Below are 72,089 nucleotides of genomic sequence, written 5' to 3'. Positions count from 1 at the left end.
GACACCGGAATGTTGTTTCAAGGTCGGAAAGGAGGTCGGAGGCTTTCCTCGTCTTGACTACGATGTCATCGACATAAGCCTCGACCGTTCGGCCAATGTGTTCGCCGAACACGTGGTTCATGCACCTTTGGTACGTCGCACCAGCATTCCTCAAACCAAATGGCATAGTAACATAGCAGTACATGCCAAACGGTGTGATGAAAGAAGTCGCGAGCTGGTCAGACTCTTTCATCCTGATTTGGTGATACCCTGAGTAGGCATCGAGGAAAGACAGGGTTTCGCATCCTGCAGTGGAATCCACGATTTGATCGATGCGAGGCAGAGGATAGGGAACTTTTGGGCATGCTTTGTTTAGACCAGTGTAGTCTACACACATCCGCCATTTCCCTCCTTTATTTCTCACAAGCACGGGGTTGGCAAGCCATTCGGTATGGAATACCTCTTTGATGAACCCTGCGGCCATCAGCTTGTGGATCTCCTCGCCTATGGCTCTGCGCTTTTCTTCGTCGAATCGGCGCAGAGGTTGCTTCACGGGTCGGGCTCCAGCTCGGATATCCAGCGAGTGCTCGGCGACATCCCTCGGTATGCCAGGCATGTCCGAGGGACTCCACGCGAAAACTTTGGCGTTTGCGCGGAGAAAGTCGACGAGCACTGCTTCCTGTTTGGGGTCGAGCTCGGAGCCGATCCGGATCTGCTTGGAGGCGTCGTTGCTAGGGTCGAGAGGGACGGACTTAACTGTCTCCGCTGGCTCAAAGTTGGCGGCATGGCGCTTCACGTCTGGCGCCTCCTTGGGGAGGCTCTCCAGGTCGGCGATGAGGGCCTCGGATTCGGCGAGGGCCTCGGCGTACTCCACGCACTCTACGTCGCATTCGTACGCGTGTCGGTACGTGGGGCCGACAGTGATGACCCCGTTGGGGCCCGACATCTTGAGCTTGAGGTAGGTGTAGTTGGGGACGACCATGAACTTGGCGTAGCATGGCCTCCCCAGTACCGCGTGGTAGGTTCCTCGGAACCCGACCACTTCGAACGTGAGGGTTTCCCTTCTGAAGTTGGAGGGAGTCCCGAAGCAGACGGGCAGATCGAGTCGTCCGAGGGGTTGGACGCGTTTCCCGGGGATGATCCCGTGAAAAGGCGCCGCACCGGCCCGGACCGAGGACAGATCGATCTGCAGAAGCTCGAGGGTCTCGGCGTAGATGATGTTGAGGCTGCTGCCTCCGTCCATAAGGACCTTGGTGAGCCTGACGTTGCCGATGACGGGGTCGACAACGAGCGGATATTTCCCTGGGCTCGGCATGCGGTCGGGGTGATCGCCCTGGTCGAAGGTGATGGGCTTGTCGGACCAATCTAGGTAGACTGGCGCCACCACCTTTACCGAGCAGACCTCCCGACGCTCTTGCTTGTGGTGCCGAGCCGAGGCGTTCGTCACTGGCCCACCGTAGATCATGAAGCAATCGCGGACCTCGGGGAACTCCTCTGCCTGGTGACCCTCCTTCTTGTCGTCGTGGGGGGCCCTGCCACCCTCCGCAGGTGGCCCGGCCCTGTGAAAGTGACGCCGAAGCATGGCACATTCCTCAACGGTGTGCTTGACGGGTCCCTGATGATAGGGGCACGGCTCCTTGAGCATCTTGTCGAATAGAATGGCACCTTCGGGAGGTTTCCGAGGGTTCTTGTACTCAGCGGCAGCGACAAGGTCCGCGTCGGTGGCGTCACGTTTCGCTTGCGACTTCTTCTTGCCTTTCTTCTTGGTGCCGCGCTGAGCGGACGCCTCGGGAACATCTTCCGGCTGGCAGCCCTGGGGCTGCTTGTCCTTCCGATAGATGGCCTCAACCGCCTCCTGGCCAGAAGCGAACTTGGTGGCGATGTCCATCAGCTCGCTCGCCCTGGTGGGGGTCTTGAGACCCAGCTTGCTCACCAGGTCGCGACAGGTGGTGCCTGCGAGGAACGCGCCGATGACATCCGAGTCGGTGACGTTGGGCAGCTCGGTGCGCTGCTTTGAGAATCGCCGGATGTAGTCCCGGAGAGACTCTCCCGGCTACTGGCGGCAGCTTCGGAGATCCCAGGAGTTCCCAGGGCGCACATACGTGCCCTAGAAATTGTGACACCCCAGTGTCACCTAGGGGTTTTTCTTAAAAATGCCAAATCAAGAACCATCATTTTATGTGAACCAAAGTGAGCATGAGCATCAAATTAACTTAAGAATAAAGAATTCACCAAGCATATACTTAAAAGTATCATGATCAAAGCAAATGGGTCTTTCCAAAAGGTAATAATGTTGCAACCCTAATAAACCCTAAGTAAGCCAAGTTAAGCATAAAAGGGAATTGGGAGAAGTCATGAGGGAAAATGCAAAAATTTAGATATGATCAATTTACAAACTTTAGTTCACCAAATAACTAACAAAACATAGTAAGAGAGTTTGGCCTTTTGGTCTTTTTAAAATTCCCAAATCAGCCCTTGAACCATGAACCCTTGGAGAAATTCAGATTTCTGAATTTCTGAAATTCAGACCTCTTTCCAAAGATCAACTGCGTTCTCTGTTTTTCGAAACTCAAAACTAGAAGATCCAAATATCAAAATTGTGCCAAATTCCCTTGAACACGTCCTGGAAAAGTTTGAACTCAAACCAAATTCATTTGACACGGTTTTGGCGCAGTTTGACCTCGGGACCAGACATTCTGACACTGGCACCTTGGTGACGCTACAACTCTCTGTCCCTAGCCTAAAACCGCGCGACGTCCATACACAAAAGACAAAGCAAGGTTAGGTGAACAAATCCTTCACAGCGATCTTGCCCAAATTCACGAAGATTTGCACCCAACCAGCGCTTGAACATGGGCAGAGGCAACGGGCACAAGTGTTCGTCCGTGGCTGGCACCTCCGGTTCACGCCCGTTCGCGCACCGCGCCTCCCAGTGCACGCCCGCGCGCGCTCGCCGGTCCACGGCCGCCCATGCACCGCGCCGTGCCTATAAAGCCTCCCCAGGCGCGCCCCACTTCACTTCGCGCTCACCTTCACCGGCCAGCCCCCTCTCCTTAGCTCCGGCGAGCTCAATTCCGCCCGCCATTGCCGCCAGAGCTTCGGCCACCGTGGCCAGCCCACTCCAGCCACCCCCAAGTCGAGCCAGTGCTTCGGCTAGCTCCGCCAGTGGCCCGTGAAGCTTTCCAAGCCCTCGGACCAGGCCGGACTTCACCGGAGGCCCGAGATCGACCTCACCGGACTTCGGTCTTTCGCCGCCGCACGTGGACAGAGCTAACCGGTGAGTCTCCGCCCAATTCCTTGCACCCATATCTTCTCTGGCATCCCGTGAACCTCTCTGACTCGTCCAATTGAACTATCTCGCCGTGAGCAGGCCGGACTCCTCGCCGCCGACAAGCATCCCCGCCTGCGCGCGTGGACCGACCGACTCCGGCCACCCCCGACGGTGACCCGCACACCGTTGTGATCCCCGAGACCTCCCCTACGTCCTCGACCACTTCACCGGAGCCATCTCGCCGCCGGTAAGCCCCTCCGCCCTTTCTTCCGCCGCAGTTACTGTTTAAGTTAGGAGAAGGACCTCGGGTTAGGATTTGAAGAACCCGAGGGGTTTCTGTAACGTCAGTGACCCATTTGAATAGTAGCCCAGGGACTGATCCGCGAAGAAAACTTAAAATACCCGCCAGGGACCCCCGTGCAAAGTGGTTTTCCATTAAATCAATTCTGTTAATCTTTTAAAATGACCAGAGAACTTAGAAAACCCATAACATGATGAATTCTTCATAAAAAGTTGTCAAACTAATTTTGCTAAATCCTAAACATTATGATCTATCATTTAAAAATGATAAACCCTATGCTTTCTGTTCTAAATTTTAGAGTTTAAAATTAAAAACAGAAACTAACCAAACCTTGTTTAATTAAGGAAAATTAGTTTTACTTCTGTACCGAACTTAAGAAAATTTGTGGGTATTCCAACCTCATTTAGACACTGTTTAAAAATAATAGGAACCCCAGCATTGGAAAATATGATGTAGATATTCAATTAAAGCTATTTTTCCCAAAACTTAGGAAAAATCAGAAAGGCATTAGGAATTCATGAATAGTGATTAAAATTATTTTTCCTAGTTTGCTTAAGTAACAGAGAACCTAGGAAAAATAAAGAGACCATTAGTCCAGATCAGTTTTAAATTAGAGTGCTTTATTTAGTCTTATTTGAACTGAAAATCAATTATTAGAATTACAAAACTATATCCAAAATAGATAATAAAAATCCAGTGGACTTACAACCACCAGAGCCCAACTACAAAAATAAAGAACACCTCAGCCCAACCTTTTAAGTGAGGAAAATAAATATAAAATGATAATGAGGCATTTTCTAAATAAGTCTTGAACAACCCCTAATAATATGATAATGGGCAACCAAAAAATTGACTAAGTCCATAATGAAATAAATCACCAGAGAAAAATACAAACCCACGAAAAAGGAACAAATTCTCACCAGAGAAAAATTGACTAAGGCCACTAAATTCAAATAATGCATACCACCCCTTCTCTTAAGCAAAAAGATGCCAAACTTCAGAATGATTGCTCTTGCACAAAACAAAAACTAAAAAAAAATAAGAACTCTGTTGTTTGATATTTTTCAAATATAGTGGTAGTAGAAAGCACCAATATGGCTAGAAACTTGAGAAAACCATAGTAAAATAATTAAAAGGTATTAATGACTAGAACTTTGTATCAAGTCATGTTATAACACCTAAAAGCCAGCAAAAATAAGTTTTAGAGAATTACCCACTGTTAAACAATAGTTGTAGTTCAAAGCACCCCTTCTGCCCTAGAATTTAATAGTTTTGTTCAGAGAAAACCAATCACTTTCTGATCCCCAAATTTTAAGATAGAGAAATATACACTAGTATCAAGCCACTTTAATTTTTGCAGAATTTTTGGAATTTTATTAAAGCAACTTGTAGTTCAAACCCACTCCAAAACATTAAAGAGAATAAAAGAAAAGGAAAGAAGAAATAAACCTCACCCAAATAAGTCTAACTTGAGTACTTATCAACTCTCACTAAGACTTAAAAGGAATTCAGTGGAACCCCAAAAATAAACCTACCACTTACCTTAGATGAAGTTTGACCCAATTTACCAAGTATACCACCCAAGGGTCTTACATCAGTAAAGTTAATCTTGCTTAACTCAAAGTAAATTGTACACCTCCAAAGTTGTAATTTCTAAAAGCACATATCATATCATGCATATATCTTACGCATTGCATTCATTAGATTGTAATCTTGCCGATGGAGAGTACGTGCTCATCCCCGAGCAAGGACCTGTCCAAGAGGAGGACCAGGAGCAGGCTTCAGAGGCTGCTATTGAGGATCTCCCCGCAGCCCCAGCAATTGAAGGCAAGCCCCGGTTTATATGCATAGCCATATTATTATATGCTATTTTACTACACTTAATGCTTGTAGGATTGTAATGTGCACTTAAGTGTAGGAGTTGCTTGAAACCTCTAGTTTCATGAACTTAGGATTCCTTTTTGAGATGAATAATAGTATGCTACGTCGAGTAGCTGCTTGCTAATCAGAATCTCGGTAGAAGTTGAGTGATTTTTCCAGCACTCACGCGAGGTCAGGAATTGATTGTATTCATCTTGATAACGGGATATATGTTAGTCTATGGACTTGGGTCCAGGGAGGATGCCTTGTCCATGAGACGGGAAAAGGAATTAAGGATTAATGTGTGGATACCTGAGTCAAGCTTTTGAACGTACTAAGCACATGCCGTGAAAAATGGTAACCGGTAAACCTAGTACCTGAGTGAAGCTGGGCGCGGACTTTATCCCTCATGCGACCTGAGACTGGGTCTCCCATGCTAGCTATGGTGGGTACAAGTGCGGTCACTGCACGGCGGCAGCCGGGGTCAGTGGAGCCTTGTATGCCAAGGCGGTGAGGCCTGGACGCGAACGGGGAATCAATGGGGACAGTTGACATGTGTGAGGACGGAGTGCCCTAACATGTCGTGTGTTTAGGTTTACCTTGCAAGGTTTTAAAACTCGATTCGAATCGTCTGCTTCTCGCAGCTAATGAGACTGCTTGACCCCTTGTACTGCATCGAGTAAGAAGTGAAATGAGGTTACATGAGATAACTTGTTGATTGAACTAAAAATGCTTGTTACCATGTATGCTTAGAAGGAGCAAACCTAGCTAAGCTGATGATAATAGAATTTGAAAAGCTAAAAATTGATTTTAGAAACAGCTAGGGCTTTTGGCAAACTAAACCCCTCAGCCAAACAGCTGCATAGTCTAGAGGTAGAGGAGTAGACTCCTCACACCGGTTAAGTCTAGCTGAGTATTAGTATACTCAGCCTTGCTTGTGGCATAATTTTTGCAGGTACCATTCAGGAAATGGCTGATGGTGTGACTTGGCCTACCACCCTGCCACCGGGTTGGACGGTCGAGTGGGATGTTGCCCCAGTAGGAGAGGAGCACGAGGAATAGTGGGCTAGGCCTTGCCCAATTCCTCGAGACCGACGACATCGATTATCCGCTGCACTTTATTTTGTGAACTCTTATTTGCTACTCAAAAACTCCGATCTATGTAATAATTCCGCACTTAATTTGAGGTTTCCTGTTTTATTGTGTTTCTTCTGTGACTCACCTTCGAGTGAGATTGTGGAATTTGATCCTGGTTAAGTGGCTCTATCAGACTAGATCTGAGGGACTGACGGGTTATTCCGATTTAAGTGTGTTACGGCCCCTGAGGCGTGACTTAGGCATTTAAGCTAGAATAATTCGGGTGGTTCTGCCACAGCTGGTATCGGAGCAAATTCCACCACAGAGAAGGACAATAAACCATGAATACCAATTTTCAAAATCTAAAACTTGCCTAGAAAACTGCTATGGATCGTCAGGACTAGACCGCTAGACCTAGGACAAAGGCCTTAGGCATAGAGGGAGAAATAGGTGGCTAACTAATTAGGCCCCGTGGGCCAGTACTTATATTTCTAAGGAGGTCCAAAAAAACACCCTATTTTTGGAGAGGCAACATTACTTCCAGCATGCATGCATTATAAAACACAAAGAGGAATTAAAAATTGAGCTAACCCACTTTCTTTAAAACCATCTGGGCTCTCTATTTCTTTTTCCTTCCACCATAATCTTTACCTTTGGTTCCCTTACGCAGATGAATTCACCCACCCCCGCCAGTGGAGGAGACTCTCGTTTTAGTTCTGACTTCCTTTCTCGCGATGGTTTTCCTTCCATCTTGTGGGAAGTGCTTAACTCCGCCGGTTACCCTACGCCCCCTTTGTACACGGTGCAGTTGTATGAGGAGCATCGGGTACCTCGTTGTCGGGTCTGGCTAACTTTAGAGGCTCATCCCCTTCAGCCGGGTTGGCGTTCTCTTGATTCTGAGACGATTGGACTCAGGACGGACGACACCGTTGAAGCAGCAGCCATGAAGACTCTGACGACTTTCTGTGGCTACCATCCCCTGGAAATGGTAATGCACCCCTTGGGACTCTTCCCCGCTGAGAAGAAGGATGATCCCATGTGGTGTAACCGTGTGAGCCATGTGAAGGATGTGTGGGCGATGTATCCTGACTTGGTTGGGAGGATCACCGTTCAGTGCATGAGTGCGCTGTACCGCCTTCAGGCCCTTCAGAGCGATGCTATGGCACTCCTTGCTAACACCGCTCAAACTGCCAAGCTCACTCTCGGCAGTCGAGAAGATTTTGTGGCCGATCTATCCACCGAGTTGGTAGAGAAGGATCTGCAGGTGGAGAGGCTGAGCCAGCGCATTACCACCTTGGAGCAGCAGGTGGAGATCCGGGACAACACTATTGATGTCTTGGAGAACCAGCTTCACGATGTGCAGAGGGAACTCGAAGAAGCGAACGACCACTTGGACATGCACCACCTGGAGATGGAGGCCAATGAAGCAGGAAGCGAGGGAGAAGAGGCTCCCGAGGAACTAGGACCAGCCCCTGGTGCTAATGGGACTACCTCCGCGATGCCTCCTTCACCCGTATCCAGTGTCGCTTCCACCGCTCAGGGTTAAGCAGTCACTTCGACACTTTTAGGCAGATAGAAACCTATGCGAGCTTAGTTAATGTCAGATTTTGGACTAGGTTTATGGGTACTTTCCCCTGATTGATGTAACCCTGTGAACTTTTGAAATCTGTGGGATATTTGTCACCATGTTATCTTCATTTCGAACCTAATATTATGATTATGGCATTTTTTCCTTCCATATGAGATGATATCTTGTCGTTCGAAACTGTGAGTTGGGATAACAATGGTGGCAATCTCTGTTTTCAGATGACAGCTAGGCAGCATCGCGGGCATAATGAGCAGGTTCCCCCGCCACCTCCTCCAGCTCCCACAGTGCAGGAGCTGATGGCCCAGCAGAATGAGATTCTGCGACAGCTCTTGCAGCGCCAGCCCCACCCTCAGCAGCATGGTGGAGGCCAGCATCAGCGACCTCCGGCTATGGCAACTTACCAGGAGTTTCTGAGCACGCAGCCACCCTTGTTCACCAAGGCAGAGGATCTGTTGGACGCCGACGTATGGCTCCACGTCGTCGAGTCTAAGTTTCCCCTCCTCACAGGAGACTACCCTGATGAGGCCAAGACCCGCTTCGCCGCGCAGCAGCTTCGCGGATCTGCTCGGACTTGGTGGGACCACTTCCGTGCTATGCTCCCCGCGGATCGTGAAGTGTCTTGGGAGGAATTCAAGTCTGCCTTCAGAGGACACCACATCCCAGCTGGCATTCTCGATCGGAAGTTGAATGAATTTCTGGCCCTTAATCAAGGAACCCGCACGGTACTGCAGTATGCGCAAGCCTTCAACGACTTATGCCAGTATGCAGGGTATCATGCTGATTCTGATGAAAAGAAGAGAGATCGCTTCCGCAGGGGTCTCAATACCAAGCTGCGGGAACGACTCAACACTGTCCGGGCTGATAGCTTCAATGAGTTGGTCAACATGGCCATCTCCTAGGAGGATTGCATTGTTGCTCACCAGGCAGAGAAGAAGAGAAAGGCACCAATGGCAGCACCATCCGCTCAGGCTCAGAGGTTCCAGATTGTTTCTCACAATCAGAGCAGAGGTTTCCAGCAGCAGGCAGGCAGATGGGTGGTTAGGCCACCGCAGCAGCAGCCGGCACCCAACCGCTTCGCAGCTCCCGCCCCAAGGAACAATCAGCCTCCGCAGCAGCAGTAGTTCCGCCAGGGCAATGGGAACAAGTGTTTCACTTGTGGCAATGTGGGCCACTATGCCAAGAATTGTCCCAGGAACCAGCAGAGGGAGATGCCAGCACCAAATCAAGACAAGGGAAGAAAGCAGAAGGTGCAAGTCAGGCAAGGGAAGCTCAACTTCACTACTCTGGAGGAAGTACCTGAAGGAGCTCCTATCATGACCGGTATCTTTTCAGTTTATAATCAACCTGCTTTAATTCTATTTGATTCTGGTGCATCTCATAGTTTCATTAGCCAGAAGTTCAGTGCTAAATGTAAACTGCCATTCTCTCACTCTAGAGGGTCATTCATGATAGTCACACCTTGGGGTAAAATTGCAACTAATCAATTAAACCAAAGTGTGCCTATTCAACTGGGAAGCCACATCATCAAAACCACTCTTCTTGTGTTGGGATTGGAAAATGTGGACGTTATTCTAGGAGCAAATTGGATGACCTTGCACCAAGTTGTGCTTGATGTAGCCAGCCGTACCGTGGAAGTTAATTCTCCGTTCTGCGGGAACTTCGCCTTAATTCTGCCTAGTCAGGGTTCTACTCAGTCATGTGCTTTCTCTATGACAGAGTTACCTCTGAAGGAGATCCCAGTGGTCTGCGAGTATGCAGATGTTTTCCCTGATGAATTGCCAGGAATGCCACCAGACCGGGATATTGAATTCGCCATCGAGTTGCAACCGGGAACGGCCCCAATTTCCAAGAGGCCCTACCGAATGCCACCCGCCGAGTTGGCAGAATTGAAGAAGCAATTGCAGGAGTTGCTGGATAAGGGATTTATTCGCCCAAGTACTTCGCCTTGGGGATGTCCAACACTGTTTGTGAAGAAGAAGGATGAAAGCTTGAGGCTGCGTATAGATTACCGCCCTCTTAATGCGGTAACTATCAAGAACAAGTATCCTTTGCCTCGTATTGATGTTCTTTTTGACCAGTTGGTCAGGGCCAATGTATTTTCCAAGATAGACCTTCGCTCTGGCTACCATCAGATCAAGATACGAGCAAGTGATATTCCGAAGACGGCATTCTCAACCAGATATGGGCTATATGAATTTTTGGTGATGTCATTCGGGCTGACAAATGCACCAGCATATTTCATGTATCTGATGAATTCTGTTTTCATGCCAGAATTGGACAAGTTCGTAGTGGTTTTCATCGATGACATTTTGGTGTACTCAAAGAACGAAGAAGAACATGCCGGGCATTTGCATGTAGTACTTCAACGTCTCCGAGAGCACCGCCTTTATGCCAAGTTATCCAAGTGTGATTTTTGGCTAAAGGAAATCAAATTCTTGGGTCACACTATCTCTCAGGCTGGAATAGCTGTTGATCCTGATAAAGTGCAAGAAGTGATGAACTGGAAGCCACCAACGACTGTCCGTCAGATTCGGAGTTTTCTGGGATTAACTGGTTATTACCGAAGATTTATTCCAGACTTCTCTCGAATTGTGAAGCCTATAACTGAGTTGCTGAAGAAAGAAGCCAAATTTGTTTGGAGTCAGAAGTGCGAAGATGCCTTCCATGCATTAAGGCAGCATCTGACCACAGCACCAGTATTGGCACAACCCGACAATAGCAAGCCTTTTGATGTATATTGCGATGCCTCTGGCACTGGGCTAGGTTGTGTCTTGATGCAAGACAACCGAGTCATTGCTTATGCCTCAAGAGCACTCAGGCCTCATGAGCAGAATTATCCCACTCATGACCTCGAGTTGGAAGCAGTGGTTCATGCATTGAAAATGTGGAGGCACTATCTAATGGGAACCCACTGCAACATCTTCACTGATCATAAGAGCCTTAAGTACATCTTTACTCAGGCTGATCTCAACATGAGGCAGAGAAGATGGCTAGAGCTGATCAAGGATTATGACCTGGAGGTACATTATCACCCAGGAAAAGCTAATGTGGTAGCAGATGCCTTGAGTCAGAAGATGCAATGCAATTGTATTCTGATGGATTCTCGCATTAACACCTTGTGTGATGAGTTGAGCAAGATGCAAATTGAAGTGATTCCTTCTGGTTCTTTGTCTCACATTTCTGTTGAGCCGGCTTTGCAAGACCAGATTATCATGGCCCAACTCAGTGACAAGGGAGTGCAGATTATCAAGAAGAATCTCCATCAGAAGGTTGAGAAGTATAATTGTTCCCGCCAGGATGAAAAGGGTGTGTTATGGTTCAAGAGCAGATTGGTGATTCCTAAAAACCAGGACCTCAAGAGGAAAATCTTGGATGAGGCTCATCTCTCCAAATTCTCTATGCATCCGGGAAGCACCAAGATGTACCATGATCTGAAGCCCTTGTACTGGTGGACCAGAATGAAGAGGGAAATAGCCCAGTACGTATCAGAATGTGACACCTGTCAGAGGATAAAGGCAAGCCACCTGAAATCAGCTGGAGCTTTGCAACCCCTGTCCATACCTTCGTGGAAGTGGGATGACATCAGCATGGATTTCATTGTGGGTCTGCCCAACACCTCTCGTCATCATGATTCAATTTGGGTTATTGTGGACCGATTGACGAAAGTGGCACATTTTCTTCCTGTGCACACCACTGATAAGGCTCAGAAGTATGCAGAATTGTATATTGACCGGATCGTGTGTTTGCACGGATTACCTCGGACCATTGTTTCTGACCAAGGAGCCCAATTTGTTGCCAGATTTTGGGAACAATTGCAAGAGTCTTTGGGAACCAAGCTAATTAGGAGTTCAGCTTACCACCCACAGACTGATGGTCAGACGGAAAGGGTAAACCAAATTCTGGAGGGTATGCTGAGAGCTTGTGCGATCGATTGTGGTAGGAACTCGGATAAGCACCTCTCCTTGGCAGAGTTTGCTTATAACAATAGTTACCAATCCAGCCTAAGGATGGCACCTTTTGAAGCTCTCTATGGAAGAAGGTGTAGGACACCACTCAATTGGTCTCAACCTAGAGAGAGAGGAGTTTTTGGACCTGACTTAGTGACTGAAGCCGAAAGGAAGGTCAAACTAATCAGGAAGAATCTAGAAGCTGCTCAGGCCAGGCAGAAGAGTTACCATGATAGAAGAAGGAAACCTCTCCAGTTCGAGGTGGGAGATTTTGTGTACCTCAAGGTATCACCCACCAAGGGAGTGTAGAGGTTTGGGATCAAAGGCAAGCTAGCCCCTCGTTACATTGGACCTTATGAGATCATAGAAGCATGTGGACCAGTGGCATATAAGCTGAAGTTACCTTCGAAGATGTCTGCCATTCACAGTGTATTCCATGTATCTCAGCTGAAGAAGTGTGTTCGATTGCCGACCGAGATCATAGCAGAGCCAGAATTGGAGATAGAGCCAGATCTATCGTACCAAGAGTACCCCTCCAAGATTCTGGATTGCAAAGAAAGATCAACTCGGGCTAAATCGATCAAGATGTACAAGGTCCAGTGGAGTAATCACTCAGAGGAAGAAGCTACTTGGGAAACCGAGGAATTCTTGAGATACAACTTCCCCGATTACCTACCTAAGGAAGCTGGTACGTAATCACACCCAACCCCTCCTCCTGCCCTTCGAATCTAAATTCTAAAGATATAATCTTAATTCAGGATAAAGTAATCACGAAACAAAATTTAAGAAGGACTTCCTTCTGAAGTTGCAAAGAGAATGACATTCGAAGAGCAGTTTTACCCTAATAATAACAATAATCACCCATTTCCTATAAGTCTCACCCTTCGCTTCACCTTGGGAGGACTTAGGCCCGAATCTCGGGACAAGATTCCTTTAAGGGGGGAAGGCTGTGACACCCCAGTGTCACCTAGGGGTTTTTCTTAAAAATGCCAAATCAAGAACCATCATTTTATGTGAACCAAAGTGAGCATGAGCATCAAATTAACTTAAGAATAAAGAATTCACCAAGCATATACTTAAAAGTATCATGATCAAAGCAAATGGGTCTTTCCAAAAGGTAATAATGTTGCAACCCTAATAAACCCTAAGTAAGCCAAGTTAAGCATAAAAGGGAATTGGGAGAAGTCATGAGGGAAAATGCAAAAATTTAGATATGATCAAATTACAAAACTTTAGTTCACCAAATAACTAACAAAACATAGTAAGAGAGTTTGGCCTTTTGGTCTTTTTAAAATTCCCAAATCAGCCCTTGAACCATGAACCCTTGGAGAAATTCAGATTTCTGAATTTCTGAAATTCAGACCTCTTTCCAAAGATCAACTACGTTCTCTGTTTTTCGAAACTCAAAACTAGAAGATCCAAATATCAAAATTGTGCCAAATTCCCTTGAACACGTCCTGGAAAAGTTTGAACTCAAACCAAATTCATTTGACACGGTTTTGGCGCAGTTTGACCTCGGGACCAGACATTCTGACACTGGCACCTTGGTGACGCTACAACTCCCTGTCCCTAGCCTAAAACCGCGCGACGTCCATACACAAAAGACAAAGCAAGGTCAGGTGAACAAATCCTTCACAGCGATCTTGCCCAAATTCGCGAAGATTTGCACCCAACCAGCGCTTGAACATGGGTAGAGGCAACGGGCACACGTGTTCGACCGTGGCTGACACCTCCGGTTCATGCCCGTTCGCGCACCGCGCCTCCCAGTGCACGCCCGCGCGCGCTCGCCGGTCCATGGACGCCCGTGCACCGCGCCGTGCCTATAAAGCCTCCCCAGGCGCGCCCCACTTCACCCCGCGCTCACTTTCACCGGCCAGCCCCCTCTCCTTAGCTCCGGCGAGCTCAATTCCGCCCGCCATTGCCGCCAGAGCTTCGGCCACCGTGGCCAGCCCACTCCAGCCACCCCCAAGTCGAGCTAGTGCTTCGGCTAGCTCCGCCAGTGGCCCGTGAAGCTTTCCAAGCCCTCGGACCAGGCCAGACTTCACTGGAGGCCCGAGATCGACCTCACCGGACTTCGGTCTTTCGCCGCCGCGCGCGGACAGAGCTAACCGGTGAGTCTCCGCCCAATTCCTTGCACCCATATCTTCTCTGGCATCCCGTGAACCTCTCTGACTCGTCCAATTGAACTATCTCGCCGTGAGCAGGCCGGACTCCTCGCCGCCGACGAGCATCCCCGCCTGCGCGCGTGGACCGACCGACTCCGGCCATCCCCGACGACGACCCGCACACCGTTGTGATCCCCGAGACCTCCCCTACGTCCTCGACCACTTCACCGGAGCCATCTCGCCGCCGGTAAGCCCCTTCGCCCTTTCTTCCGCCGCGGTTACTGTTTAAGTTAGGAGAAGGACCTCGGGTTAGGATTTGAAGAACCCGAGGGGTTTTCTGTAACGTCAGTGACCCATTTGAATAGTAGCCCAGGGACTGATCCGCGAAGAAAACTTAAAATACCCGCCAGGGACCCCGTGCAAAGTGGTTTTCCATTAAATCAATTCTGTTAATCTTTTAAAATGACCAGAGAACTTAGAAAACCCATAACATGATGAATTCTTAATAAAAAGTTGTCAAACTAATTTTGCTAAATCCTAAATATTATGATCTATCATTTAAAAATGATAAACCCTATGCTTTATGTTCTAAATTTTAGAGTTTAAAATTAAAGATAGAAACTGACCAAACCTTGTTTAATTAAGGAAAATTAGTTTTACTTCTGTACTGAACTTAAGAAAATTTGTGGGTATTCCAACTGTTGGGGGCCTTCGACTCCTGAAGGTCCTCAAAAGCATAGTTTGACAATATTTTCCAAGTGTAATATGTGAACAGGCACCTTCGGAACAGGCACCTTTGGAGTCAGGTCGCGAATATACAAGAGCATGGTTAAGACGAAGCTTGACTAGAATGAAAAACGATCATGACGAAGGATAAGACGATCACGAAGCTATGTGCAGAAAGGCTTCGGCATAATAACAGGAAAGAGGAACCGACTTAAAGATGAAAAGCCAAATTGGACCTCGAAGAATTACTGTAGTTATTGATAAATGTAAAGGGCATCAATGTAATTTTACACGGGCTGCGTCCCGTGCCTATAAATAGGTGAACAGTACTCCCGTACTGTTCACGCTGACTTGGCATACGCTTTTTCGCATCACATTTGTACCTTTACTTTACATCTATCTGAAGGTACATTTGTAATTCGTTTTTATGAATTTAATAATGGGAATATATCGATGATAATGCTGGTATTATTACTCGCACATTATATATATACATAGTTGCTCTGTTTAACCATTTATTAACCTAACGAAGGTCTTTTCTTTCATAACCTTCGTCTGAGATTCATTATATCCGAAGGGATATACTGTTTCTAAGGACGAAGGAGTTCGACATTTAACACTTTTATGTTGTCTTGTTCTTAATTCATAGCATTTGAGAACAAGCCCCCAACATTGGCGCCCACCTCCGGTGAACTCACTTCCACTTTTTGGGTTTTGAAAACCTTCGGCAAGCGTCACCTTCGTCATGCCGCCGAAAAAAGCTTCAACGACAGGGGCTGCCACTCTGCAGCCGCTGGACCCCAATCAGGATGTCGTTTCTCTTAGGGAGGCCCGAAGCCAGAAGAGGAAGGCCATCAGTCCAACGCCTCCGGAAGACGACTTGGACCAAGAAATACAAAAAATGGAGATGCTCCATCAACAGGTTCAACGGAAGAAGGAGAAGATGGCTTGTCTAGCTGATCTTCAAAAGCAGATAGATGAAGCCTCTGAAGAGCTTCGACATCTCGCTCAAGATGACCAGAATCAAAGGCCCCCACGCAGAGAGCTTCATCAAGAGGGTTTCTACAACGAGGATGACTGGTATGAAGATTTCCATCATGGAAATTTTGCTTTTGATGACACTTCTCCCCTGTCAACAGAACTGCAGGCTACACCTTGGCCACAGTCTTATAAGCCACCTCAGCTCCCTATGTATGACGGTCATTCAGACCCGAAGCAATTCTTGATGAGTTATGAGACAACTATATCTTCATATGGTGGCAACACAGCGGTCATGGCAAAGTCCTTCGTCATGGCTGTCAGGAGCGTTGCACAAACCTGGTACTCCTCCCTTAGGCCAGGAACAATCACCTCATGGCAAAAGCTGAAGGATATGTTGATAACCAGCTTCCAAGGTTTTTAGACGAAGCCAGTCACTGCTCAAGCTTTATTCCAGTGCACCCAGGATCACGAAGAGTACCTTCAGGCATATGTCCGAAGGTTTCTACGTCTGAGGGCACAAGCACCAACAGTGCCCAATGAAATTGTCATTGAGGCCATGATTAAGGGGCTTTGGCCAGGACCTTCAGCTCAGTACTTTGCCAGGAAACCTCCTCAAACTTTGGAGAAGCTGCTCCAGAAGATGGACGAGTATATTCGAGCTGACAATGATTTTCGCCAAAGAAGGGAGGAAGCTCTCAGGTTTTCTGAAATGACCAGGAGCTTCGGAGGAAGCTTTTATCCGAGGCATGTCAGGTCAATTCACAATTCTACTCAAAATGATGACAAAGGGAGTCAGCAGCAAAGGTCACAGTATTCCTCGCAAGCTTCGGGGCAACAGCAAGCTTCGGGGCAACAGCAAAGCTCTTTTCGGCCACAAGCGCCAAGAGGCAGAGGCGCCAGGGGCTTCGGGGGAAGATTTGGAGATCAACCAAGAAAAACTTACTGCTTATTCTGCGGTGAAGGCAAGGGCCATACTACCAGAATGTGTCATGTTACCATTCAAAAGCAAAAGGAGCTAGCAGAGGCTGCAGCACAACAGAGCCAGCCGAAGCAGGTTATGCATACTGCTTCGTATCATTCGCCTTACATTCCAGAATATGTAGGCAATCACCCTGCAGCCTCTGTTGCTTCGGCAAGCCAACCCCAAGCTTCCTGGCAACAGCTTCCACCGCCACCACCAATACAACGAGCTCCACAGCCAGAAGGGAGCCAGCACTCTCACCCCCAGAGGGACTTAGAGAAGAATCCGAAGCTCGCACAGTCAATAGCACTGTGCCAGAGTCGAAGCACATTTACTGACAAAATATCCTACTCCCACAACAGTTTTTTATGCTTTCACGTTCAGTTTTATTTTCTTCGCAGTAAAGAACAATTATGGGGAGTTTAAGTGTTTTTTATTATTTCTCAAATCCTTGTAACAGTTTACCGTATTATCATAATGAAAATATATCTCCTCCAAAGGCTTGAGTTACCGAAGCACAAGAATTTATGGAGGCACGGAGAACCTTCGGATTATCGAAAACTTGTTCTAAGGAATGAGCCATAACTTTTTTGAAATAATAAAAAGTCGTTCCTAAGGGAGCGCAGTGTAAGTTTTCTGCTCGAAAGTCGTTCCAAAGGGAATGCAGAGCTTACAGCGAAAAATAAACGCTGATTCCGCTGAAAGTAAAAGGCGAAGAAGCTCCTAAGGGAGGCTTACAGCGAAAAATAAACGCTGATTCCGCTGAAAGTAAAAGGCGAAGAAGCTCCTAAGGGAGGCTTACAGTGAAAAATAAACGCTGATTCTGCTGAAAGTAAAAAGCGAAGAAGCTCCCAAGGGAGGCTTACAGCGAAAAGTCAACGCTGAGATAAAAAGATTGTGTGCTCTATGGCAGGGATATATGTATTTTCAGCATAAATGTCATTTTGCATAACATAACATCATTACATCATTTTGCATAACATAAGCATCATCCATCATTTTGCATGGAGAACAGGAAGGGGACACAACATTGATCTTCGAAGAATGTTTGAAAAAGAGAAAATCGTGCCAAGGCACAAGATAAATTGAGAAGAAGTGTAGCTTCATTTGAGAGGCAACATAAGACTTTTTTATGGATTCAAAGAATGTTTTCATGAAGTTCGGAGATTCTTCATCAAAGAAATATGACAACTCTTGTGACACATAAAAGATTTTCTTTACGAAGCATGAAAAGAAGGGAAGGTGTTTTTTCGCCGAAGGCTCAAAAAGCGGTATGTAAAAAAAATTTCATGCATCGTAAAGAATTGAACCGTAAATAGATTATATATTACATTCAAAGTTACAAAGTTTTAAACTTGTCATGTTCCAAGCATTTTTACAATAGCATTTAATCTTCCCTAAGAACTACTTCTGCAGCTTCGTTTAGCAGCTGATTGACAACTTCGTCCATGATGGCTTCGGCCATTTGTCTAATTTCGTCATCTCCCTTCGGGGGAGGGTCTGCAGATGCCTCAGCGGGTTCTGAGGGAGGAGAGGACACAACTATATTACTATTACAAACTACGAATAAAGTTCAAAATCAAGAATTACAACAAAATAAAAATCACTAATTAATACCTATTTGCCCTTCGAGCCCTGTGTTTTTTTCAGCAGCTCTCGCTACCTCCCTAGCATCATGGATGCCTTTTTCACTTCTCTGAATGATCTCTTGAGCCATTTTTCGGCCGCCATTGCCCCAAATGTCAGTGAAAAATTTTCCACCAACCTGACTTGCTTCGGCTGAAGGGTCTCTGATATCTTCAGAGGATAAAGTAGCTTCAGACTGCGCCAAAGATTTCACATGCTCGCACCCTCTCTTCTCTAAAATGGTAACAATTCCCCTGGCGCCCGAAAAAGCACAAATATCCCCGCGACTATTCAAGATTTCGTCGAAGACATCAGCTTCGCGACTAATCCATTCAATCGGGCCTTCTGGATTTCCTCTTGTGAAATTTTCTTCACTAGAGAACGCGCCAACGCTGGCGAAGCTGGATTTTATTTTCTTAACACATTCTATGGATTTATCGTAGCACCTCTTCTTCGAAGCACGAAGCTCTTTAACATTTATTTCTAAATGATCTGCCCATTGATCGCTTAATTCTCGTTTTGTTTCTTCAAGAATGCGTTCTTCTTTGGCTCGGGCTAGTTGTTTACGAAGATCTTCGATTTCACGCTTCTGAGCTTCGGCTTGAGTTTTAGAGTTAGCTTCGTCTTCCTTCATTTTTTCCACTAATGTAAGCAGAACTCTGTCCTTCTCCAAGGCTTCGTTTCTTAGCCTGATAACCTCTGTTCGAAGGTTGTTGAGAGCAATGGTGCAGCTCTCATCTTCGGCATTCTTCTGAGCCCTTAAGGCATTGCTGAGTATTAAGCCCTATTCAAAAGAATGAATGAGTTAACATAAGAGCAAAAAACTAATTCAAAATTCATAAACTTCAAAATTCACAATTTTTGTACCTTCAGACTATTGTATGCCAGGCTATCCGCAAGATCGTCCTTCGTCATGGCACAAAGGCCAGCTTCGAGTTTCGGGAACCCCATGCTTCTAGCCATCTCCCGGCACACGGATAATTCTTTATTGTCTGGGAGACAGTATAGGAAATCATCTTCGTTTGTCCCATTGAACACTACGGCCCCCCTCGGATACTTCAGTTCTCGGGCATAGTGATTGGCTTCAAAAATCTCTTCTTCAGATAGTTTCTTCCCCGAAGCATGTCGCACAACATAATCATGTATTTTGGAAGATGCTTCGGGGGTGGCAGTGCCAATTTCCTCAGTCAGAATCGGCTCTGTTATTTTTGCTTTTTCAGTTTCTAAACTTGCCTTTGACATTTTTTCGGCCTCCAAAGGTTGTATCTTGGTGGATTCCGAAGGCCCAGCTTCAGTTTCAAATTGTTGCTTCGAAGTTTCAGCAGCAAAGGCTTCAGTAGACACTTCAACAGTTTTCTTTGGAGTTGTGCTTGAAGATTTAATTGTCTCGAAAACATCCAACACATTAACCATCCTTTTTCTTTTCGGGGTCGCTGCTGGCCCCTTCTGCCTTTTGGCTGCCTCAACTTTTGATGAAGGACTTAAAACATCTAGTGTTTTTCTTTCTCCAGTTCTCTCTTCTCCTGTTTTTTCTATTGCTGGTGCTTCGGCCATTTCTTCGGATTTTGGTGCTGTAGTTGGTTCTCTGGCTTCGGTTGCCGAAGAGGCCTCGCCAATAAACTCGGGCACTATGGCCGGCTCAATACAGCGTGGAGGGTGTGTGAACACTTTTACCTTCTTCCTCTTCGGCGCTGGCTCCCCGGGAGCAGCCGAAGCTGTGTCCTTTGCAGGAGAAGTATTTTTTCTCTTTTGACCTCGCATTGGATAATAGTAGTCGGGATAGATAAACCCAATTGCATCAAATACTCGGTTGAGTCTCTTCTTCTTCCGGCCTCCGAAAGCCGCTGATAATGCAGTGTTTTCGGCCTTTGAGTATGCCCCAAGCAATTCATCACTTACATTCTCAATGCTTTTTAGCCAATCATCATCCGGTTCAACAAACTTATCTCCGTATTTGAATGTATATTTCAGCCTGATTAGTCCACCCTCGTCAGTTTCTTTAACGGTCTCCTTCGGCATTTCCCAGTTATCTGCAAGTGGCCACACTCTGAAGGCAATGTGCTCTTGCATTAAATCCCTGGTCCCAATAAAAGAACAGACTACGCCGAAGGCCCTCTGACATTCTTCAGCTGCTTCGTCCATTTCTACCTTTGGTTTCCGGAGTCCGAAGCGCTGCCAGATAGGGCGCATGATGATATCTTTGATATCTTCCCGAACCTTCAAATCGTTCTTCACATAGAACCATTCCTTCATCCATTCCCCGGACCATCTCTTCCGAAAGGTTGGCACGGGACAGCTAGACCCAGAGCGGGCACCGAAGCTATAACAACCAAAATTATTATGATATTGCTCCTTACCCCAGGGTTTCGTCTCATATACTAGCTCGTGTATATTGCAAAAGCTTTTTGCACTTGGCTCCAGGCCCTGGCTCTTCACGGCCCAGACGAAGATTCCCAATCTTATCACTGCCTCAGGGGTAAGTTGATGAAGGTAAATTTGATATATTTTCAGAACTTCTACCACAAACCTGCTTAGAGGGAATCGTAGCCCAGCCTTTAAAAAGCTTCGGAAGATCATGACTTCATTATCTTCGGGGGTCGGCGTAGTTTTTTCTCCGTCATCTGCCCTCACGATGGATATATCTCGGAAATATCTCCCCCTCATATTTTCAAGGTGACTCTGCTTCATAGTTGATTTTCCGAAGTTTGAGTGACTAGGCCGCCACGGGCGATCTTCGGAGTCCTCTCTACCACTATCCACATCATAACTATCACTGTCGCCAGTATCTTCAGATAAACCCTCCAAAGTTTCCTTGACAATCTTTTCCGTATTGGTCTTCGACATTGACTCAAGAAAACCCAGGTGCATTTCCTCCGAAAGGCTTAGCTTCGAAGCACCAGCAACTATCTTATCCTCAGACATTTTCGCGAATGCTGGCAAACCAGACTTGGAACTGAAGCTTAAAAATTTAAGACCGAGCAAATGCTGTCGCGCGCAGGCTAAAAGCTGGGTGAGTAAAAAGCAGGTGGCAAAAGGGCGTGCCAAATAAACTCGTGGTGAGCTTGTATTTATACACCCATTATGTCGAAAACTAGAGGGCCCCGCTTGTCAATGACTGTTGCTATTCTAGCAAAAGGAAGGTGTTTTTTCGGACCTTCGGCTTAAAGCCTTCGTCCATGTCACAATATGAATTTATCTTTACAATAAATTGATATTGCGAGGGGCTACTGTTGGGGGCCTTCGGCTCCCGAAGGTCCTCAAAAGCATAGTTTGACAATATTTTCCATGTGTAATATGTGAACAGGCACCTTCGGAACAGGCACCTTTGGAGTCAGGTCGCGAATATACAAGAGCATGGTTAAGACGAAGCTTGACTAGAATGAAAAACGATCATGACGAAGGATAAGACGATCACGAAGCTATGTGCAGAAAGGCTTCGGCACAATAACAGAAAAGAGGAACCGACTTAAAGATGAAAAGCCAAATTGGACCTCGAAGAATTACTGTAGTTATTGATAAATGTAAAGGGCATCAATGTAATTTTACACGGGCTGCGTCCCGTGCCTATAAATAGGTGAACAGTACTCCCGTACTGTTCACGCTGACTTGGCATACGCTTTTTCGCATCACATTTGTACCTTTACTTTACATCTATCTGAAGGTACATTTGTAATTCGTTTTTATGAATTTAATAATGGGAATATATCGATGATAATGCTGGTATTATTACTCACACATTATATATATACATAGTTGCTCTGTTTAACCATTTATTAACCTAACGAAGGTCTTTTCTTTCGTAACCTTCGTCTGAGATTCATTATATCCGAAGGGATATACTGTTTCTAAGGACGAAGGAGTTCGACATTTAACACTTTTATGTTGTCTTATTCTTAATTCATAGCATTTGAGAACAAGCCCCCAACACCAACCTTATTTAGGCACTATTTGAAAATAATAGGAACCCCAGCATTGGAAAATATGATATAGATATTCAATTAAAGCTATTTTTCCCAAAACTTAGGAAAAATCAGAAAGGCATTAGGAATTCATGAATAGTGATTAAAATTATTTTTCCTAGTTTGCTTAAGTAACAGAGAACCTAGGAAAAATAAAGAGACCATTAGTCCAGATCAGTTTTAAATTAGAATGCTTTATTTAGCCTTATTTGAACTGAAAATCAATTATTAGAATTACAAAACTATACCCAAAATAGATAATAAAAATCCAGTGGACTTACAACCACTAGAGCCCCATTACAAAAATAAAGAACACCTCAGCCCAACCTTTTAAGTGAGGAAAATTAATATAAAATGATAATGAGGCATTTTTCAAATAAGTCTTGAACAACCCCTAATAATATGATAATGGGCAACCAAAAAATTGACTAAGTCCATAATGAAATAAACCACCAGAGAAAAATACAAACCCACGAAAAAGGAGCAAATTCTTACCTATTGCTAATGTTTTATGAGAAAGGCCACTAAATTCAAATAATGCATACCACCCCTTCCTTTAAGCAAAAAGATGCCAAACTTCAGAATGATTGCTCTTGCACAAAATAAAAACTAAGAAAAATAAGAACTTTGTTGTTTGATATTTTTCAAATATAGTGGTAGTAGAAAGCACCAATGTGGCTAGAAACTTGAGAAAACCATAGTAAAATAATTAAAAGGTATTAATGGCTAGAACTTTGTATCAGGTCATGTTATAATACCTAAAAGCCAGCAAAAATAAGTTTTAGAGAATTACCCACTGTTAAACAATAGTTGTAGTTCAAAGCACCCCTTCTGCCCTAGAATTTAATAATTTTGTCCAGAGAAAACCAATCACTTTCTGATCCCCAAATTTTAAGACAGAGAAATATACACCAGTACCAAGCCACTGTAATTTTTGCAGAATTTTTGGAATTTTATTTAAGCAACTTGTAGTTCAAACCCACTCCAAAACATTAAAGAGAATAAAAGAAAAGGAAAGAAGAAATAAACCTCACCCCAATAAGTCTAACTTGAGTACTTATCAACTCTCACTAAGACTTAAAAGGAATTCAGTGGAACCCCAAAAATAAACCTACCACTTACCTTAGATGAAGTTTGACCCAATTTACCAAGTATACCACCCAAGGGTCTTACATCAGTAAAGTTAACCTTGTTTAACTCAAAGTAAATCGTACACCTCCAAAGTTGTAATTTCTAAAAGCACATATTATATCATGCATATATCTTACGTATTGCATTCATTAGATTGTAATCTTGCCGACGGAGAGTACGTGCTCATCCCCGAGCAAGGACCTGTCCAAGAGGAGGACCAGGAGCAGGCTTCAGAGGCTGCTATTGAGGATCTCCCCGCAGCCCCAGCAATTGAAGGCAACCCCCGGTTTATATGCATAGCCATATTATTATATGCTATTTTACTACACTTAATGCTTGTAGGATTGTAATGTGCACTTAAGTGTAGGAGTTGCTTGAAACCTCTAGTTGCATGAACTTAGGATTCCTTTTTGAGATGAATACTAGTATGCTAGGTCGAGTAGCTGCTTGCTAATCAGAATCTCGGTAGAAGTCGAGTGATTTTTCCAGCACTCACGCGAGGTCAGGAATTGATTGTATTCATCTTGATAACGGGATATATGTTAGTCTATGGACTTGGGTCCAGGGAGGATGCCTTGTCCATGAGACGGAAAAAGGAATTAAGGATTAATGTGTGGATACCTGAGTCAAGCTTTTGAACGTACTAAGCACATGCTGGGAAAAATGGTAACCGGTAAACCTAGTACCTGAGTGAAGCCGGGCGCGGACTTTATCCCTCATGCGACCTGAGACTGGGTCTCCCATGCTAGCTATGGTGGGTACAAGTGCGGTCACTGCACGGCGGCAGCCGGGGTCAGTGGAGCCTTGTATGCCAAGGCGGTGAGGCCTGGACGCGAACGGGGAATCGATGGAGACGGTTGACATGTGTGGGGACGGAGTGCCCTAACATGTCGTGTGTTTAGGTTTACCTTGCAAGGTTTTAAAACTCGATTCGAATCGTCTGCTTCTCGCAGCTAATGAGACTGCTTGACCCCTTGTACTGCATCGAGTAAGAAGTGAAATGAGGTTACATGAGATAACTTGTTGATTGAACTAAAAATGCTTGTTACCATGTATGCTTAGAAGGAGCAAACCTAGCTAAGCTGATGATAATAGAATTTGAAAAGCTAAAAATTGATTTTAGAAACAGCTAAGGCTTTTGGCAAACTAAACCCCTCAGCCAAACAGCTGCATAGTCTAGAGGTAGAGGAGTAGACTCCTCACACCGGTTAAGTCTAGCTGAGTATTAGTATACTCAGCCTTGCTTGTGGCATAATTTTTGCAGGTACCATTCAGGAAATGGTTGATGGTGTGACTTGGCCTACCACCCTGCCACCGGGTTGGACGGTCGAGTGGGATGTTGCCCCAGCAGGAGAGGAGCACGAGGAATAGTGGGCTAGGCCTTGCCCAATTCCTCGAGACCGACGACATCGATTATCCACTGCACTTTATTTTGTGAACTCTTATTTGATACTCAAAAACTCCGATCTATGTAATAATTCCGCACTTAATTTGAGGTTTCCTGTTTTATTGTGTTTCTTCTGTGACTCACCATCGAGTGAGATTGTGGAATTTGATCCTGGTTAAGTGGCTCTATCAGACTAGATCTGAGTGACTGACGGGTTATTCCGATTTAAGTGTGTTACGGCCCCTGAGGTGTGACTTAGGCACTTAAGCTGGAATAATTCGGGTGGTTCTGCCACAGAAATTACCGGCGAAGGCTTGGACCAGGTCGTCCCAGTTGGAGATCTGCCCCGGAGGCAGATGCTCCAGCCAGGCCCGAGCGGAGTCGGAGAGGAACAAGGGGAGGTTGCGGATGACGAGGTTGTCATCGTCTGTTCCACCCAGTTGGCAGGCCAGCCGGTAGTCCACGAACCATAGTTCCGACCTTGTCTCCCCCGAGTACTTTGTGATGGTAGTCGGGGTTCGGAACCGGGTCGGGAACGGCGCCCGTCGTATGGCTCGGCTGAAAGCCTGCGGGCCGGGTGGTTCGGGCAAGGGGCTCCGATCCTCCCCGCTGTCGTAGCGTCCCCCACGCCTGGGGTGGTAGCCTCGGCGCACCCTCTCGTCGAGGCGGGCTCGATAGTTGCGGTGGTGGTGCTCGTTGCCGAGGCGTCCCGAGGCTGCAGGCGCTGTGTTGCGCGTGCGCCCGGTGTGGACCGAGGCATCCCGCACAAATCGAGAAGTCGCGGCGTGGTGCTCCGAGGGGTATCCCTGCCTTCGGGAGGCAGAGCTCTCGGCCCGTCGGACCGCGACATCCTCCAGGAGATTCTTGAGCTCTCCCCGGATCCGCCGCCCTTCGGTGGTTGATGGTTCCGGCATTGCGCGGAGAAGTATCGCTGCTGCAGCCAGGTTCTGGCCGACCCCACTGGAAGCCGGTGGTGGCCTTGCCTTGACGTCGTCGGCGATGCGGAGCTGGATGCCCTGGGGTAGATGACGCGCCTCTCCGGCCGGAGCTTGGTCTACCCATTCCTGCCGGATGTTCCGGCGGGGCGGCTCAAGTGTTCCTGCCCCCTCATCGAGCCTGGCCTGCATCTCGCGGATTTGCTCGAGCTGTGCGTCCTGACCCCCCGCAGGGACTGGGACCACAGCTAGCTCCCGAAGGATGTCAACGCGAGGCGCAGGCCTAGGGGGATCACCGTTTTCCGGTATACCAAGATGGTTGCCTTCGTCGGGACCCCCTAGATCGACGTGGAAACATTCACGATTTGGGCCACTGTCTCCGTCGCCGAAGCTGTGGCTACCGTCGGAACAATCGGAAAGGCAGTAGTCGCATGCGATCATGAAGTCCCACATGGCACTTTGGTTACCGAGCCCGGAGAAATCCCAACCAAAGTCAGGCTCGTCATCTTCCTTGGAACCCGAGGGTCCGTAGGTCGAGACGGCCGTCAGCCGGTCCCAGGGTGACCGCATGTGATACCCCGGAGGGTTGGTGCATGCCTCTATGAAGGCTTCCACCAAAGCGGGGTCGCTTGGTGGGTCAAGGCCGAATCCAAAAGGCATGAGACGGGAGTTGGTCGGTACCTCTTGGTTGACAGGTGGTGATGTTGTCACGTCAGGGGTGGACTGCACCATCGTCTCAGGTACGAGGGTGACGCCCAGCAAGTCCTTCGCGAGCGTGCTGGCGTCGTCCGTCCGCTTGGAGTTGGCGTGTTGCGGGGAAACGACACTCGTCTTTGTCTCAGACGTGAGGTCGACGCCCGACGTGTCCCCCGTCGGGGTGCCAGCGCCGTCGACTCGCTCGACAGCCGATGAGGTGCCGCCTCCTGCTTGGCCACGGTTGCCCCGCCTCCTCCTCCTCCTCCGGCGGGGGAGGCGACGGGACAAACTCGGACGTCGTTCTTCCGCCTCATGGGGAAGACGTCATCGATTCCGCCGTCGGCGGGCGGGTTGTCGGCCGCCATTGTCGCCGTCGCGCGGCGGAGAAAGGAGTATCATGTCGTAGCTGCCGTCGAGGGACATGAACTCAAGACTCCCGAAACAGAGCACCGTCCCAGGTTGGAAAGGTTGCTGGAGACTACCCATCTAGAGCTTGACGGGGAGCTGTTCGTCAACACGCAGCAGGCCCCTACCTGGCGCGCCAACTGTCGGCGTTTCGACCCTGGGGGGTCCCTGGACCGAAGAGTAAATTGTCGCCGCATGTCCCAGCCCAGATGGGTCGGCGCGAGACGGAGCACGAAGGGGGTAGAAGAGAGGGAGAAAAGGGGAAAACCCGCGACCTCCGTGTTGTCCTGCGCCCAGGTCGGGTGCGCTTACAGTAGGGGGTTACAAGCGTCCGCGTGGGGGGAGAGCGAGGGACTCTACGTGTCGTCCCATCCTCCCGCGCGGCCAACCTTCTCGTAAGAGAGCCCTGGACCTTCCTTTTATAGGCGTAAGGAGAGGGTCCAGATGTACAATGGGGGGGGTGTAGCAGTGCGCTATCGTGTCTAGCAGAGAGGAGCTAGTGCCCTAAGTACATGCCGTCGTGGCAGCCAGAGAGGTTTTGGCACCCTGTTCATGTGATGTCGTGGCCGTCGAAGGAGCGTTGGAGCCTTGTGGAAGGACAACTGTCGGGGCTGTCGAGTCCTTGCTGACGTCTCTTTGCTTTCGTAAGGGGCTGAGAGCCGCCGTCGTCATGGAGCACGCGGGGCGCCATCATTATCTGTTTTCTGGGGTGAGCCAGATGGGACGCCGATCCTGTTACCCGTAGCCTGAGCTAGCTAGGGATAGGGTAATGATGGCCCCCCTGTGACGTGGTTGGTCCGAGCCCTGGGTCGGGCGAGGCGGAGGCTCTTCCGAGGTTGGGGTCGAGTCGGTCTTCCGAGGTCGAGGTCGTGTCCGAGCCCCTGGTCGGGCGAGGCAGAGTTCGTCGTCTTCCGGGGCCGAGCCCGAGTCCGAGCCCTAGGGTCGGGCGAGGCGGAGTTCGTCATCTTTCGGGGTCGAGCCCGAGTCCGAGCCCTGGGGTCGGACGAGGCGGAGTTCGTCGTCTTCCGGGGCCTAGCCCGAGTCCGAGCCCTGGGGTCGGGCGAGGCGGAGTTCGTCGTCTTCCGGGGCCGAGCCCGAGTCCGAGCCCTGGGGTCGGGCGAAGCGGAGTTCGTCGTCTTCCGGGGTCGAGCCCGAGTCCGAGCCCTGGGGTCGGGCGAAGCGGAGTTTCCTATGGCGCCCGAGGCCGGACTTGGCTGCTGTCAGCCTCACTCTGTCGAGTGGCACAACAGTCGGAGCGACGCAGGCGACGCTATCTTCTTGTCAGGCCGGTCAGTGGAGTGGCGAAGTGACTGCGGTCACTTTCGGCTCTGTCGGCTGAAGGGCGCGTGACAGGAAAAGATGTCAGGCCATCCTTGCATTAAATGCTCCTGCGATTCGGTCTGTTGGTGTGGCGATCTGGCCAAGGTTGCTTCTTGGCGAAGACTGGGCCTCGGGCGAGCCGAAGGTGTGTACGTCGCTTGAGGGGGTCCTCGGGCGAGACGTGAATCTTCCGGGGTCGGCTGCCCTTGCCCGAGGCTGGGCTCGGGTGAGGCGAGGTCGTGTTCCTTGAGTGGACCGAGCCTTGGCTTAATCGCACCCATCAGGCCTTTGCAGCTTAGTGCTGATGGGGGTTACCAGCTGAGATTAGGAGTCTTGGGGGTACCCCTAATTATGGTCCCCGACACATATGATGTGAAATTTGATGAGACTAATGGCTCCCAAGGAGCACTTGAAAATCTTGATGATGTAGGTGATGATCCACTTAGGGAAGCCATGAAGAACATGCCAATTGGAGCTATCAAACCAAAAGAAGATGAAGAAGAGGTGCAAAACATTGACAGACCTTCTTCATCAAGTGTACCACAAGATGATGAAAAAGATGAGAGGCATGCAAATGAAGATACATTTGTCTCTCATGAACAAGCAAGGGTACAAGCCGAAGATGTTGATGCTCCAGGATCTTCTTCCCAAGTGGTTAACAAGAGGAACTCATCACTACTTCAAGCACACCCACAAGACCAAATCATTGGGAGTCCTTCACAAGGGGTTATTACTGGATCACATAAACATGCTTCTTTTATTGAACATCACTCCTTTTTTCTTGTGTTGAGCCTACATGTATAGATGAGGCACTACAGGATCTAGACTGGGTGAATACCATGCATGAAGAACTAAACAACTTCACCCGTAACCAAGTTTGGACCCTGGAGAAACCCCACAAGATGCAAGGATCATTGGAACAAAGTGGGTGTTTAGAAATAAACAAGATGATCAAGGTGTGATTATGAGGAACAAGGCAAGACTTGTTGCAAAGGGATTCTCTCAAGTTGAAGGCTTAGATTTTGGAGATACCTTTACACCGGTTGCTCGACTAGAAGCCATCCGTATCCTACTCGCATATGCATCATGCTATGATATTAAGCTTTATCAAATGGATGTAAAAAGTGCATTTTTAAATGGCTTCATAAATGAACTTGTATATGTTGAGCAACCACCTAGATTTGAAGACCCTAGATATCCTAACCATGCTTACAGGTTGTCCAAGGCGCTATATGGGTTAAAGCAAGCTCCAAGGGCTTGGTATGAGTGTCTTTGTGACTTCCTCATCGAAAAGGGCTTCAAGATCGGGACCGTCGACACAACTCTATTCACAAAGAAACATAACGGTGATATTTTCATTTGTCAAGTATATGTTGATGACATAATCTTTGGCTCGACAAATGACTATCATTGCAAGTAATTTGCTGAGTTGATGTCAAAGGAGTTCGAGATGTCAATGATTGGTGAGCTGACGTACTTCCTCGGCTTTCAAGTCAAGCAAATGAAAGATGGTAAATTCCTCTCTCAAGAGAAGTATACCAAAGACTTGTTGAAAAGGTTCAACATGGAGAAGTGCAAACCAATCAAGACACCCATGCCAACAAATGGACATCTCGACCTAGATGAGGGAGGTAACCTGGTTAATCAAACTCTATCGTTCTATGATTGGTAGTTTATTGTATCTTACCGCATCTAGGCCCGATATCATGTTTAGTGTCTGCATGTGTGCTAGATTTCAATCTAATCCTAAGAAAGCTCATCTTCGCTCTGTTAAAAGAATTCTTAGGTATCTCAGGCACACCCCAAGTGTTGGCCTTTGGTATCCCAAAGGAGCTACTTTTGACTTAATTGGCTATTCCAATTCGGATTATGCCGGTTGCAAAATTGATAGAAAATGTACTTTTGGGGGATGCCATTTGCTTGGGAGATCACTAGTATCATGGACATCCAAAAAGCAAAATAGTGTTGCCTTGTTAACCGCCGAAGCGGAATACATTGCCGCGGGTGCTTGTTGCACACAAATTTTATACATAAAACAAACTCTTCTAGACTATGGCGTAATTCTAGAAAAGGTACCTTTGTTGTGTGACAATGAGAGTGCTGTTAAAATTGCTAATAATCCTATACAACACTCTCGCACTAAGCACATTGATATCCGTCATCACTTCCTTAGAGATCATGTTGCTAAAGGAGACATCATTTTAGAAGGAGTGAGGACGGAAGATCAATTAGCGGATATTTTCACTAAACCTCTTGATAAAACCCGCTTTTGCATGTTGAGTAATGAATTAAATATACTTGATCTCAAAAATTTTATTTAAGATCTCAAATGGTGTTGTCAAGCTTGCATTGCATATTTACATTTCTTGTATTGCATCTAGGGCTTGTCTAACCTAGTTGAGATAACCGCCAACAAAGCGAGTGAAAAAGCTTAACTCGGGATCAAACTTGACAAGTCTTAGTTTTAAGCTTTTAGTACTTAAATTCTTACTTACTATGTAATTGTTGGTTCTTGAGATATGCATGAGGCACTACACTTAGGGGGAGTATTCAAAACTCAAATCTTTCATGAAAACCCCTAGTGCAACGCCAAAATGCAAATATCACCATTTGCCTATTTTCTCTAAAAATTATCTAGCCTATGGCAAAATATTTTTAAAATTATGAGAAAATATATGAGGGTGCCAATAACTGTCCCAACAAGTGTTATTTTGTGTGATTATAAGTTGGGATTTGGTTTGGTTATAAACTGAAAGGGAAATAGGCTTACACCTTTTCCTAATTGATTTTGGTGGTTGAATTGCCCAACACAAATAATTGGACTAACTAGTTTGCTCTAGGTTATAAGTTTTACAGGTGCCAAAGGTTCACAATAGACCAATAAAAAGACCAAGAAAGGGTTCAAACAAAGAGAGCAAAAGACAACCGAAGTGTGCCCTGGTCTGGCGCACCGGACAGTGTCCGGTGTACCAGGGAACTCAGCTCCAAACTCGTCACCTTCGGGAAAATCAGAGGGCGCTCCGCTATAATTCACCGGACTGTCCGGTGAGGCACCGGACAGTGTCCGGTGGCGCACCGGACTGTCCGGTGTGCCAGCAGAGCAACGGCTACTTCAGCGCCAACGATCAACTGCAACCGCATTCAATGCGCTACAGTGCGCGCCAGAGTCAGAGCAGCGTCAGAAGGCGCACCGGACAGTCTACAGTACTTGTCCGGTGCACCACCGGACAGCCAGAAGACCCCACCTGTCAGAGCTCCAACGGTCGAACCCTAACGGCCAGGTGACGTGGCTGGCGCACCGGACTGTCCGGTGCGCCCGTCGACAGCAGCCTCCACCAAACGCCTAGTTTGGTGGTTGGGGCTATAAATACCCCAACCACCCCACCATTCATGGTATCCAAGTTTTCCACCTTCCAACACATTACAAGAGCTACAACATTCAATTCTAGACACAACCAAAGAGATCAAATCCTCTCCCAAGTCCGGAATCACTCCAAATCAATAGTGACTAGAGAGAGCGACATTTGTGTTCATTTGAAGCTCTTGCACTTGGATTGCTTCTTTTCTTTCTCATTCTTCTTGTAATTCACTCAATTGTAATCGAGGCAAGAGACACCAATTGTGTGGTGGTCCTTGCGGGGACTTAGTGTCTCGTGTGATTGAGAAGAGAAGCTCACTCGGTCTAAGTGACCGTTTGAGAGAGGGAAAGGGTTGAAAGAGACCCGGTCTTTGTGACCACCTCAACGGGGAATAGGTTTGCAAGAACCGAACCTCGGTAAAACAAATCCTTGTGTCTCACTCTTTACTTGCTTGCGATTTGTTTTTCACCCTCTCTCTCGGACTCGCTTATATTTCTAATGCTAACCCGGCTTGTAGTTGTGATTAACTTTGCAAATTTCAGTTTCGCCCTATTCACCCCCCCTCTAGGCGACTTTCAATTGGTATCAGAGCCCGGTGCTTCATTAGAGCTTAACCGCTCGAAGTGATGTCGGGAGATCACGCCAAGAAGGAGATGGTGACCGGCGACAAGCCCGCTACAAGCCACGGGAAGGCTCCATCGAGAGAGTCCCGCAACAAAGGGAAGGAGAAGGAATCCTCTTCCCTCAAGTCGCATCAGAGTGGCGACAAGAAAAAGAAGATGAGGAAAGTGGTCTACTACAAGACCGATTCTTCATCGCCATCCACCTCCGGCTCCGACGCGCCATCCATAACTTCTAAGCATCATGAGCGCAAGAAGTATAGTAAGATTCCCCTACGCTACCCTCGTATTTCAAAGCGTACTCCTTTACTTTCCGTTCCACTAGGCAAACCACCGGTTTTTGACGGTGAAGATTATAATATGTGGAGTGACAAAATGAGGCACCATCTAACCTCACTCCACATAAGCATTTGGAACGTTGTTGAGTTTGGTGTATAGGTACCATCCGTAAGGGATGAAGACTATGATTCGGACGAAGTGGCCCAAATCCACCACTTCAACTCCCAAGCCACTACTATACTCCTCGCCTCTCTAAGTCGAGAGGAGTATAATAAGGTGCAAGGGTTGAAGAGTGCAAAGGAAATTTGGGACGTGCTCAAGACCGCGCACGAAGGAGACGAGGTGACCAAGATCACCAAGCGTGAGACGATCGAGGGGGAGCTCGATCGCTTCATGCTTCACCAAGGAGAGGATCCGCAAGCCATGTACAACCGCTTGAAGACCTTGGTGAACCAAGTGCGCAACCTCGGGAGCACCAAATGGGATGACCATGAGATGGTCAAGGTTATTCTATGATCCCTCGTTTTTCTTAACCCTACGCAAGTTCAATTAATTCGAGGTGATCCTAGATACAAGCTAATGTCTCCCGAGGAAGTCATAGGGAAGTTTGTGAGCTTTGAGCTAATGATTAAAGGCTCAAAGAAAATCATCGAGCAAGGCACCTCCTCCACGCCCGAGGCACAACCCGTCGCATTCAAGGCAACAGAGGAGAAAAAGGAAGAGTCTACATCAAGTAGGCTCGCCATCGACGCCTCAAAGCTCGACAATGAGGAGATGGTTTTAATCATCAAAAGCTTTCGACAAATCCTCAAGCAAAGGAGGGGGAAGGACTACAAGCCCCGCTCCAAGAAGGTTTGCTACAAGTGTGGTAAGCCCGATCACTTTATAGCAAAATGTCCTATTTCTAGTGACAGTGACAGGGGCGACGACAAGAAGGGGAGAAGAAAGGAAAAGAAGAAGTACTACAAGAAGAAGGGCGGTGATGCCCATGTTTGCCGGGAGTGGGACTCCGACGAGAGCTCCACCGACTCCTCCTCTGACGAGGACGCCGCCAACATCGCCGTCAACAAGGGACTTCTCTTCCCCAACGTCGGCCACAAGCGCCTCATGGCAAAGGACGGCAAAAAGAAGAAGGTTAAATCTAAATCCTCCACTAAATATGTCACCTCTAGTGATGAGGCTAATTCTAGTGATGATGAGGATGATTTATTTACTCTTTTTGCCAACCTTAACATGCAACAAAAGGAGAAGTTAAATGAATTGATTAGCACTATTCATGATAAGGATGAACTCTTGGATAGCCAAGAGGACTTCCTAATTAAGGAAAATAAGAAGCATGTTAAGGTTAAGAATGCTTATGCTCTAGAGATGAAAAAATGTGAAAAATTAACTAGTGAGCTAAGCACTTGCCATGATTTGATTGCCAACCTTAGGAATGAGAATGCTAGATTAATTGCTAAGGTTGATTCAAATGTTTGTGATGACTCATATGCCAATCTTAGAAATGATCATGCTATGTCCATTGCTAAGATTGAAAAATTAAATGTCTCTCTTGCTAGCCTTAGAAATGAAAATGAAAAATTAATTGCTAAGGCTAATGAATTAAATGTTTGCAATGCTTCCATTTCCAGTCTTAGAGATGAAAATGCCATATTACATGCTAAGATTGTTGAATTAAATTCTTGCAAACCATCTACATCTACCATTGAGCATGTTTCTATTTGCACTAGATGTAGAGATGTCGACATTGATGCTATTCATGATCACATGACTTTAATTAAACAACAAAATGATTATATAGCAAAATTAGATGCTAAAATTGCCGAGCATGAGCTAGACAATGAAAAATTTAAATTTGCTCGTAGTATGCTTTATAGTGGGAGACACCCTGGCATCAAGGATGGCATTGGCTTCCAAAAGGGAGACAATGTCAAACTTAATACCCCTCCTAAAAAATTATCTAACTTTGTTAAGGGCAAGGCTCCCATGCCTCAGGATAACGAGGGTTACATTTTGTACCCTGCCGGTTATCCCGAGCATAAGATTAGGAGAATTCATTCTAGGAAGTCTCACTCTGGCCCTAATCATGCTTTTATGTATAAGGATGAGACATCTAGCTCTAGGCAATCAACCCGTGCTAAATTGCCTAAGAAGAAATCTCCTAGTGCATCAAATGAACCTAGCATTTCATTTAAAACTTTTGATGCATCTTATGTTTTGACTAACAAATCCGACAAGGTAGTTGCCAAGTATGTTGGGGACAAACACAAGGGATCAAAGACTTGTGTTTGGGTACCCAAAGTTCTTGTCTCTAATGTCAAAGGACCCAAAACTGTTTGGGTACCTAAAATCAAGAACTAAATTTGTTTTGTAGGTTTATGCATCCGGGGGCTCAAGTTGGATCATCGATAGCGGGTGCACAAACCACATGACAGGGGAGAAAAGGATGTTCTCCTCCTATGAGAAAAACCAAGATCCCCAACGAGCTATCACATTCGGGGATGGAAATCAAGGTTTGGTCAAAGGACTGGGCAAAATTGCTATATCTCCTGACCATTCTATTTCCAATGTTTTTCTTGTAGATTCTTTAGATTACAACTTGCTTTTTGTTTCCCAATTATGTAAAATGGGCTACAACTGTCTTTTTACGGATACTAGTGTTACTGTCTTTAGAAGAAGTAATGATTTAGTACCTTTTAAGGGAGTATTAGAGGGTCAGCTATACTTAGTTGATTTCAATAGAGCTGAACTCGATACTTGCTTAATTGCTAAGACTAACATGGGTTGGCTCTGGCATCGCCGACTAGCCCATGTTGGGATGAAGAATCTTCACAAGTTTCTAAAGGGAGAGCACATTTTGGGACTAACAAATGTGCATTTTGAGAAAGACAGGATCTGTAGCGCATGCCAAGCAGGGAAGCAAGTTGGTGTTCATCATCCACATAAGAACATCTTGACGACTGACAGGCCACTCGAGCTCCTCCACATGGACCTATTCGGCCCGATCGCTTACATAAGCATCGGCGGGAGTAAGTACTGTCTTGTTATTGTGGATGACTATTCTCGCTTCACTTGGGTATTCTTTTTACAGGAAAATCTCAAACCCAAGAGACCTTAAAGGGATTCTTGAGACGAGCTCAAAATGAGTTCGGCTTAAGGATCAAGAAAATTAGAAGCGATAATGGGACGGAGTTCAAGAATTCACAAATAGAAGGCTTCCTTGAGGAGGAGGGCATCAAGCATGAGTTCTCTTCTTCCTACATGCCACAACAAAATGGTGTAGTGGAGAGGAAGAATAGAACTCTATTAGACATGGCAAGAACCATGCTTGATGAGTACAAGACTTCGGATCGGTTTTGGGCCGAGACGGTCAACACCGCTTGCTACGCCATCAACCGGTTGTATCTACACCGAATCCTCAAGAAGACATCCTACGAACTCCTCACCGGTAAAAAGCCCAATGTTTCATATTTTAGAGTCTCTTGTTAAAAGAGGTAGAAAATCAAAATTTGCTCCTAAGACTGTAGAAGGCTTTTTACTAGGATATGATTCAAACACAAGGGCATATAGAGTCTTTAACAAGTCCACTGGACTAGTTGAAGTTTCTTGTGACATTGTGTTTGATGAGACTAACGGCTCTCAAGTAGAGCAAGTTGATCTTGATGAATTAGATGATGAAGAGGCTCCATGAGTCGCGCTAAGGAACATGTCCATTGGGGATGTATGTCCTAAGGAATCCGAAGAGCCCATTCAAGCACAAGATCAACCATCCTCCTCCATGCAAGCATCTCCACCAACTCAAGATGAGGATGAGGCTCAAGATGATGAAGAGGAAGATCAAGAAGATGAGCCACCTCAAGACGACGACAATGATCAAGGGGGAGATGCAATTGATCAAGACAAGGAGGATGAGCAAGTTCCAAGACCGCCACACCCAAGAGTCCACCAAGCAATCCAACAAGATCACCCCGTGAACACCATCCTCGGCGACATTCATAAGGGGGTAACCACTAGATCTCGTGTTGCACATTTTTGTGAGCATTACTCTTTTGTTTCCTCTATTGAGCCACACAGGGTAGAGGAAGCACTTCAAGATTCGGATTGGGTGATGGCGATGCAAGAGGAGCTCAACAACTTCACGAGGAATGAGGTATGGCATTTAGTTCCACGTCCTAACCAAAATGTTGTAGGAACCAAGTGGGTCTTCCGCAACAAGCAAGATGAGCATGGTGTGGTGACAAGGAACAAAGCCTGACTTGTGGCCAAGGGATATTCCCAAGTCGAAGGTTTGGATTTCGGTGAAACCTATGCACCCGTAGCTAGGCTTGAGTCAATTCGCATTTTACTTGCCTATGCTACTTACCATGGCTTCAAGCTTTATCAAATGGACGTGAAGAGTGCCTTCCTCAATGGACCAATCAAGGAAGAGGTCTATGTTGAGCAACCTCCCGGCTTTGAAGACAGTGAGTATCGTAATCATGTTTATAGACTCTCTAAGGCGCTTTATGGGCTCAAGCAAGCCCCAAGAGCATGGTATGAATGCCTAAGAGATTTTCTTATTGCTAATGGCTTCAAAGTCAGGAAAGCCGATCCTACACTCTTTACTAAAACACTTGCAAATGATTTGTTTGTATGCCAAATTTATGTTGATGATATCATATTTGGGTCTACTAACGAGTCTACTTGTGAAGAGTTTAGTAGGATCATGACACAAAAATTCGAGATGTCTATGATGGGGAGTTGAAGTATTTTCTAGGATTCCAAGTCAAGCAACTCCAAGAGGGCACCTTCATTAGCCAAACGAAGTACATTCAAGACATTCTAACCAAGTTTGGGATGAAGGACGCCAAGCCCATCAAGACACCCATGGGAACTAATGGGCATCTCGACCTCGACACGGGAGGTAAATCCATAGATCAAAAGGTATACCGGTCGATGATAGGTTCCTTACTCTATTTATGTGCTTCACGATCGGATATTATGCTTTCCGTATGCATGTGTGCAAGATTCCAAGCCAATCCTAAGGAAGCTCACCTTAGGGCCATAAAACGAATCTTGAGATATTTAGTTTATACTCATAAGTTTGGCCGTTGGTACCCCAGGGGATCCACATTTGATTTAATTGGTTATTCCGATGTTGATTGGGCGGGATGCAAAATTAATCGAAAGAGCACATCAGGGACTTGCCAGTTCTTGGGAAGATCTCTGGTGTCTTGGGCTTCAAAGAAGCAAAATCTATGGCTCTTTCAACCGCCGAAGCCGAGTATATTGCCGCAGGCCATTGTTGCACGCAATTGCTTTGGATGAGGCAAACCCTTAGGGACTATTGTTACAAATTAACCAAAGTTCCTCTTCTATGTGATAATGAGAGTGCAATCCACATGGCAGATAATCCCGTTGAGCATAGCCGCACTAAACACATAACCATTCGGTATCATTTTCTAAGGGATCACCAACAAAAGGGGGATATCGAGATTGCATATGTTAGCACCAAAGAACAATTAGCCAATATCTTTACCAAGCCATTGGATGAACAAACCTTTACCAAACTTAGGCATGAGCTAAATATTCTTGATTCTAGGAATTTTTATTGATATTTTGCATACATAGCTCATATATATACCTTTGATCATCTCTTTCATATGCTATGACTAATGTGTTCTTTCAAGTCCATTTCATGCTAAGTCATAGATTGAAAGGGAAAAGGAGTCTTCGGCGAAGACAAGGCTTCCACTCCACTCCATCGAATCATTCATCTTTCACCGTCGCTCCGCACTAACTCTCCAACTTTGGTATAATCTTCACTCCTTTACTTCCGTCCAATGGGGGAGAGGGTAGTTTAAAAGGGCTTATATTTCACTCAAGCATCCGTTTTTGGCGATTCATGCCAAAGGGGGAGAGAGTATTAGCCCAAAGCAAAAGGACCGCACCACCACCGATTTCAAAAAATGTAGTCTTTTAATTGATGTTAAAAGAAGTTTTTCAATTAGTATCTTATTTTGATATAATTTCAAATTGGTATACCCTCTTCAAAATTAATATCTAAAACCCTCTTGAACACTAAGAGGAGGATTTCATTAAGGGGGAGTTTTGTTTAGTCAAAAGAAAAAGCATTTGAAACAGGGGGAGAAAATTTCAAAACTTGAAAATTCTTCTCAAAATCTTATTCATTTACCTTTGACTATTTGCAAAAGAACTTTGAAAAGAATTTCCAATACATTTTGCAAAACAAAACATGTGGTGCAAGCGTGGTCCAAAATGTTAATAAGAAGAAAAGCCATCCATGCGCATCTAGTAAGTAATATTTATTGGTTTCATTCCAAGCAACCTTTGCACTTACATTATGCAAACTAGTTCAATTCTGCACTTCCATATTTGCTTTGGTTTGTGTTGGCATCAATCACCAAAAAGGGGGAGACTGAAAGGGAAAGAGGCTTACACCTTTTCCAAATTGATTTTGGTGGTTGAATTGTCCAATACAAATAATTGGACTAACTAGTTTGCTCTAGGTTATAAGTTTTATAGGTGCCAAAGGTTCACAATAGACCAATAAAAAGACCAAGAAAGGGTTCAAACAAAGAGAGCAAAAGACAACCGAAGTGTGCCCTGGTCTGGCGCACCGGACTGTCCGGTGTGCCACCGGACAGTGTCCGGTGCACCACCAGATAGTGTCCGGTGTACCAGGGAACTCAGCTCCAAACTCGTCACCTTCGGGAAAATTAGAGGGCGCTCTGCTATAATTCATCGGACCATCCGGTGAGGCACCGGACAGTGTCCGGTGGCGCACCGGACTGTCCGGTGTGCCAGCAGAGCAACAGCTACTTCAGCGCCAACGGTCGACTGCAACCGCATTCAATGCGCTACAGTGCGCACCAGAGTCAGAGCAGCGTCAGAAGGCGCACCGGACAGTCTACAGTACTTGTCCGGTGCACCACCGGACAGCCAGAAGACCCCACCTGTCAGAGCTCCAACGGTCGAACCCTAACGGCCGGGTGGCGTGGCTGGCGCACCGGACTGTGTCCGGTGGCGCACCGGACTGTCCGGTGCGCCCGTCGACAGCAACCTCCACCAAACGGCTAGTTTGGTAGTTAGGGCTATAAATACCCCAACCACCCCACCATTCATGGTATCCAAGTTTTCCACCTTCCAACACATTACAAGAGCTATAGCATTCAATTCTAGACACAACCAAAGAGATCAAATCCTCTCCCATGTCCGGAATCACTCCAAATCAATAGTGACTAGAGAGAGCGACATTTGTGTTCATTTGAAGCTCTTGCGCTTGGATTGCTTCTTTTCTTTCTCATTCTTCTTGTAATTCACTCAATTGTAATCGAAGCAAGAGACACCAATTGTGTGGTGGTCCTTGCGGGGACTTAGTGTCCCGTGTGATTGAGAAGAGAAGCTCACTCGGTCTAAGTGACCGTTTGAGAGAGGGAAAGGGTTGAAAGAGACCCGGTCTTTGTGACCACCTCAACGGGGAGTAGGTTTGCAAGAACCAAACCTCGGTAAAATAAATCCTTGTGTCTCACTCTTTATTTGCTTGCGATTTGTTTTTCACCCTCTCTCTCGGACTCGCTTATATTTCTAACGCTAACCTAACTTTGCAAATTTCAGTTTCGCCCTATTCACCCCCCTCTAGGCGACTTTCATAAACTAGATAGAAAATTTGAAAAATTTCAAAATTCCCTCTGTCTAGGCTCAACAGACAGTCCGGTGTGCACAGGACACTGCACTATGCACTGTCCGGTGCACCAGCCGCGCGTGCGCAAGAATTTCTTTTCCTGTGCGCTGTCCGGTGTGCACCAGACAAGCACTATAGACTGTCCGGTGCGCCCATAACTCGTTTTTTTAAAAAAATCCCCCTGCCCGAGCCTGAGGCCAGAGCTTTTCTTCTCTCTGTTTCTATCTGCTCTCCACCTCTCTGGCGATTCCTCCCCTCCGGCGACTCTCCCCTCGCCGGCGGCCGTGCTCCAGTGGTGATGCTCCTGCTCGGCCTCCTTTCCCCTCTGGTGAGCAGCTCGAGATCTTTCTCCCCTTTTCCTCTCTGTTTCATAGTTCAGTGAAGCCTCTCCACCTCTTGATTCCCTATATCCAATTCTTGATATTCCTGTGAATCCATGTGGTGGGATGTGTTCTTTTGTGTCTCTTGAACATCTCTGCAGGTTCCTAGCTCCCTTTCGGAGGGTTTCACCACCTAAAATGGGCATTTCATTCTAAACCTAGATCACCGCACGCCACATGCTCGGTGAAATGCCCAAACCAGCCAAAAATGCTCAAATCGATCCCAAATTTTTCAAACACCTTCACAATACCTCCAGTAACATATTCGCCAAATGTCATGCCAATCCAATATCCTAGGCTTCAATTTTACACAATTCCCTGTTTCGAGCGATCGATTCCGAGCCGAGTGCCCAAATTTCATTTTCTTCACCTAAAATCAAACCAAGCACACACTTCACTCATATTTACCCATATAAACCTATTCATGAAGTATCGGCTCCATTCCAAATCATTTCAAGACTCATTTTCATTTTCAAACCTCCTATGGCACTATTTCTCGTTCAAACGCCGTTTTCACGTCGTTTGACCTCTCGATCGCCATATCTCTCGATTTCTGTGCCATAACACTCTGTGTATGTATTTATTCACATTTCATATACTTATGACTATGTGACTAATACATGCTCACCTATTCTGTCATTTCAGTGACCTTGCCTGCCCGTGAGCCGTCTCCCGTTCTGCCTGGATTTTCACCTCCTGTGTGAGATTTCTAGGTAGACATCTATTCTTTTGTCATCCTATCAGCCGTTATCGACTTGTGCTTAGCTTCTCTCTCTCATTTACAGTCATCAGGTCAGGATGCCGCGCATGAAGAATGTGTTGGAACCAGGGGGAGGAGATGACGAGGACCCTCCTTGCCCCTTCAGGCAGGTCAAGGGGAAGACTGTTTACTTGGAGCAGCAGGAAGGCCGCAAGAAGCGACGCTTGGATAGAGCAGCCCGAGCAGCTCTTGCAGCAGCAGTAGCCGCTGAGCAGGCAGAGAGAGGTGATCAGCTGCAGATTTCTTCAGATTAGATTGCTTACTGAGTTCGTCGTCACGCCTCTCGGCCTTGCTCCTCCGCACCTTCCACTCCCGCCACTGCTACCACTCCACCACCCACTTCGCCTGCTCCAGTCACTCTTGTGCCATTCACAACCTCAGCCAAACCTACCACCTCCACTACTACAGCTTCCACTGCTCCTTCCGCTCCCCTATCCGCTCCACCTATCCCACCTGCTCGCTTCCGGGAGCGCGAAGAGACTGAGGTGCGACCACTTGCTGCGGATCCTAGGTTGTTTGATCTTCAGCGTGCTACAGCGACATGGGTACGTCGGTTCAAACACGTACCCGTTGATTCTTGGTTACCTGCACAGAGAGACCCTGCAGCGGCAGATCCATTCAGCACCAGGATATAGGAGTCTTTCTACAGAGCACAGTTGTCAGCTCAGATTGCTCTGCGAGCGCACCGGTATTGGATCTCCCTACCTTCCTGCTAGCAGCCGGTGCAGACTCTGAGGTTCACCTCTCCTATTTGCCTGGTCTTCTGACTATCAGCGGCAGATATGTTGAGGAATGGGTCCGAGTTTTCTATGCTTCTGTATGGATCGACCCTGATCACCAGTGGATGAGGTTCCGCTTTGAGCGAGATGATGTTACCCTTCATGCCAGCCAGATTCGCCAGCTGTTTGGATTTCCCGAGTCATCGACTCGCCTTCAGCTTGTGCTACGGCACCTCTGATCCTCCTCGTCGCCCTCACGGCAGAGTTGCTCCTGGTACAGCTCACGTCGCGGCTTTGTTTCAACCGCCCTTCTCAGATGGGTCGCGACGTTCTCCGGCAGACTTCACTACAGCGGCCAAGTTTTTATATCAGCTCATGAGACGGACGCTTCTGCCACGGATGGGTTACAGGGAGGCTGCTACTCATATCCAACTTTGGTTACTTGGTGCCCTGGTCTCTCACTCCGAGTTTGATGTTGTGGACTTCCTTATTTGTGAGATCGAGGATACCATACTGGATGGTCTACGTGCTCGTCGACAGCTGTCGTATGCTCACTATCTCTGCCACATCTTCGCACAGCTGATCCGGCCAACGCAGTTCTAGGGCACTCTTGAGGCCTCATGCCTACACTTTGGTTCCTACCGTCCAGCCCCTGAGGACCTCATGCCAGCACCAGATCTAGTGGCCGACACTCAGGCAGAGGATACAACCTTCCATTAGTTTAAGACTCAGGGCGCAGCAGTCCATGATGATGATGATGATGACTTTGGAGTTCCGCCTCCGCCTCCGCCTCCCCGCTCTCATGATCATGAGGCTAGGAGTTCCAGTGCTGTTCCCGCTACTCCTCCTGTGATTGATCCTGCTCTGGCTGCTATCCTTCAGACTCTTACGTAGCAGCAGGCTCTTATGGCATCCGAGCAGGCTCGACTGGCAGCTGAGCAGGCTCGTCAGGCAGCGGTCCAGCAGCAGATGTCCGAGAGGATGCTCTCTCTCTTTCAGACTATTCAGGACAGGCAGGACACTCTGCAGCAGCTTTTGGCAGATAGGGCTGAGCACTGGGCCTTCATGACTCATATTCTTTAGCATACCGGTGTTCAGATCCCTCTGGTTCAGTCTCCACCCCCTCCAGCTCTTCAGACAACTGTTGTGCCAGCCATTCAAGTAGGACCCCCTCTACCTACCGTTGGTCCTTCTTCCTCTCCGCTCCGGCCGGTCACCCTAGTTTTCTCGTCGCCGGTCATCAGCTCCATTAGCTCTCAGCCGCCAGTGCCACCAGCTCCTGCTGTTACCACTACTGCTATGGCGGTGTCTATGACCTCCTCAGCTCCGGCAGCTCCTGCAGCGCAGCCTTAGTCCGAGTCAGTACCAGCTCCAGCTTCTACGATAGATCCTAGATCCGAGACTGACTCTGACCCTCAGCTAGCGTTCGCTCTTCTGCCTCGACCTCGACCGGATGCGCCCCCGCCACCTCCTTCCTCTTCTGATGTGTAGGTTTGGGTTCCCTTTTGGTGTTTGACGCCAAAGGGGGAGAGATATGAGTTGTGAGAGCTAGGGAGAGTTAGGGAGTTAGTAGAGAGTCATTTTGATGTAATATATGTGCTTGTTACTCTCTGTAATAGCTCCATTTTTGTATGATGGTTTTGGCTCACAAACTCTATTATATACTCTCGATGCTTATGTTGACTGTGTGTGTATTATGTTTTCACCTAATATGTTATCACCAGTCTTCTAGTTCTTGTTCATCGATTTGATTTCACTTTTATTGAACAAGAAACTTACGATGTGTATGCGCTCAATCCTATTATTATGTTACACACTCCTTCTGTCAAAGATCATTGAGTACAACTAACCATTTTCTCTATTGACAGAAATTTCAAAACAAACTACTCTCACAAATCTTGTAGGGTTGTCATCAATCACCAAAAAGGGGGAGATTGAAAGCATCTAGGCCCCTAGTTGGTTTTAGTGATTAATGACAACGTAATATTATATGTGACTAACGTGTGTTTTGCAGAGTCAAATGGTAAGTTAGGTCACATTACAGGTAGAAGTACTACAACAGTGAAAACAATCCCGAAGATAAGAACTCGAAGTGACGGCTAAAAGCGACGAAACAAAAAGTGAAGGTCTACGTAGTCCGAGTGTCAAGGAGTTGCGGACACTCGTGATTTAGTTAGGTCTTTTATTTTGTTTTAGCCATACTATAAAGAGGGGTTGTCGATGAGTAGTTTGACCAAGAGAGTTCTAGTGTAGTGTTGGTGCATATTCACACTCACATATAGTGCTAGGTGAGGGTTTCTGGTTTTGGGGCACCGGACTGTCCGGTGTGCAGCGGACTATCCGGTGCGCCCTCTGCCAGGTGGGGCCAGGATGGCCCGGGGAAGGGTTTTCCCGAGCAGAAACCCGAGAGCGCAAGGTTCACAATTGAATTATAGTGGCGCACCGGACAGCGCACCGGACAGCGCACCGGACCGTCCGGTGTGCACCGGACAGTGACTGTTCACTGTCCGGTGTGCCATCAGCCCAACAGCTAGCTGTCAGAACTAGTCGTTGGAGTCGACCGTTGGTGCAGTGGACCGTCCGGTGCGCCCATGCGCAGAACAGTGCTGGTAACGGCTAGTTGGTGGGTGAGGGCTATTTATACCCTCTCCACCTACCATATTCAATGTCTTGCTGCCCACATTTATTCCTGCACATTGGTAGAGCATTGCAAGCACCAAAAGCCTAGTGAGGTGATTAGAGAATCTTAATCCCACATTTGGATCTCATTAGCGCTAGCGAGAGCCACCTAGAGCACACACCACTTGCATTAGGCTTCTCTTGGTCAAGCGAAAGTCTACGGCTTGTTACTCTTGGTGATCGGCATCACCTAGATGGATTGGTGGCGATGTGAGCTCGGTGATCACCGTGGAGATCTTGTTGGTGGCCCGACTCAAGTTTGTAAGCGGTCGTGAGGGATCCACCGTGCTGGAGTGGCAAAGGATCATCTCGTAGTGAACACTTGGTTCTTGCGAGGACTAAGGGGGAGCGATACCCTTGCACAGGTGCTCCAACGGGGACTAGTGGAGAGTGCCGACTCTTCGATACCTCGGGAAAAATTGGAGGAGTCTTCTAAACCTTGGTTTACATTCCACACTTAATTCAAGCATTTTACATTGTGTATTTGTTTAGCAAGTATTTGAAGTATTGTCTTAGCATTGTTGTATTTCTAGTATTATTCTCTTAGTGCTAATTGTTGGGGTGAAGTTGGGCTCTTGGTTAGGTTTTAATTACTGTTGATTTTTAGAAAAGCCCAATTCACCCCTCTCTTGGGCATCGTGATCCTTTCAAACGACAAATCAGAAACTCAAGTTCTGAAATTGCCAAATGCGGACCACCCGAGGCTCTAGTACGGATTGTCCAGGATAACGTAGATTATCTTGGACATGAGCTCTTTTTGAAAATACCACTTAGCTTTGGACCATCCACTCCCTTCTGGTAGACCGTCCGTGACACCGCAATGAATTTGTGCATGAACTATAAACCGTGGACCATCTGACTATAATTCGTCGATCGTCCGTCTATGTTGATTTGCTTCAGCCCGAAGGTGACAATTTGAGCAAATAGATTTTTAAAGCTGGCGCGGAATGTTCGGGACCAAGGGCAGTTCGTCCGTGTGTCGTCACCGAGAGAAGACATCTGTTGATTTAGCTGTTGGGTTGTCAGACATAACCAGTGTCAGATCCGACAGTTGGAGGGTCGTAGACTGCAACACCCTAAAAATTCAAACCTAGAAAAATTTTCAAACTCGCTCTAAATTCAAAATAAAATTTCAATTTTCATTTCAAAATGTTTGTTTGTGAGTTGATCTCAACAAAAAAAATATAATGGTCTATATTCTCTCCAAAATTCTCTTCAAAATGACATACAAATTATTTTCAAGTGACCCCATCAAATTCTTTCTAGAAATACTACCTAAATATTCCACTGTTATTTATCCAAATATTTTTCTCCTGAGAAACACTCGTAATCATTTTAAAAATCCCTACAAATATTTTCTTAATAATTTCCCATATGCTAATGCGTATATATATGCCTCCGGTGTCATACAATGAGCTCTACAAGCTAATTTCACTAATCCACAACTAATACATGCTTATCTCAGTTATCTCCCACTAATCCTGGTCTCCTCCCTAATCCTTGCATTCTCCCTCTAATCCCCTCCACCTTGCCTATAAATAGAGTGGCAAGGGGCTCCCTCATGCCATCGCAAGCCATTTCATGGCAACCCACTCCCACTCACTCCCACTCCCACACAAGCACAAGAATCATTCGGTAGTTCATTCGATCGTTCGTCCAAATGTTCTTAGTTTGTCCGATCGTTCATAGTTCGTTCGATCGTTCGTCCGTTCATTCATCCAAATAATTGTTGTTCAGCCGTTATGCTGCCGAAATTCCGATCGTTCGTCCGTCCGATCATTCATTCATAACCCCTATTCATCATTCATCGTTCGTTCATACGAACTATTCTTCATTCATCGTTCGTTAATACGGACTATTCACCAATCATTAGATTGTGCATAGTCACTTTTCATTGTTCATCGGATCGTTCGTCCTACAATTCATCGTTCATCTAATTGCCCAAATATTCAATTGCTCATCCATCATGTTGTTCATCCATCAGTCATATGAACTTCGGTCATTGTGATTTTTCTTACAGTAAGAACTTTCCAGTTGGTCACCTATCCTAGAATTGCTACAAGTTGAGCATGCTTAACTTTGAGGTTCTTTCGACTAGGCTTCCAAAAAAAAGTCGAACCATATTTGTATGGATACGCCATCAAAAGACATGGTCCAAGTTACCACAGCTCGCCCGGACCAGAATATCACAGTATTCTAGTTGTCTGGGTCCTGCCTAACTGTTGTCCCATGTGACACAGTAGGTAGAAACATTTGACACCAACATAAACATCTATCCATGAATAGCCTAGAAATAATTCCTGGTACTTTGCTCAAAAATACATTTTCCAAATATCCCTAAATATTCAAATTTTGGAATATTACAAGAATATTCCTTTTTCATTTTCTTTTCTTTTTCTAATTCTTATGATTATAAAATCCAAAACTCCTCAGTTCACACTCTGATTTCGACAGTTCTGATTTCTAAATTCTTGTCAAATTACCCTCTATCCAACCATGTCATCTCGTAAGCATGGTTCATAATCCAAAAAACTCCAAAAATATTCTTATCCCATATTGTACCTATAATTTCCCCCATTTGAACTGAGTTAGATAATTCTTTCACCACTATTCTCATAAACAGTAAACTCTACCGTACTAAACAATATGCACCTAGCTATAAATATACCCAGAGAGTTACCCTCTCCCTCCCCACATCCTCAGCACCCTGAGCCAAGACAACCCCCATGCACTCAGTTACCCCGCTCTGCCACTACACTTCTAGTATTGGTTCACCTCCAATATACCCTTTGGGTAAATGTCTCTACTCCATCAATACAAACTCTACTCAAAACTATATTCATCCATCCACCACCATTCCTAACCACTGTAATGAATATTTGTTGATATACTTGCTGGTTTGTATGTTTGCTTGTTCATGTTGTGCAATTATCGGAGCATTCGTGCTGTCTTATGAAGGCCAGTTCTGCAAGTCTACGCCAGATGGTAGAGTCAGAACCAGTTCCGCAAGCTCTCACCATTTCACCGGTTAAAGCATAACAAGCTCACTGGATCCCTTTGATGCATAAATTACCTATGTTTTTCAAACACAACCCTCAGCCGGTTATTTGATGCATTATATGATTTTGCTAAGAGACATGTTAATATGGCCACCCATCCTTAGAACTGAAAGTGCATTCATGCCCTTTGTGAGTTTTGGTGATTTGGATAACAACACATTTAAAGGTCTAACAAGTTTGCTAAGTGTTGAACAGGAAATTTAGTATGATGAACATACTTGAATAGTGTATAATGATCAGGGAACAAAGATTCAACACAAGGTCAAATAACCAATGAGACAATGCAAATGGATATAATACGATCTCTATATTGGTTTGAATATATGGACAAGACCTGAGAAATCACTATGCATAAATATGATCATAATAGAGGTTGAATTGATTAAGGGTATTGGTCAAGCCAAAATGAATAAGATATGAGGAATCGTGAATTGGCTTGACCATATTACTATTAGTCCATATATGCTTCTATGAGAATCAAACTAGAGCTTGATTGATCTTAGCATTTATATCTAGATGACATTCAAGCAAGGTTCACAACATCGAAGAAATGATTCTCTCAATGGATGCTCAATATGATGTGACTAAGAATGGATTGATAGGGTGAAGATAGCAAGGAAAGGGCTTCGAGGAACTAAGCGAAGGTGAAGGCCAAGCGACGGCTTGTGGACCGAGGTACCATGGCTAAGGTGAAGAAAAGAGTACTTGCACTAAGTCGATGAACTAATCAGCTATGAAGAGTTATAATATGTTGATGCATCAGTAAGGTGACTTGAAGCCATGATTTGAACTCATATATGGTGAAATGGTATAAGTCACATGATTTGATTTGTATTTGCTTCAAAAGGTGAGACAAAGATGTTTGTGATCCTTATGAAGCAACGCCATGGACAAATCACACATGAGATACCAATGACTCAAGGAGTTTACTTAATTATATTTTATTTAACTTGAGTATAGGAATCGTTGTTCTATCAAGGGGATCCAAAAAGAAGGTTGGTGTTGGTACTAAAGCTCAAAATCCTTGATCCAAAACTTCTATTTTACCCTTGTTAATCCTTAGTGAAAGTATGTAGTACAACCTTTTTAAGTTTATCTTGGCCAAAACTGCTCTTTGGAAAATACTGGTTCAGTTGGTTTTCAGGCTGGTTCAGCTGGTATTCAAATACCAGCTCAGCTGGTTTTTGGACCAGCTCAGCTAGTTTTGGCCCTGGTCCACCTTTCTACACAAGTCTGTGTGCAGTTTTTTGAAAACCAGCTCAGCCAGTTTTGGCTCCGGTCCACACACCTACTCAGCCGGCCACTGAACCGGAATTCAGTCTGCTGGAAACCGGTTCAGTCGGTTTTAAAACTGGTTCCCGGTTTTTGAGCAGAAAAGTAAAAAATGGCTAGTTTTAGAGCCCCACCTATATATACTCACTCCTACATCTCTCCACCACAGAAGAGTACGACTCAAACTCCATTCCTAACCTGAGAAACACCTCCACTCTCTCTCACACACCTCTTGCCTCTCCCATTTCAAATCTTTGGAGAGAAATCTTTGAGTGAGATTGAGAGCTGTGGTTTTTTGTGCTTCATCTCTAAATCCTTATTGTTCTTCTTAATTCCAGCTTTGGTACTACATCGAGTTCTTTGTGGATTCATTACTCTTGGAGCTTCTAACTCCTAGACGACTAGGTGTCTCTTGTGAGTCTCCAAATCTTGTGTAAGTCCACAAGAAAGTTTGTATTACCCGCTTGTTTGAGCAAAGATTAGTGTGTGGGCTTGACCTTTGTGGTCGGCAAAGGGAGGATTAGGGTTGCAATAGACCCAACTCTTTGTGGGAGCCTCAACGAGGAAGTAGGGCACCTTTTGTGGTGTGACCAAACCTCGGGATAAATCTTATGTCTCTTGTGTTCTTGTTCATTGTGTTTGTTTGTGTTCTTCGTTCTCTCACCATTCCATGGAAGATTTGTTTATATCTTTTTGGTGTGTGGATTTTGAGAAGTGCCCTTCTCAGATCTACTACTTTAGACCATGTGGATCATCTAGAACATCTCATTTCCAAAGTTAATTGGGTGAATTTTGAGATCAATTTAGTTTTATATCTCATTCTTTAGTTGAGCTCGTGCAAACCGGTTGAACCGGTTTTGACACCGGCTGAACCAATTTTGCCCAGTTCGTTTCTAGTTTTTGTTAAAAAAGTTTGTGCTTGCCTATTTACCCCCTCTAGGCAACTTTTAAGAACTTTGTCGCAATTCATCTCTATACTCCTTGACATTTTTATTACAAAATGATTTGGGAAAAGGTGTGAGTTTTTTAAAAGAAAATGTTTTCCAAAATGGGTATGATGAAGGGTTATCACCCTTGTCACCTTTGAGCGGGATGATTAGGGACTCCCTGGTTTGGGAGGGCCTTAAGGTGATGGCTCAGCCGGGTTAGGTGTGAGCATGAAAGATTATCCCTCTCGCATCAGGACTGGTTTATCATTACTTCTTACCTATACTCTTATCAAATACAACCACTCGAGACTGTATGGAAGTCGCTTGATCCGAACCTGCACGATCTACACCCTAGGGTTACGGTGGCTTGTGAGAACCGGAATGACAAGGAGGGGGAATAACTCCGTCCTAGCTTAGGATAGGAGGTGGCCTTGTTCCTTTCGGTATAAGTGTTAAGGTAAAGTCGTGCAAGAGAGAGGAGAGTTTCAGTATTCAGATCTCACGATGGTGAGATTGCAGAAACCGGACTAGTGGGTAAAGTGTGCACATCTGCGCAGAGTTCAAAATCTATTTGAATAGTTCGTTTTCATGGATATGGATGAGTTATGGCATGGACTTGATAATTAGTGTTTTGTTATCCAAACTAGTTTGAAAAATGGTTTCTGTAAGGAAAATGGACCCCAGGCCTTTTGGCTAATTGAGTTTTGGTGTTTGATGATTAACACAACCTGTGGACTAATATGTTTGCTAGTGTTTATAATTATAGTTCACAGGATGCAAAGAGAATTGGACCAAGGCAATGAGGATGCAACACCTCAAAAGAAGACACAAAAAGATGCATAGGAGTCCAATACTCAAGAACAAAAGAAGCCCGAAGAAATCAGCGAAGAAATCCAAGACGCGGGCTGTCAGCCAGCGCCTGGTGGCGCACCGGACACTGATGTCCGGTGTGCACCGGACTGTCCGGTGTGGCACCGGACTGTCTGCGCAGAGAAGCCACAGACAGGCGCTCTCTGGCTGTAGCACCGGACTGTCCGGTGTGCCACGGGCAGACGGCAACGGTTGGATCCAACGGTCGACTGCTACAGGCGCCAACGGTCGGATGACGTGGCGTGCACCGGACATTGCACAGTAGATGTCCGGTGGTGCACCGGACTGTCCGGTGCACCTGACGACAGAAAGCTGCTGCTTTCTGTCCAACGGCTAGTTTGGGGTGTGGAGGCTATAAATACCACCCCAACCGGCCATTCTCAAGTGTGGGAGACTAAGCAACATACCAAGGCATATAGTGCACATTTCCAAGAGCTCAAACACCCAAGTGCTTAATAGAATCACTCGGTGATTAGCGTAGGTGCTTTGCGAAGTGCTTAGGTTAGTTAGACCGCTTTAGCGCTTGCTCTAGGTGAACCCTAGTTAGTTGAGTGAGTTTTGTAAAACCACACAACCCCTCGGCTCTTGCGTGAGTCGTTGTAATTGTACCGAGTGGGGCGAGAGTCTTGCGAGACCGTGACAACCGAGTTTGTGTCACGGCCGCCACCGTGTACCGGAGGGAACGAGACCCGCGGCGTTTCGGCCGGAAGCTCGATAGTGGAGACGGCGGGGAGCGTTCGAGAGGAGCCGAAAGCGGAGCACCACTTGAGCGTGGAGAAGGCCTGCGGCTCTCTACGGAGTTACTCGACCGTGGTGCTTGGCCCTCGCGTGGGCTTCCCTTTGCGTAGGGGCACCAACGAGGATTAGTCGGGACCTTGCGTGGTTCCGGATACCTCGGTAAAAATACAGGCGTCATCCACGAGAGTTTGCTTCTCTACTTAGCTCTTTACATTCCGCATTTATGTTAAGCATTTAAGTTTCAATCTTGTAGTCATACTTATTTAGTGTAGATCGAAACTTAGCCTTTGCGGAAGAGATAGCAACACTTAGACAAAACCTAGTTTGCACACTCTAGTTGATTACTTGCATAAGGTTTTGCTCTAGGGATTTAATTGTGGCCTAGTTTAGTAAAAGTTTTAGAAGTCCTAATTCACCCCCCTCTTAGGCGTCACCCGTTTCCTACAAGTGGTATCAGAGCCCGGTTTGGCTCATTTGAAACGCTTTAGCTTCACCGCTAAAAGAGTCGACGCTTTTTAGAGGAAGGGATGGATACCCATAGGCCACCACACTTCGACGGCACTAACTTCCCATATTATAGTGCTAGAATGGCTTGTTACCTAGAGGCCGTTGATCTAGGTGTTTGGAGAGTCACTCGTGACGGGATGAAACCCCTCAAGAATCCCGAGAAACCCACCACGAGTGAGGAAAAAGAAATTCATTTAAATGCTAGAGCCAAAAATTGCTTGTATGAATCTCTTAGCATGGATATTTTTAACCAAGTATTTACCTTGAAAACTGCTAATGAGATTTGGCTAAAATTGCATGAGCTCCATGACGGCACATCCAATGTCCGTGAGCAAAAACATTGCCTAGTCTTAAATGAGTATAATTCTTTTGCTATGAAAGATGATGAGCTTGTTAGAGACATGTATTCTCGTTTGAATCTAATAATCAATAAGCTCAACTCTATTGGCATTAATAAGCTAGGTGATGCAGACATTGTGAGGAAGATTATCTCCCTGCTACCACAACAAAGATATGAGAGCATCATCACCATCCTTCACAACATGGAGGACTTGAGCAACATGACCCCAACCATCGTGATTGGGAAAATCGCGGCTTTTGAAATGTCGCGAAAAATGAGTCGGGGAGAGGAGCCAACTTCCTCAAGACCATATGCTTTTGCATGTGATGAAAGGAAGGGCAAAAAGAAGGCTCCCACTCCAAGTTCCTCAAGTGAAGAAGAAGAAGAAGAAAGTGACGATGATGAAGATAATCAACCATGCACATCATCCTCCGAGGACGAAGAAACAATCCGACGCGTTGGAAAGGTAATGAGGATGATTCGCAAGATTAATCTAATGGGTGTGCCCCTGCAGGTCGAGGATCTTCTCTTTAACATTGATAGGAAAAAGCAAAGGAAGAGAGGATGCTTCGCATGTGGGGAGAAGGGCCACTTCAGGGACAACTGTCCAAATATGGCCAAACCCAAAAAGGAGAGGAGCAAAGGCAAGGCGCTAACAAGTGTTAAAACTTGGGATGATTCTTCAAGTGAAGATGAACCTCCAAGGACGCGCAGCCACCGGTCCTCGTCACGATCATCACGGTCATCACACAAATGCCTTATGGCAAGAGGTAACAAAAGCATTCCATCCTCTAGTGATGAAAATAGTAATGATGATGAAGGTGAGGGAAAGCCCTCTCTAGATGAGCTTGCGGAAGCCGTAGAATTTTTCCAGGATGTCTGCACTAAGCAAAAAGCTCAACTTAAAACTTTGAAAAATAAGTTGGTTAGCTCTCAAAATGATTACAAAGGTTTACTAGAAAATTTGAAACTTTTGCAAACTTAAACTGTGAGCTATCAACTAAAATTGAGCTATTAGAATCTAGTGCTCCATCCATTGCTACCGATGATGGCCTTATTAAAAAGAATGAAAAACCTAAGGCTAAGTTAGCTAGCTCCCAAGAAGCTATTGAAAATTTGCTAGAGAAAATGGAAATTCTTAGCATACACAATAATGAGCTAACTACTAAGCTGGAAAACATTGGTAGCACCCCAGCAGCATCTTTAGTAGAAATACCTGAAATAATTAAGAAAGATGCTTCTACTTCCTGCTTTGATTTAATTAATGATTCTAACCCCTGCAACCAAGTCGTTGTTGAGAATATTGATGTAGAGACATGCTCGGATGAGGTTGCAAAGGAAAATGAACAATTAAAGCAAGAAGTGGCTCGCCTTGGCAAGGCTTTGTATGACAAGAAAGGCAAAGCCAAACAAATCCGACCTCCACAGGATAACACCACTGCGGGAGTGAATAAGCCTGTAGAGGGAGAAACTGTGATTTGTAGGCTATGCCACATGGAAGGCCACAAGTCTTTCCAATGCAAGGCGATGACCGGGGATAAACAAAGGCAAAAGCTCAAGCAAAAGCCATCAAGCAAAATCTCCAACACCTACATCAAAAAGGTGGATAAAAGGACTGCTACACCATACTTAATCAAAAAGAAGAAGAATGGAAAGGTGATAGCAATCAAGGCCAACAAGCAAGCCAACAAAGGAAAGGGGGCCAAACGCATCTGGGTGCCAAAGGAAATAATTTCAACCATGAAAAGCACCAAGAAGGTTTGGATCCCGAAAGGGAAGTGAGTGGACCAAAGGTCATCGGGAAATTTGGAGACTTGGCAAAATTGGGATGTATATCATGGGATACATCATATTGGATCAAGTTTATTGCCAAGTGGATTAGTGAAAATTTTGGACCCAAATTTCCCACCCATGCCTAAGGTAACTAGTTTTATTGTATTCTTCGTTTTTAGATATGCGTATCTATTTACCTTTCTTGCCTAGTATTACATTTGTTATGTACTTTTGTTTAAAATCATGCATACTAGGTAAATCATATGGTAGGATTGCTTGTTTTTAATTCATATACTTAAGCAAACTTACATGGCTTAAAATGTTTATTTAAGCACGACACATAGCTTCTATATCACTCCATAGTAAATGATGCATAAATTGAAAATTTTGATTTCTACAAGTTGTATCATTTAACTTATATGTGCCAAAGTTAGGATTATAGATAATTTGCCTCTCTTGATATCAAATCAAAGTGCATGTCTCCTACAAGTATTCAAAACTTGTATGCACACCTTTAGGGGGAGGTTACTCTATAATCTAACATTTTGAGACTAACATCTTTTCAAGTCTATTTCATGTGATAGTCTCATTGTAAGGAAAATGAAGTCCCCGGAGAAAGACAACAATCTTCCACTGCAAAATCTCCAAGATCTCTCAAGCTCACCATTGACTTTCAATTGGTATCTTTTGAGAATACATTCAGTATCATTTACATGTCTTCTCCTAAATTTGATTAGACTATATTTCATATCATATGCTTCCATGTTGCAAAAATGCATAAGTAGTTAACTCATATTCTGTTACCTATGCATAAGGGAAGTTAGTCTTTTCAAATCATGTCTTGCACCTCTAATTTTCACATGCTTTTTCCTAAGTAGAGGATCTCTGTCAGGGGGAGTATTTCTTCATCTCTAAAAAGGGGGAGAAACTTCTTTCTAAAGAGAACACTCATTTAGGGGGAGTTCCTTTCAACTGGTATCATTCATATGGTTCATTTTAATATCCTTCTAGTGATATCATTTGATACAATTCTTGTTGAGGGCAAGCTGTTATTTACTTCCTACATGCTTTTAATGTCTTCCTTTTCGGTGGTTGATGCCAAAGGGGGAGAAGTTTAGGGACCAAAGCAATGAAAACTATATCAATCACCAAACACCACCAATTTAAAATTTTATATCTACAAATGGTTTTTCCAGTGGTTTTGGTTATTTGGTCCAAAAATAGGAAGTAAGTGAATTATGGAGTTAGGGGGAGGCTTAAGTCCATAATATCACATTGTGGGGACAATCATGCATCTTAGCAAGTAGATTGCATATTTTAATTCAAATACTTGTATTATTTGCTTGCTTTGGTTGTGTTGTCATCAAGCACCAAAAAGGGGGAGATTGTAAGGAAAATGGACCCCAGGCCTTTTGGCTAATTGAGTTTTGGTGTTTGATGATTAACACAACCTGTGGACTAATATGTTTGCTAGTGTTTATAATTATAGTTCACAGGATGCAAAGAGAATTGGACCAAGGCAATGAGGATGCAACACCTCAAAAGAAGACACAAAAAGATGCATAGTAGTCCAATACTCAAGAACAAAAGAAGCCCGAAGAAATCAGCGAAGAAATCCAAGATGCGAGCTGTCAGCCAGCGCCTGGTGGCGCACCAGACACTGATGTCCGGTGTGCACCGGACTGTCCGGTGTGGCACCGGACAGTCTGCGCAGAGAAGCCACAGACAGGCGCTCTCTGGCTGTAGCACCGGACTGTCCGGTGTGCCACGGGCAGACGGCAACGGTCGGATCCAACGGTCGACTGCTACAGGCGCCAACGGTCGGCTGACGTGGCGTGCACCGGACATTGCACAGTAGATGTCCGGTGGTGCACCGGACTGTCCGGTGCACCTGACGACAGAAAGCTACTGCTTTCTGTCCAACGACTAGTTTGGGGTGTGGAGGCTATAAATACCACCCCAACCGGCCATTCTCAAGTGTGGGAGCCTAAGCAACATACCAAGGCATATAGTGCACATTTCCAAGAGCTCAAACACCCAAGTGCTTAATAGAATCACTCGGTGATTAGCGTAGGTGCTTTGCGAAGTGCTTAGGTTAGTTAGACCGCTTTAGCGCTTGCTCTAGGTGAACCCTAGTTAGTTGAGTGAGTTTTGTAAAACCACACAACCCCTCGACTCTTGCGTGAGTCGTTTTAATTGTACCGAGTGGGGCGAGAGTCTTGCGAGACCGTGACAACCGAGTTTGTGTCACGGCCGCCACTGTGTACCGGAGGGAACGAGGCCCGCAGCGTTTCGGCCGGAAGCTCGATAGTGGAGACGGCGGGGAGCGTCCGAGAGGAGCCGGAAGCGGAGCATCACTTGAGCGTGGAGAAGGCCCGCGGCTCTCTACGGAGTTACTCGACCGTGGTGCTTGGCCCTCGCGTGGGCTTCCCTTTGCGTAGGGGCACCAACGAGGATTAGTCGGGACCTTGCGTGGTTCCGGATACCTCGGTAAAAATAACGGCGTCATCCACGAGAGTTTGCTTCTCTACTTAGCTCTTTACATTCCGCATTTATGTTAAGCATTTAAGTTTCAATCTTATAGTCATACTTATTTAGTGTAGATCGAAACTTAGCCTTTGTAGAAGAGATAGCAACACTTAGACAAAACCTAGTTTGCACACTCTAGTTGATTACTTGCATAAGGTTTTGCTCTAGGGATTTAATTGTGGCCTAGTTTAGTAAAAGTTTTAGAAGTCCTAATTCACCCCCCCTCTTAGGCGTCACCCGTTTCCTACAGTTTCGAAAGATCCGACGTTGAGTCGTGAGCTATGGTGGACAGAAAATTCAGTAGATGTTTTTGAAAATGAAAGCCGGTGGGAAACTACCGAGATTCCAGTATAATTTACTCTAGGGGATTTGGTTTTATTTTGAAAAACTTCCTGCTCACTTGGGAGAGACGCGCTTTAAAAAACTTCCTACCCAGTGTTCAAAAATTGTTTTTTGGAGTTGCGGATTTGAATGACACGACCACGCGAGCTTCGTTTAAAGGCCGCTCGTAAATTTCACTCAAATACATACATGGGAATATGGGATCACTGTCTCTAGAGTACACAGATAAAATCAGACTCCGAAGCACACAGGCACCACATTCTAAAGTCACGCGCACGTATGCGTGCTGTGCACACGCTCGCCCGCCATCAAACACAAGCACACGAACCGAAGGCAACGCGGAAATTAAAAAACTTCCTAGCTAATGAAAACATTGTTGGCTGGAACAAGATATGACGTATCACAGGATGGACCGACCGGCCGGCCGGCTTGCCTAGACTAGCTAGCCCTGGCTCATCATGCGGTGGAAGTCGTGGAAGTCGAGCTCGCCGTCGCCGTCGTCGTCGTAGGCGCGGATCATGGCCTCGCACTCGGCGACGGACGGCTCGTCGCCGAGCTGGCTGAGCACGCGCTGCAGGCCGCGCGGCGTGATCCGGCCGGACCCCTTGACGGCCTCGAACGCCTCGAAGGCGCGGCGCAGGTCCTCGCGCTCCTCCTCCTCCCCGCCCTTGCTCTCCACGACGCACACGAAGTCGTCGAAGCCGAGCGTGAGCGTGAGGTCGACGGCCCCTCCGGCTCCGCCGCCGTCCTTCAGCCCCAGCGCCTGCAGGCTGCCGCCGTCGCCCATGGACGCGAAGAACTCGCGCAGCTCCGCGCCGGAGATGCGGCCGTCCATGTCGCGGTCGAAGTGGCGAAAGATCTCGCGCAGCTCCGCGGTGCGGTCGCGCCCGCGGGACGTGCCCGAGGACGACGCGGACGCGGACGCGGACGACGACGACAGCGACCTCGCGCCAGCGGCGGCCGCCGTGGGGGAGTCCGGCGGCGACGACACCGCCGTGGCCTTGCACTGGCCGCAGAACAGGCTCAGCTTGAAGCTGCTGCTGCGCTTCGGGGACAGGCGCTTCGACGGCTTGGACACCTCCATGCTCCCCATCTCTGAACTTGGCCTGTCTGTGACTGAGTGTGCAAGCTGAAGCAGGGAGCTGGTGGGCACTGTGCCTGTGGAACGTGGCAGCGCGAGCACGTATATATATAGACGAGGAGGGACGAGAGGGCGGGTGAGGGTCCGGTGCGCGCGCGCGCGCGCGGGGCAGTGTTTACGACGTCCACCGGGCAGCGAGGGAAGCTTCACGGCTCTTTTTTGTTTTTTCGTTCTTTCTGTCGGAGCTCGGAAGGATCTCTCCGTCCAGCGTTCAATTGGCGATCGCGATGTGATCGTCCCCTGCAAAAAATATACAGAGGAAAGCACGGTATGACACTTGCTACTGGCATCTCAAAAGCACAGAGGAAGTTACGAAAAATAGAGACTTCCAGTCCAGTATCGAGATGAGTTTGGCGGAACTGAATCGGACCTTGCATTTCTTCAGAAGCACCGTTGGCACCACATTCGAAATACTTCTTCCGTTTCAAAATAGTAGTTATTGATTTTTATGTCTATATTAAAAAAGATGACGATAAACCTAAACACATCAAGCATTGGGACGGATGGAGTATAAGCAAGGAAAATGTTGCAATATTCAGAGTGGCCATTACATTCTTTAACATTACGATCAGAAACGAATTGAATTGTTGGCCCAACACGTAGCGTAGCTCATGTCATACTAGTTTCAACCAAGTCAAAGCCTTACGTATAAGGATCATTTGGTCTAGGTATATGCTAGAAACTGAGCTTATTTTTAGACAAGGGAGGTTCATGATGTCACAACATATTTGTCCGATCGATGGGTACCCGTTTGGAACATGGAGAACATCATCAGAACGGTAGCAGCTAGCGAGCCAGGTGTTTCGGCCTCCTTGGTGAAAGAAACTCAGCATATCCCCTGCTGCGGTGTGGTGCTATGCTTAAACCAAACTCTAATGCTAATTGGGTCCAGGTTGCTAGGGTTACTTAGTGGGGTCCTTTTGCCCTCACGGCTTACGCAAGCCTACCAGCAGCTTGGTTATTTTCCGTCTCAGCTTTTGTACGATCGATGGCAGTAGCTGCTAAACGCCAAATAAATGCGGCCGTCGTCGATTAATTCGCTACGAGCACCGCTTCCTGTCGCCTGGTCGAGAGTGCTTTTTTTTATCTACTATCTATTTTATTTGAACCGTCTCAATCGCCGCCACAAGGTTACGAATTGTCATATCAGTTTCAATCATCAATTGTTTGAGTAGTTTTCTCGCCACATGTTTTTTCGCGTTGCTCGTCTCAGTTCATCGCCGCCGATCGAGTACAAGTTGTTGAGAACCGAAAGTGGCTGTCTGTGGTACTGGTTCGGACCGTCCGCGTATACACAGAATCAGTTACCTCATGATTGATATCCTATGCATATTTATACGGGTTGAGCGTATGCTTGACTAAGAAGCAGTCGTTGTTTGGTTAACTGCGTAAAGATAGGCTGAGACTGCACCCATACATGCAACGTAGACCAAAAACATATCTCCTTGTTGCATGAGTAGATACGTCCAAAAACTGCGTTGACGTGGCTGGTCCGCCTAACCTATTAGCCGGTTAGTGTTCTGGATTTATTGCGGAATTTGTTAGCTAAACCTGCGAAACTACTTTGGAAACCGACTTATAATGGAACATCTACTTTATATAGATGAAGGACTACGTCCGATTGAAACACAAACAATCGATCAAATCAAATCTATTTATCGTTTTTATCTTATACATTAGGAGTAGTTTAGTTTAACCCTAATTTAGACTCACTCTACCTCAAATCTTCACCTCTCTTTGACTCTACATTGAGTAGAGGCGTCTTAGGTAGTTTGTCGATGCTAAGACACAACCTAATATCTCTCCTTCCGGTGATGTCCCTCTCGGGAGGCGAGATTTAGTCTGCTGCGAAGAAGAAGACCATCTACGCCATCGCAGACCGTCTGACCTCTAGATACAGACCGTCCAGACGTATACAGAGGAGAAGCCGCTCCTGCACCAAGTAACAAACCATCTAGCCCTGTGCTGTGGACTGTTCGCACCTCCACAGAAAGTACCCAGACGGTCTGTTCTCGTGTTTGGCGACTAGATCGGCGCAAGTATACCACCCTGATTCGCCCTCGTCTGCTCGCGCCTGTAGATGCGCCCTACAAGAATAGAGCTCCTGCAAGTTGCAGGCCGCGAGCGCGACGAGGGGAAGCAGCCAAGTGTTGCCTCACCTGAACCACTCACTGCTCTGCAGGACGACGGCGGCGGCGCTCATAGGTCCGGCGGATCACGTCAAGGGTTCGGTGCGCAACGAAGCTTCCTGCCGCCTTCGCCCCGGGAGAAAAATGCGAGGCCCGCTCCCGCGCAGTTGCACACCTGCGCTGCGCGGTTAATTTTACTACTTTGTCTTTCGTGGAGCGGGTGCGCGCGGTGCGGTGCGGGCTGGCAGATGAGCATTTTCACGCAGGATCTGTCACTGGTCCCGACTCTTGAGAGTTGGATGACTGCCCAATCTCATGCTCCAGACTAGCTATTAGCTAATAAATCGGTCCTGGCCAAGGACGACAAAGGCAGGTGAACGCAAACAGATCGAGGCCAGCCTCCATTTTTCAGGAAAGAGGAAGGTAGCAAACGGCCGGCGTCAAGTCTGGAGCCGCAGCGCTGCAAAAGAGAAGCGCGTCACGTCTACTAGTCGTCTAGCTAGGATACCAAATCAAAGGCCGGGGCGGGGGGCGGATTCCCGTGAGGTTTACCCAGCAGCCGCAGGAGGCAAAAGCGTCGTCGCGCTTTCGGCCTCCGCTTTGGGAATTTATTAGAGAGGCGAGGTCGCCGCGCGTGCGTGTGGCTTTGGAGCTGGGACTTTCGTTCGAAGGCTGCGCGCGCGCGCGCGCACGGCGAGTCGGAGGAGGAGTCGCTGGTTGGTCGACGACGTCGATGACGGAATAATCCAGTTGGCTTCGCCAGCCAGGCGTCGTGCGCCGGGGCGCGCGGGCTTTGGTAAGTTTCGGCGCGCGCCCGCCGCCTGCCTCTCTTTCCGGCGCGGGTTGCTGTGCCGTGCCGTGCCGCCGCGGGGCTTGGCGCCCATTTTGATGCTTCAGCATCAGCAGGGCTGCGCCCCTGCGCGTGCTCCCGTGCTTTGCTGCTGCTGCTCAGGGTTCTGGTGGCACTGACGAGTTGACGACGACAACCCTAACAGGCTTCAAGCACCGTAGATGACCAGGCTCCGCGATATTGCAAAGGTGTGCGATCAGGGTGGTTATCGACTTATCGTCGTAATAACACGCAAAAAACAAGTGCTAATTAACCCCAGCAGAAGGAAAAAATTGCTATTTTAGCCCTTCTAACGTGGCCTCTCTGCTATTAAGAGACACTTAGAACCAACCGAGCTACAGTTCGGTCCCATAGTACATAGTCAATACTTAAATTGCTTAACTTTGAACAAATCTTGACTGGTAGACTTGTATTTTGATCGGATGGACTAGTTGTTGTGCCTACGAGCCACCAAATGCCTTGAACCCAGCATATGTGTGGTTGAAAAGAATAGAACATTTCTTGGACTGGGCCACAGAAAAAAAATGCTTTGTTGCGCTTGTCTCGTCTGCTATTTTACCTGGGACTATATTAAATTCAAACTGAAAAAAATGAATACAATTTATAATTCTTTTGAATTTTTTATCCCAAGTTTGACCAACTCATCTTATTCAAAAAAAATCATAATTATTATTTAATTTTTACATTTATATCGTCTACTATATAATATAACTTTGATTTTTTTTTGCAAAAAAAATTAAATAAGACGAGTCGATCAAATTTGATAAAAAAAGTTTAACAAATTATAAATTGAGATAGAGAGAGTATTGTTCTGTCTAGGCCCTAGTACTTAGCATGCAAAAAATAAGGAAAGGAAATGCATGTTCCTCAACCCAGACCCCTAGAGGCCCAGACTGTCTACTCACAAGTATAATCATTGAGCCAACCTCTTGGATGGTGTCTACTCATAAGTATAATCATTGAACCAACCTATTGGATGGACATGCTTCAGACTCTGATGCATGGGCCTAGCATCAGGGCCTGTTCGTTTGGATCTCAACCCATGTGGATTGGACCAGATTAAGTGAGTTTAAATTCGAAGTAAGTTGGAATTTATCATATTATTTCTAAACCCATTCAATCCACATGGAATAGAAAGAATCAAATAAGTCCTTACATGGTCAACCATATGTGTGTTGTGTGTGCCTTGGACTGCTTAAACTGACTACGTGTTTGGTTTGGTCTCTTGTTTACAATGTTTTTAGGTTTCATTGGTTGTTGCTTAGTTGGGTTGGAATGCAATCGTTCACAGGTCACAGCGCCATCAGTTATTACAAACTAGTAGATACTTGTTACAATTCTCCTTTTGGTGTCATCCAATCCCGCAACGAGTTGTCTTTCTCATGAGCCAACCAAACAAAACACCAATAACTACCCTGCAGGCTGCAATGGATATCGCTGCTAGTCAGTCCCATTATCGTTCCCACCACAGTACCTTACCTAGACCAAACAACACCTAACCGTTAGGACATTCTTGTCTTTTGCCACCATGAGCTTAGTCCGTCCACCCCAATCTCGGATTCAGAATTGTAACGGCTCGCGCCGGCTCACACTACACCAAGATGTTGTTTGGTTCACGAAATGTAACGTAAACGATAATGGTAATGGTTTACATTCGAGTACCAGCGGTAACAAGTTTGAATAGACCGGTATCAATTCTTAGTGTGATATCTGATTACGGTTGGACTAAAACAAACATGATTTAACGTTATCAGTTACCCATTACGTTACAAATATGTGAGTTCGGCCTAAATCCAATCTATGACGTGTCGTGTCTCCACTCGCCCAACGATGTATAAAACCATGTCCCATACCACGGTACGCACCGCTCCAACGGAGCAATAAGAACTACGGTTCAAAATGATATTTTTTTAGTTTTAGGCTATTCATTTCTCACGTGCTCAGAATGTTCTGTAGAATTAGGGACTTTTTCTTCTACTCGTTGATCTTATGATGATAACTTTCTTCATTTATATTTTGTTTCCCTTAACTTTAATTGGGTGGGGTATAAAGGAATTTGCGCTCTTTATATACCCCAACGGATGGATAGTAATTTTTAGGGATATACTTCTTATCTATTTTGGTGAGAGATTGAAACCATTTTTAGCAGGTATCTTTTGGGAAAACATTCGAGTTCAAAACTTTTCTTGGGTGGATTTGCTGAAACGAATTTCAACAGATATCCCTTAGAAATGGGTACTTGACTATTCTACAAGGATTCTAGTGGATTTGGAACAAACTATGTTGAAGTTTTATCAATAATTTTATTCTAAAAAGGCTGAGAGTCGAATTTATACTACAGAGTATAAAAATTAAACTACTACCTGCTCAATGAAAGGGAAATGTGATATATACCGTTTCTATAGTAGTTTTGATGTTTGATGACCAACACAACATTGTGATCTAATTAGTTTGCTAAATGTGCGAGTGCAAGTTCATAAGAATCAAATTGAAGGTTTCAATGCAAGAATTGGCTTAAACCTAGGCTAGAATGGGAAAATCTCGAAGAAGGTGTGCTATGAGTAGTTCACAAGTTTAAATAAGTTCTAAATACCCTTATAAACCTATTTGAGCATCTTAGAGAGTTCAAAATTTGAAATTTTGGAAAATGTGCACTTGGGGCCTAGTTTGAGCCAAAACAAAAAATGAGTCGGATTAGACATATTGGTCATGTTGTCACTCAAACACTAAAATCACACTAAACACAAGGCTAAGAGCCAATTTTCCTTAGGACTTGTTCATTTCTATTTCAATCCATATGGATTGGAGAGGATTGGAAGAGTTTAAATCCATACCAAGTCAAAATCCCTCCTAGTTTTTTTCAATCATCTCCAATCCATATGGCATACGAATAACCAAACAAGGCCTTATAGTTTCCATTCTAGTTCAAGGGAAAGCAATTTATGTTAGGCTAAGTTTTGTCATGATGATCAATAAGGAACAAGGGCAGATGATCATGACTATTGATGTAATCTTGCCTGAACTAGTGTTCTCTCATAGTCAATTATATGTTAGTATATCTGGAGCCGTTGTCATATCAAACTTCAAGATCGTGACCATCTCATCCATTGATAATAAGAAAAACATAACCAAAAATCATATGGTACTTACGAAGAATAACATCTAGAAATATGTCCTAACAACCTAAAAGAGGAATGTTTCCATATTAATGATGTTGCAAATTTTATTCTCTATATATTATGTTTATGTAAATATTGGTTTCTTCATATTCTAAAATAAAGCCAATATATTAATATATGTAACTAATCATCTCAATGTGGTTTGGTTAAAGTGTTTATCATGAAAAATGTGTTCATACATTGGGCTACAAACAAGTTCCTAAACAATAAGTATAATTTCCAAATTATAATAATACTAATATTCAACATTTCATTCTGAAAGGGAAATAGGGTCACACCTTTTCCCAAATGATTTTGGTGGTTGAATTGCCCAACAAAAATAATTGGACTAACTAGTTTACTCTAGATCATACATTCTACAGGTGCCAAAGGTTCAACACAAACCAATAAAAAGAACAAGTTAGGCTTCAAAAGAAAGGAGCAAAAAGGAAACCGAAGTGTTCCCTGGTCTGGCGCACCGGACTGTCCGGTGCACCAGGGTGAGTCAACAACAACTCCGCTGCTTCGGGTTTCCCAGGCGCAGCTCCGCTATAATTCACCGAACTGTCTGGTGTGCCACCGGACTGTCTGGTGCACTAGCGGAGCAACGACTATCTGCGCGCAACGGTCGACTCTGACGGATGAACAGTGCAGCACAGTACCACGACAGAAGTCAGAGCAGCAGGTCAGAGGGGCACCTGACTGTCCGGTGTGACACCGGACTGTCCGGTGCCACATGAGGACAAAGCCTCCAACGGTCGACAAGCTCCAAGCCCTCACGACAAGATGACGTGGCAGCGCACCGGACACTGTCCGGTGCGCCCATCGCCAGCAGCCATCTCCAACGGCTATAATTTGGTTGGTGGCTATAATTACCACCCCAACCGGCCACTTGAAGGGGTGGGAGCCCAAGCAACATTCCAAGTCATATAGTTGACATACTCAAGCCCTCCCAACCACCTCTATTCATTGATCCATCCTATACACAAGATTTAGACCACTACAAACTACACAAGTGCCACAAAAGAGAGAGCAAGCAAAAGAAAGTCTCTTGTGAGAGTTTAGCTCTAGTGCCTTGTGAGATTCATTGTGAGAAAGTGTGTGCTACATCTTGCGTTCATTTGTGCGTGGAGTTTTGACTCCCATTGGACTTCCTCCAAAGTTTTGGAGGCTTGTAAAGCTAGCAAGAGACACCTAAGTGTGTGGTGATCCTTGCGGGGTCTTAAGTGATCCTTGAGAAGAAGAAGAGCTCACCGATCTTTGGGATCGGTAGAGAGAGGGAAAGGGTTGAAAGAGACCCGTCCTTAGTGGACTCCTCAACGGGGACTAGGCCTTCGAGGGCCGAACCTCGGTAAAACAAATCACCCGTGTCTCGTGTGTTTATTGCTTATGATTTGTTTGTTCTCTCTCTTTCTAAGTTTTCTTGCTCTACTCTTTGCTAATATCTTTTTGTGTTGCTTCAAGTTAAAACCACATTTAGAGAAGCAACTCCTTGCAAAAAAGAACTTGTGTTACTCTTCTTATCTAAGCCCTCTTGCATTATTCTTTTCCAACATTTCTAGTAGTATTGTTGTTGATTAAATTCCGCACTCTTTGAAAACAATACTCGTTGCAAGCAAAGGACTTAGTTTTATACTCCGATAATTGTGAATCTTGTTCTAACCACTAATCAAGGGATCTAGTTTGTATTTAGAATTTTAATTTTTAGGTCTCGTGTATCCACCCCCCTCTAGACGACTTTCAATTGGTATCGGAGCTAGGCACTTCATATTGAGTCTAACAACTCGAAGTGATGGCTCGTAGAAGATCCCAAAAGAACAATAAGACTCCTCCGAAGGAAAACGATGAGGTAACTCTTCAGATATTGCTTCCCAATTGTTCAAATTATGATTCATGGTCTACTAGGGTGATAAATGCTTTTAGAACCGTAGATCCACTATTAGAACAAATTTTAGACAAGAGTATCATTCCTTCTAACTATGATAGAAAAAATGCTTCGGAGGAAGATCTAAGGTGTATACGCTTAAACTATCTAGCTTATGACATCTTAAGTAAATCTCTTAGCAAAGAAGATTATCGTGCCTTCATAATAAGATGTGGTAAACCTATTTGTGATGCGCATGATATTTGGACTAGAATTAAAATCAAATTTGATGAGTCCAAACATGATAGTTCATTTTGTGCTTCTACTTCCTTTGGTATTTGTGAAACTAACCTTTTGAAGGAAGAAGAAGAAAATGAACGATGGAGACCAAACGATGAATCCACCTCTCCAAAAGGTGTGTCTTCCCATTTCGATCCCACATATGTTGTGTGGCTAATGAAAATGATAGTGGAAGCACAAATGAGGATGATGCGGATGAAAGAAGCTTCATGCAACTCTACGCTCATCTAAGCCTAGAAGATAAGGCGGTCATGCTCAAACTTCTAAAAAGAGCGAGAGAGCAAAGCGAAGCTCGTCAAATACTAGAAGATGTTCTCTCCATGAAAATGCTACGCTTTGACGAGTTGACTAAAGAACATGAGGAGCTAAAGTGCTCTCATGTTGATTTGGTCCAAAGGTATGAAACTATTTCAATTGAGCAAGATAACTCTTTACATTGTATTGCTCAATTAGTAAATAGGAATGTCTTGCTTAAGGACCAAGTAGAAAAGCTAAAAGATGAAAATCTAGCTTTTCAAGAAAAATATGATATGCTTCTATGTTCTCATGAAAATCTTATGGATGATCATATCATATTAAACATTGCTCATGAGGTTGTAATAGAAAACTTAAAATCCCAACAACCTCAACTATGCACATGTATTCAAATTGAAACTATATTATCATGTGCTAATGCTTGTTGTCCGTCGACAAGCAAATCTTCCTTTGAGCTAGAATTTGCAGGAACAAAAGATGATACATATCAAAAGCTCAAAGAAGAAAATGAGAGGCTAAAATGAGCTTGACACAACAAAAAGGGAAGTGCATTGCTCAACCTTCTCAAGATAACCGTGATCACATGGTGAAGAAGCTTGAGACAGGAACAACCGTGGCATGCACTAAATCCCTTGAAGAAAATGTCAAGGACTTGAGGATTGCCAAGAGGAGGGAACAAAAGAAGAAAATCAATACCTCTTCCAAAAGCCTCAACCATGCCTCCATAAAAGGTAACATCCAAGGTAATAATCAAGTCACACTTCACACTAAGAGAAGTAAGAAGTGTAGTGAATGCTTTGAAAAGGGACACTCGATTAGGTCATGTCCCTATATTAAAAAAGACTTGATTATTAACAAGGATGATAAACTTTGTTTTAAATGCTCAAAGAAGGGACACTTAATTAAAACTTGTCCCTATTTAAAACAAAAAGGCATAGTGTTAGAAAAGAAAATATTAACTAACCATGTAACAAACAAAAAACAAGGAAAGAAGAAATCTTCAAGACTTGAAGATCGCCTTTGCTACATATGCCGAAAGAAGGGACATCAATGCAAGGATTGTCCCATTGGTAAATATCCCACTTCTAGCTTGTCAATTATTTCACATGTAACTAGGCAACCCAAAATTGCAACTTGTGCTAGAAGGGTAATAAGTTTACCAAGCGCTAACACAAAGTACTTTTGGGTTCCTAGATCTTTGTTGACTAACCTTGATGGACCCATCAAGCGATGGGTACCAAAATATGCTTGACAAGCTTTGCTGGAGAAGGAGATGATATGAAGCTTTGGGGTGCTTGAGAAAGTCATTTCAATTTATTAACTCAAGCTATCAATCTTCAATGATCTAAATACCCAAGATTGACCCAAAGTTATTTTGAATTATTATATCTAAAACTCATATCATCTCGAGGAAGATATTGATGTTGTAGGAAATAACGAATTAATCCTATGCCGAAAAGTCAAGGCCTACAACATGGAGGAAAGCCAAAGGATGGTAACAATTATGCTTTTAAGTGCAAGTATCTTAAATTATCATTTCTTATGTGTCTTGTGTAGTCACATAGAAAAAGAAAGCACTTCAAATGTTTTTAAAATTATGTCACCATTCTTTGAAGAAATTCCTCTCATATGGCAGATTGTATATTCATCATTTCTATATCATAGCAATCTACATGCTTTAATTGTTGTAAGTATATCATGGCATGCTTTACACTAATCATCCTATTATTGCCATGTTCTAGATATAGAGAGATATTCCATGTTCTCACGTAAGGAATTCAATTCCTTATGACACTTATTAAGGGAATCTCTCTTTATATCTAGAAATCGTGAGACTAATGTTTTTATCTAAATAAACTAAGTAGTCTCACATATAGAGAATAAGTTTCTCTTTGGAGATGCATATTCTAACATGAAAAGAAAAGTCAATCCAATGATTTATGTTGTTTTGCCTCTTGCTTAAGTTGGATATGATTCTTCTAATATTTATCGCGCTCCATGTTATGAACTAGATTTATTCCCATAATCTTAAAGAATTATCTATGCTTGTTTTGTAAGCAAAATTAAGCATACATCATGGAATAACATAGTTCACATTATAAAGTTTCCATGCTTTAGTAATCTATTTTCCATTCCTTATCAAAATGATTACTCAAATGAAAACTAGTGCTTGTGTTACTAATGACATATCTCTTGAGCTTACTTATGAAAACCTACAAGAGAGTAAGTACAAACCACAAGCCTCAAAGGTTACTCTTCACCCAAAGGAAGAAAGGTAAAAGCAAAGGTATGGGAACTCATCCTCTTAAACAAATATAATTCCTATCATTGGTTATTTGTTCAAATTTATCATATTCTACCTATGTGAAGAATAGATTCTTTATTGGACTTAATCGGCTAGATGTGCATTCAATCTCATTCTCATAGTTGCACTTGTCCATTAGAATCTAATTCATGCCTCTGCTATATCTGTTCTCACATTGATATGCCTCTAAGTTATGAAAATAAAATCAATATGAAGAAGTAAATTTCCTATGATTGATCAAAATATTTAAATGGTGCTTATTCCTCTTTTCTACTGATGTGCACTAATGTTAAGGATTTTACTTCATGTCTGTGTGACTTGTGAATGATGAATTGTTTATATTCCTTATCTAAAAGAAATCATCCTTCATCATATACTCCCTTGTGCTATTAACATCTCTCTTGAGTATTTTCAATAAGTTTGGGGAAAAAAAGAGACAACTACAAAGGGAGGACACTCAACTGAAAAAGGAAGACATCAAGAGCAACAACACCAAATTGGATAATGAGATCTTCAAAACAATCATGGTGTGGTTGTGAGCATTCTAAATCCTTTTCATTGTGAGAATAACTAGGCATAAGTTATTTATTGCAAATCTTATAAGCCTTGATCAAAATGAATAATGCTTCTCCCTATTTATCTTTAAAAGCGAGTGCATCTATCCAATTCATTCAATTTCTTGATGCATATCTTTAGGGGGAGCCTATTTCTATATCTTGATTATATTGAGACTAACACTTTATCTTAGTAATCTCATATAGTCTCATGTATGAGAACAATTTTCTCATAAAGTATGCTACTACATATCAATCCATCTTGGTAAAGTAATGTCATCTTTATCAAAGATTGTAGCTTTCATTGTTAAAGTAGCATATTTACTGGATTCTCCCGTTAATGATCTAATGCCTATGTTATTCTTTTGATCGCATCTGTTGTTTGTTTGATCATTGAATAACTTCATTAACACTTATGTTTTTAGTGCCTCATATACTTTCAATCAATATCTCTCTTGATATGCACTAAGTTAAAAGGAGAATTCATGATATATTTATGCAATTCGTGATCTACTTGATATAAAATAACAATGACTTAAAAAGGATAAGTAGTTGTAGAACCCTCTCTTGTGCAAAATATTGCCATACACTGTCTTGAATATATGTCTTAAATAACTAAGACTAAGGACAAAGCACAATGAAGAGAGCGTCTCTACGTGATGGTACAAAAGGGTAAAACTACTTCCTCTCATTTATACATGTACCTAAATCTTCCTTTTCTATATATTTCTTGCATGTCTTGTATAAAAGGAAGAGAAAGCATGTCTATGCATATCCAGGCTTCATACCTAGTTCAACCTCTCAAAAATTTTCATTCTTGCATTAATGCACTTTTGTTGCAACTAGGTGAAGTGATTTTATTGTCAAAGAGCTTAAAGCTTAACCTTGTAACGAGGATAAGCTACCTTTGTTTCAAAGGTGGAGGGTCCTTAAGTCTCTTTGAAATCCTTAAGGGTAAATGCTTAAAATGATTCCAACATGCTTTCATAAGTGCATAGTCTGTCATGAGCATCACACTTTTATTATGACACAATGCACTTCACAGTTTCTATGATAAAGATATGTTCTCATTAACCTAATTATGTGCACTTGGCATTTAAGGCCAAAATCTGTAGGCACATATTTAGGGGGAGCAATCTATATTATATAGAACTATTTAAGCTTAATTGACATATCCTTCCTTGCCGGTATTCTGCCAGCTCTCCAATTTGGTATAATCTTCACTCATATATTGTTTGCCAAAGGCGGAGAGCACGTAAAAAGGGCTTATATTTACCTCATAAGTATCCGTTTTTGGCGATTCATGCCAAAGGGGGGGAGTATTAGCCCAAAGCAAAAGGACCGCACCACCACCAATTTCAAAAATGTAGTCTTTCAAATTTGTATTAAAAGAAGGTTCTTCAATTGGTATCTTATTTTTGATAGAATTTTCAAATTAGTATAACCGCTTTCAAAATTATTACCTAAAACCCTCTTGAACACTAAGAGGAGAATTTCATTGAGGGGGAGTTTTGTTTAGTCAAAGGAAAAGCATTTGAAACAGGTGGAGAAAATTTCAAATCTAGAAAATGCTTCTCAAAATCATATTCATATACCTTTGACTATTTGCAAAAGACCTAGAAAAAGAACTTCCAAAAGAGTTTGCAAAAACAAAACAAGTGGTGCAAGCGTGGTCCAAAATGTTAAAATTAGAAGAAAGCATCCATGCATATCTTATGAAATATATATTGGTTAAATTCCAAGCAACCTTTGCACTCACCTTATGCAAACTAGTTCAATTCTACACTTATATATTTGATTTGGTTTGTGTTGGCATCAATCACCAAAAAGGGGGAGATTGAAAGGGAAATAGGGTCACACCTTTTCCCAAATGATTTTGGTGGTTGAATTGCCCAACACAAATAATTGGACTAACTAGTTTGCTCTAGATCATACATTCTACTGGTGCCAAAGGTTCAACAAAAACCAATAAAAAGAACAAGTTAGGCTTCAAAAGAAAGGAGCAAAAAGGAAACCGAAGTGTTCCCTGGTCTGGCGCACCGGACAGTGTCCGGTGCACCAGGGTGAGTCACTCCAACTCCACTGCTTCGGGTTTCCCGGGCGCAGCTCCGCTATAATTCACCGGACTGTCCGGTGTGCCGCCGGACTGTCCGATGCACCAGCGGAGCAACGGCTATCTGCACGCAACGGTCGACTCTGACGGATGAACATTATAGCACAGTACCACGGCAGAACTCAGAGCAGCAGGTCAGAGTGACACCGGACTGTCCGGTGTGACACCGGACTGTCCGGTGCCACATGAGGACAAAGCCTCCAACGGTCGACAAGCTCCAAGCCCTAACGACAAGATGACATGGCGGCGCACCGGACACTGTCCGGTGCGCCCATCGCCAGCAACCTTCTCCAACGGCTACAATTTGGTTGGTGGCTATAAATACC

General features: G+C 45.1%; 1 protein-coding gene across 1 annotated transcript; it reads right to left on the bottom strand.

Moving 5' to 3' along the window:
- Positions 1–57,242: 57,242 nt before the first annotated feature.
- On the bottom strand, positions 57,243–58,246 carry LOC103651170 (probable calcium-binding protein CML41). Its single transcript, XM_008676792.3, has one exon. The coding sequence runs from the start codon at positions 58,185–58,187 to the stop codon at positions 57,537–57,539; it is 651 nt and encodes a 216-aa protein (XP_008675014.1). The 5' UTR covers positions 58,188–58,246; the 3' UTR covers positions 57,243–57,536.
- Positions 58,247–72,089: the final 13,843 nt, after the last annotated feature.

Source organism: Zea mays, chromosome 3, assembly GCF_902167145.1.
Source record: "Zea mays cultivar B73 chromosome 3, Zm-B73-REFERENCE-NAM-5.0, whole genome shotgun sequence".
Lineage (NCBI taxonomy): Eukaryota > Viridiplantae > Streptophyta > Magnoliopsida > Poales > Poaceae > Zea > Zea mays.
Note: the sequence above shows the minus strand (reverse complement) of the source record. Positions and strands in the feature narration are given on the sequence as shown.

What these genes read in the sequence shown, in the direction of transcription:
- LOC103651170 (XM_008676792.3), bottom strand. Translation starts at nt 58,187, where the DNA reads ATGGGGAGCATGGAGGTGTCCAAGCCGTCGAAGCGCCTGTCCCCGAAG.